Below are 72,089 nucleotides of genomic sequence, written 5' to 3'. Positions count from 1 at the left end.
ACAAGATTTGACCAAATAATGAAAGCTTAATCTCTGTTTTACCAAAGTCACCTGCAGATTTGATGAAGAGCTTTGATCTCTCTGTAGACTTGATGAAACTCAATTCTGACTTCACCAGCTTGTAGAGCATGCTTGATTACCCCTTGGGCTAAGAGGAATTAGAGAGCTTTGACCTGTGGAAGTTGCAATGTCACAAACATCTCAGAAAATAAGCGCCGGCGAAAATCGCGATTTCTCCTAATTCCTTTGGCGGTTTACTGCGCCGTTTCGATGGGCTGGTAGCCAGGGGAGTTGGCTAGCTTAAGCTAGAAGCTCATGACCTAATTTGAAGTGTGCTAAGTGCTAGAGACCCTCCACTGGCTGGGGGTGAAGGGGAAGAGTGAAAACTCACTAAAAACTGATTTTTTTGCTAATTATCTTACTAATCCTGATTAATTCACTAATGGGCTCATAAATCTGGTTGATTCTAGGCATGGCTCTGATACCATGTTGAAATTTGAGCTAAATGATGAACTATGGTGGATCAAACACTAGAATCAGCATAATTAACAAAGTGATTAGCAAGTGATTAAGACGTAATTAGTGAATAATTAGCACATAGATTAATGTAGGCATGGATACTCAAAAACCAACAAATTCTCATTAGGGCTATGCCTCAATTTATAGAGTTTACATCAAGCATCAAATCCCCTTGATTTCTCCATGATTCACTCCCAGAATATCTCCACCTCTTGCCTGATTCTCTCCACCTCTTCTCTTTTCCCTGAATATCTCCCAGAATAACTCCACACTCCTAAATTCCCTCATGCTACCCATTATTCTCTCCCAGTAGATTCTCCTAACCTTTTCACAGGTTCTTTCACAATTACATCTCACAATTACATCTCCTCTTTTACAGCCTCTATCCAAGAGCTTGTTCCCACACACACCCTTTTCACTTGTATATTTCAACAATGGATACCAGCAGACACTCTTTTAGAAGAGTTGGCTCATAGCACACGAGCATTTGGGTGGTGATGGTCACAGTGGCACCTCGAGCGATGGTGGTGGTGGTCACCACCATCATGTCCTTTTATTATTAATGGGGAGTGATATCTTGATCAAGATACCCCACCCAAGATTTTTTCTCCTTGCGTGGATGTCCTACTTTCAGTGAAAGTGAGTTCCCTTATCTTGCATCCACGTGCCTATAGATTTGGACTTAAGTCCAAATCTATAGATTTGTACTCACAATGCCTAAATATTTAAACTCAAACTCATATTTCTAAGCATTGAGTTTTAGACTTTAGTTTTGGACTCATGTCCAAAACTCCCCTCAATGCCTAGAGATTTGGGCTCAAGTCTAAAACTCTCCATAATGCCTTGAGATTTGGACTCAAGTCCAAATCTCGCCCTCAGGCCTAGAGATTGGGACTCAAGTCCAAATCTTGCCTTAAGTCTCAGAGATTTAGACTTGATATTAAATCTCCCCTCAATATTGAGAGATTCCAAATCCCCATCGATGCCTAGGTTTAGCATTTGAAAATATCACTCAATGTCAAATTGAAAATATCACATTTGAAAATTGACTCAAGTCTAATTCTCCATGTATTAAGGGGAGATTTGAGCTTGAATCCAAATCCTTGTCCGTGTCATGTGCGCACAATAATCTTGCAAGTGAGAAAGCATTAATTTCTCATTTCACATTAGTCTATTTGTGTATATACTATATTTCTAACAAGTTACATTTCACATTAGTCTAGTTGTGTATATACTATCTTTCTAACAAGTTACATAGTTTTTTATATTGATGACGAGTCTCAAACATGTCTAAGAGAATTGCTAAGTCAACACAAGCAAGAGTGTAATTTTTTGATAGAGTTAATGATACCAATGCTTGGGATTGGTACTTGGATTTTTATAATAAAGAAAGAAAATGTATGGAGAACATCTAGCTTTTTGTGCTCAAGCCTAACACTACTACCTAAATCTAGCCAACTCCTATTTTTGATACTATGTTATCTATTAACTTTGAACAAACAAAGAAGAAACTATCTTCTAAGAATAGTGTTGAGCAATCAGGCTTGGCAGAGTATGATAAAAATATATATTTTTAGATCAAGAACACAATTCAAGATCCTTGTAGCTAATTGCTTCCAAGAACCCACACAATGTGTATAGAAAGCTAAACATAGAACACGTTAATAATCTAGCTTTGGATTTTGGCATCAATTCTCTATCACCATCTTCTTGTACAAATCTAATGCCATTTCGTAAACTTGGTAGTAAAAACATACCCTTGGAGAGACTATAGTTGAGGAGAAGCTGGACAGTTATCAGTATTAGATACTTTCTGGATTTGTAAATTGTCTATGCTGCAAAGGCAAAGGTGTTGTTTATTAGTAAATCTAGCCATGGAGCAAAGAAAAAGTTACTACATGACTAGGACTGCTAGAATTCTAGCTAATTGTCCTCCCAAGGAATGCATGGAAATATCAAAGATGGAAAACTTAGAATCACAGAACATTATGAGACAATCATCGTACATAGATGTTCTAAAATAGGTCAAGGATCAATGGATAGATTTTGATTGACCACCAAGACTACAACAAGGCTTGACAAAGGGAAGTCCACAAATGAGTAGAATGGGATGTAAGTCCACTACTTTTTCTTATATATTACAATAATCAATATAGAGATTGGGAGTTGTGGTCAAATCTTATTTAAAGGGATTGAGATTTGGACTCAAGTCCAAATCTCTATGCAATGAGGGAGATTTGAACTCAAATCCACTCTCCCTCAATGCCTAGAGATTTGGACTTGAGCCAAAATATCTCATAATGCCTAAAGATTATGACTTTATGTTGCCATATATATAGGCAGTGATGTGTGTGAACACACTTAGGACCGCCGGGCCACTTTTTCCCTCTTTAGGAGGTTTTTTCCCCCGGCTTGTATATACGCCCATTATTCTAGGGCTAACAAATCTTTTGTACATTGACACAATCTAATACATTGTGTGTTGTGTGCATTCTTGCTTCTTCTTCTCCAAGCTTTGTGTGCTTTCCTGCAACCCTAATTCCAATAATTGGTATCAGAGCAGGCATCAGCTCCTAGGGCTACGCCGCTAGCACCCTCCGACTCACGTTCTCCGATTGAGGTGAGCTTTCACGAGCGCTTGTAAGTCCTTATACTCTGCAGGAAATTGCATCTGAGGTCATTTCGGGCTCCGTTTTTGCATTACAAGTTCTGTACAGGTGTTTTTGTCACTTTGTGCAGAAATTTTGACAGTGGAGTTTTCTGCAAAATAGGCATACGCATTCTATTATGGACCGTGCTACATAGCACGAGTTGTTTTCTGTTCAGTCTTTGCTTCGTTACAGGTAGCTTTTGTATCAGTTTTAGTCAATGGCCATGGCTAATAACAGCAATGATGTATTTCACATGTTGTCTGCTGATGACAAATTGGATGGAGATAGCAACTACCCACTTTGGGCATACATGATGCAGCATGTTTTGGTTGCAAAAGGAGTGTGGAACATTGTGCAGGGTATGGATGTATGTCCAGGTTCTATGGATGTAAGATCTGTTGAGGATGTTGCAGGTTCTAGCAGCTCTACCGTTGCTGCTATTTTACCCACTACTAAACAAGCTCGTTGGGATGGTAAAGATGCGCAGGCTCATGCCTTGATTGCACTTTCTGTCAGACATAACATCACTCCACATATTCATTCAACTAAAACAACAAAACAGGCTTGGGATATTCTAGCTGGTTTGTATGCACGTCGTAATAATGAGGCAAAAATCTCTTACCTGCGTAAAGAGCTAGAATCGAATATGCAGGAAGATGATGACATGAATGTTTTTCTTGCTGAGATTAAAGATCTCAAGGAACAGTTGATTTCTATAGGTGAGATTATTCCTGATCATTCTCTTGTGTGCAGACTGTTCTTGATGCTTTACCTGAGTCATATCAGACTTTTGCTTCCACGTGGAGACTTGTTTTACTGAGGACAGACCTGATGTTGTCAAGTATGATACTTTAGTCAACAAGCTCTTGCAAGAAGCACAGTCCATGCAAAATAGGGCTAGGCAGCGTGCACAATAGCGGATGCTTCTACAAATGCAGATTCTGCAAATGTTGTGCAGGATACAGAATGGGCGTTCAACGTGTATTGCCAGTATGACCCATCTGTACATGATGCATGTTTGGCAGTTTCTGCTGACTCTGATGTATGGTATTTTGACAGTGGTGCTACAAAGCACATTACCTCGCATCATGATATGTTCACTTGTCTTGAGGCTAACCCTAATGGGAATACTGTCATATGTGCCAATAATGCATCTTACCCAGTGAAGGGCGTTGGTAAAATTATGCTTACTGCTACAAATGATGGCAACACTTTCACACTTTCAGATGCTTTGTATGTGCCAAGGGTTGTATATCTAATTGGAGTAAGATCAACGGGCACCAGCATGCGCCACCAAATTAAAGAGCAAACACAATGTGAGCTGTTAGAAGCTTGTAACAACCTAATGGCATAAATGAACCACCAATAAACCCAAGAAAATGAGATTAGGCTATGTTTAGTCTTGATTAGTGATGTTTAATCCTCTATTATAAGCCAAAAAATAGAGCAACTTTGGAGGATCCGAATGATGGAGTAGACTTGGAGAAAGCTAAAATGCTTCTAGGGCATTGAGGAGTAATAAATTAACTTTGGTTTGAGCCCATTAAGAAAATAAAATATGGATTAAATTGATCTTTACCCAAAACTTGTCCCTGATTGTGCAAAATAATGGCAACAGCATGTAGCGTCGTTTTTTTTTAAATCTGACCACACAGGCTTCTTCATCATGTGCCAAAACCCCCAAGGCCAGCTTGAATTAGACAATGTTGCTTTGTAGTCTTCAATTTTAGGGTTTTCCCAAAATCTACAGGCAACTAATGTAGAGGATCCCACCCATTGATGCGTTGTGATTTTTGTCAATTCCTTTGGCTCGATTGTATGCCTCTGAGTTAAGCACAATCTGCTTCAAGCAATTTCTCCAATGGTAGTGTGTAGAGGGAGAGATCAGGCCTCCACTGCAAGTGAGTATGGCAGAGAGAGGAAAAATGACCAAAACTTGATTAAGTTAATGATGGGAATTAATTAAGTGATTAATAATACTAATGTAAGTAGGATTAAGGATCTTAATGACTCTGATACCAATTAATAGCCCCTTGTCTCCTAATGTCATACCAATTAATAGCCCCTTGTCTCCTAATGTCATATAAGATATTTTAGTGTATTTAATCCAACACAAAAGGTGGTTTTACTTAAGCAAATTATAATAAGATGCGCACAAAATATTTAGATAAAAAATTAGTGGAAAAAACTTTAAAAATAACAATATTAGATTATGTGCCCACATATGGATGTTCCATTGTAATAGATGGATGGACAAATAATCAAGCAAAGTCTTTGACAAATGTCATGTGCATTTGTCCTAAAGGTACTATTTTTTTAGAAGCAATTGACACGTCATTTTGAGAGAAAAGAGTGTCAATTATATTGACAAGCTTTATGAATGCTCAATCGCTCGTGTAGATGGTAGTAAAAATGTGACTATAATAGTTTCAACTAATGCATCAAATTATAGCAAGATAGAATGTAATCACAAAGTATTCAAAGATAACATGGGTTCCATGTGCAGCTCATACACCTAATTTTCTCCTTAAGGATATTGGGAAGTTCACCTTCATACAATCTACTTTGGTGGATGCAGATTTTGTAGTAAATTTTATTAGAGAGCATCAATTTCCACGTGTTATTTTGTGTATACTCTCAGTTATGCCTTCAAACTTTTTATGCCACAAGGTTTGCTACTCTACGGCTTTTGGATTGTTTAAGAAATGTGAAGGTGGGAAATATGGATGGAAAAGAATCCAAAACATGCTGCAAGGAAGTGTGCTGGGCTCTTGTTCATAGCATAAACTTTTGAAAAAATGTGGATAAAATTGTTGTTATGTGTGAAGCCATTTGTAATGTACTTTATTATTGGTAAATTATATTGGATGATAAAGAGGACTTTATTATTGGTAAATTATATTGTATGTTTTTTATGCTATTCAAAAAGTAAATACTCAAGTTTTTTCTCAAAGAGAGATCAATGATAGCACGACAAGCAAACTTTAGGTGGAAACAAATACATACGCTATTACACGGTGCACCATTTGTTTTGGATCCAAAATATCAACTTTATCAATAAGAAAATAATAAAGAAGTCATGAAAGACTTTAAAATGGTTTTCAATCAGCTATTACCTAGTGAGATCAAGGTAAAGATGCATTCATGAAAACGTGTGAGATATGCAAACAGAGAGGGTATGTTTGGCGACTTATGGCACCATTTCGTTCTACTGGCACATTGTCTCTTCATGCTTGTGTGAAAATAGTTGGTCGACATGTTCCTATGCATGCATTACTTAGCTTATCATTCCAATCAACTTTTCATCTAAGGATGTCATGTGCATAAATTTTTTGAACAAGATAAATAGAAAGGTGTTTGTGATTTGGAACAGCTTTCTTTATCTTGAGAAACCTCTTTAAAAGAACTCTAGCTAGTCCGACATGTTGGCAATCCACCATGAACTTCAGTGGAGCCATCTCTAGCATTGTTAGTCTTTTGAAAAAGGGTTCCACAAACAAACTACTTTGCATAGAGTTGACGAACTTCCTTCAAAGAAAGAGGAGGCTCGTCTACGCACATCAAGTCATCTATTAGACCGTCCAGTAACTCGAACTTTGATGGCCCAGTTCTTGGAAAACTTCTTTTGTTGTTCGTTAGCTTTGACTTGATTCACATTAGGATCAACTTCTTGTTCAGCCATAGTTATTCAAAACAATTGATATTTAGAATTTGTTACTATCATAAAAAAACATATTTATATTATATAACTTCTAAAATAAACTATCAATTAAATCTATAATCATTTATTAGAGATGATTTTGAATAAGATCAAAATTTGAGAAAACAATATTTTAAACATCAAGACATAAGAGACATTTAGAAAGAAGATCAAAATGATTTATACGCATGATTCATTCATCATTGTGATTCAACTTGAGGATGTCATAAGTTTAAGAAGTTAGCTTCAAGTGCTACATACAACTCTAGATCAGTCGTTCCTCTCGGCCTTGATTTGATTATCTTAATGGCATAAAATTTATCAAGATAAGAGCTTTCTATGACAACAATTTTTACTACGTCACTATTTAGACCCGAACACAACCTTACTCCTCTGGAGTGCGTTAGATCTTTGGCACATAGAATCTTCACTAAAGGTAAAACATCCATGTGATGGAATGTCATTGGACCTAGTAGTGGTGCTTGTTGCACCTGAGATACAACTCAGTAGTGTGACTTGATGTAGCCTCACTTATACTCATCTCGACTCTACTACTAGTGGCTTGTGAAGCTACCATAACCTCTCTTGACGGTAGAAGTTTTTTTTATAAGTTTGAAATAACTTCATAACTATTGTGAACTTCTCAGTAGTAGCAAGGAGGTTATCTAGAATAAATTGAGGCATCTTCAACAATTGATCCAATTGTCCCAATAATGTGATTGCACGTTCTCCACAAGACTTGTCTTCTCAGTAAACTTAGGAAAGGCCTCAATCAATTGTTTAAGTCCTATGTTAGACACTTGTATCAAGAAATTGGTGAAACTCATCTTGTCTTAGAAGGCTTCACCAAGAGCATTGCCACTTATCTTCAACACTATTAGCATACCGCTTTTCGTGAAAGTACATAACTTTGGCTTTGTCAATTCTTTCTCTTTTCACTTATCACCTTAATGTGTCATTTTTTCTAACAAACAAATAATATTTTTTTTTATTTTTTAATATTTTAAATGATAAAATCTAAAGTTGAGCATTTACAAACAAAAATTGTAAACAAATAAATTATAAAGTTGGATCAAGATAAATAAAAATTATAAAGTTAGATCAAGAAAAACAAAGAGTTAAAAGTATAGATAAAATTAAATTATTTTTTATGACTATATTTAATCATTCTAGACATAGAAATTATTAAGATGATGTAAGATTTACAAAAAAAACAGTTAAAATATTAATAAAAATAATTTCTTTTATTGACTACATCACTGGAGGAGTAGATGATGATCCCAGCCATCCAACGATCTGACGATCATAGCATAACAAAGAATCCCAACCTTCCAATGACCCGACGATCCATTCAGGCTCTCAAATTGCAGATGAACCCAGCTTTCTAACAATTGCAAATGAACCCAGCTTTCCAACAATTCAAAGATCTGACAATCCCAACATTTTGAGGATTCCAATGTTCGAGTCTCTCAAGAGTCGAAGACAATTCCAAGCATGGTAAGTGCAGCAAGGGAAATAGGAGCAGTGATACACTTAGCACAGAGCCAGAGCACGACTCTGTCTCTACCCAACTAACCAAACAACAGAACAATGGGGCTCTAAGGCTTTCTGCTGCTCTAATGCTACTGTCATCCAGTAGCCACATGAGACAGAGAAGAAGAAGATGGAAAAAGAGTTCTAGCCACGTGAGAGGAAGAAGATAGAAAAAGATTTCTAGCCCTCCACCAAAGACTAAAGACCCCTTATCTCTTTAACCCTTATGATTTCAACTCCATTTTCACACTCTCATAACCATAGCCCAATTGGTCTATTTACATTGGCCTTCTCCACCCACACCCCTTGTCCTTCCCTCAACCTCTTCGCACTCTTTGTCCATCCATTGGTCACATCGTCCCAAGTTTTTTCATAAATGTAGTTCACATGCAACCATGGGTTATTATTTCTATCCTTCTTATGATCGTCATGGTGCAAACTCTTGTCGCTCGTCACATCACTTTGATACCATCTCGATCCCAATCTCGCAGGAGATACACTCATGCCTTACCATCGCCGCTATCTCAGTTGCTATCTCGACTTGCCATTTCGTGTCATGGATTACATATATTTTGACAAGTTCACACATACCTTTGGCATTTTGAGGTCTAGACCTTGATCCTTATTCACGGACTTCATGCTAGGATGAGGCGGCATACTCATGCTGGATGTTTGAGCTTGAGGGTTTGATGCATAGGCACTTGAGACATTTGTTTAAGGAGGTGGAAGTATGTGCTAGATGGTCTAGATGGTCCGTAAACGACGATTTTAGTGATTCATTGCTTGCCCATATTGACATGGATGGTTCAACAATGTTCGCATGGGATGATGCTTCTTTTAGTGACTTGCACGAGTGTCGTACACTCTTGAGTCGCTATGATTATGCTCTAATAGATGTATTCCATAGAGAGTTAGATGATGATGATGTATCACACATGTGTACATGATGTTATTGTTACACGTGCACATGGTGATACGTATGCACATGATAATATTGATACATGTACACATGGTGATAATATTGACACATGCACATGATGATGATGTATGTGGTATTAATGTGTGTAAGTTAGATCACGTGGACATGATCTCAGGGGGCAAGCATGGCACTGAGTATTGTGGGTGAGAATACGCCTATTATGTTTATCTACCTTCCTAGGGATCATTTGGATGCATTAGATGATCATGAGAGTCTATTGGAGGATATGCCTATTATGTCTATCTACCTTCCTCGGGATCATTGGGATGCATTAAATGATCGTGAGGGTCTATTAGAGGATCGTGTTATAGATGCCCATGCATTAAATGATCGTGAGGGTCTATTAGAGGATCATGTTATAGATGCCCATGCGTACATGATTAGTCATGCGTCCATTAGTGATACTTCACATATGGGTTCATGCGATATCTACGAGCATATGATATACCATGAGGAGCATAGGCTTGAGTTTCTTGTGTTAGATGTATTAGGCGACTCTTCTAGAGTGTTCACATGTGGAGACGTTCATGATTCATCCACTACTCTAGTTCTCAGGTGGATATAGTTTGTGTGTCTAAGCAATTAGGCATTGTACATGAGGGTAGTGATGTCTTTGTTGAGGTAAGACCTTGTAGGAGAGGCTATTGATAATGGAGGTTGTCTTATCATGGGATATGGGCCATATAAGGACACCATTAATAGAGATGGACCATACTTATAAGGATGACCTTAGAGACTTTGAGGATGTCATGGTCAGTGAACTTGATGGATGATACTACTTATTTCTCATGTGTGGATACCTTATCAACATTCAATGATTATGTTGATCATGCTTCTACTTTGAGGATGTCATGGTCAATGAACTTGATGGATGATACTACTTATTTCTCATGTGTGGATACCTTATCAACATTCAGTGATTATGTTGATCATGCTTATACTTTGGATGATCGCACACATATGGATGGTCTTGCACATGAGGATATGTTACATGACATGGATCATGCTCATACATATGATGATGCAGTGGACCATGTCTTGGATGGTTCGAGTGATGCTACATGGGACAAAGGCATTGGTTCACATTTATTTTTGTATGATGTTGTTTATGAGTTATGTTTGTTTGGCTCCCATGGATGTCGGTATGATCCTATATTCTTTAGAGAAAAGACATTTGTCTTTGGCTATGCCACTTGGGATGTATGGTACTTGACATTATGGATGCACCCAAAGACATTTGTCTTGGATGCATTCTATGCCACTTGGGATATATGGTACTTGACTATGTGGTATATCTTTCGTATTCACACCTTGGTTTTGGCCTACACACTGATTCTTTTGTACCACGACCACTCGACATTATAACCATGAGTTATGGGATACCTTGGATGCCGGATTCAAGGTAAAGGTTTACGAGCTTTTCCTTTGGCCTGAGAGCTATTACTACATTAATTTCAAGGGTCTATGATGTATATTATGGCTATCCATTTGACCCAAGAGGATATATAGCTAGCCTCGTCATCAATGAAAATTCTCTCCATTTTTTATTGAATCTAAGATGTTATGGAACCATTGTCTTGGAGCTTGTATGGCTTAGATTTTTCATTGAATCTAAGATGTTATGGAACCCTTTTCATTGAATCTAAGATGTTATGGAATCGTTGTCTTAGAGCTTGTATGGCTTAGATTTCCCTTTCATCCAAGTGGTTGCATTGTTAGCCACATCTTTGACGGTACTCCACCATCCTTTCTATTTGATCCCGTGGGCCATGCAGCCTTGGCTTGATTCACATTTTGGCACTTTAGTCTTCTATTTGACCCTGGTATCGATATCTAGTTGTGGGTTGATTTTTTTGTGGCATGACACAATATGTGTAGGTTCCCCATTCCATAGTAGCAAATGCTACCTTGTATTAGTCGGTTGGGTCGATCATCACTTGATTATAACCAGAGCTCTTATTTATAGTTGGAGCTATTAGATGAAGACAACTTCTTAGGGAGAGGTAAAGGCTCAAGGCAAGCAAGCTATAGCAAGAAAGATACTACATTTTGACACTATTTGTCCAAGATGGATGAAAATATTTTCCATGTGTTGCATAGCCACTTCTCCGAGGATGTAGACTAGCTTATCTCAGCTTCCATTTCTTTAAGTGGATCGTGAAGGAGTGCCTCTAGACCTTCCATGGTTAGCTCTCTACAGACTATATGGCTTCTCAACTATATAAGCCAACGCTAACAAAATCATGTTTCTTGAGAAGACAACCGCTACTAGAATTTTTGCCTATTATATTCTTTAAGTAGGAACTCTAGCTTGCCTTTGTATTCACAGTCTCTCATGAAAGTGTGTAGAATGTCATTGGGTGGAAGGACCCTTATGATTTGGAATGCAGACACCAGTTGAGCAAGCGTAAGCTTCTATTCTGAGACGGTTGGATCGATCATCACTTGGTTATAACCAAAGCAGGCGTAAGCTTCTATTCAGAGACGGTTGGGTCGATCATCACTTGGTTATAACCAAAGCAAGCGTAGGCTTCTATTTTGAGATGACACTTTCTAGCATATGGTTTATGTAGGGCAAGGGGTAGTGATCACGAACTGTGGTACCATAAACCTTTTTGAGGTTAGCACACACTCTAAGCTTTTTATTCTTTTTATTGGTGACACCCACTCGATGTCTTGACTTCATACACAAATCACTCTAAGCTTTTCATTATTTTTGGGAACAATCACTATCAACGACACCCACTTGGTCTTAATTTCACACACACACTCTAAGATTTCCATTCTTTTTGGGAACAATTACTATCAGGCACAATACACACTCGGTGTCTTGATTTCATACACAAATCCCATATTAATGAGCTTATCTAGCTCTTCTTTGACCATTTGATCGTACTTGGGATTCATGTGATAGGCTCTCTTTTTGAGTGGTTTTGTGCCTTCATGCAGAGGGTGGTGTGTTTCACCACTTCCGACGGCGGAGGGATTCCCTTCAAGTCAATGTATTTCCAAAGGTGACAACCACATCCTAAAATTCCTTGAGCAAGGCTATCAGTTCTTCTTCTTGCTCAGGGGGTGAGGTCCTTTTGGCAATGAGCATTAGCTTGGGTTCTTCACCTAGGCTATCAATTCTCCTTCTCGCTCAAGGGTGATGTCCTTGGAAATGAACATTGACTTCGATTCTTCGTACATGGGTAGCAAGATTTATTTCCTTGACCTTGGCGAGACCATCACATATATGAAGCATATGGCTCTCCACCCGAGCTTGTTTGAGCCTTCTCATTGTGTACCACCTTGTCCCTAAACTTGAAGTACTCGAAAAAAGTACTTTAAGTCTAAGCAAGAAGTTGTAGGACTTAAAGTACTCAGGCTCTTGCCTCAGATCTTCCTCTTGAGGCTTGGGAAGCTCTTACTTACTTAGCTACCTTATCCTTGACCTTATTGAGCTTTTGTTTGGCATTTCGACAGAGCTTGCTTACTCGGAGCACATGGGCTCCTCATCACTTTTATAGACCACTGTCTTAGTCTGACTGGTGAGACCTTGTTTAGGTCAGCTTCCCACTATTGGGTGTATGTTTCATGTGAATCAATAGTCTAAAGATAGAAAAGCCGATGAAGATCCATCTCCATGGACAGAAGATACTTCTTAGGATTTCTATGTGGTTTCCTCTTTCCTTACTAGATGATTGTGGGTAACGTAAAAACCGATCCTTCTCTCACTAGAGTTACTAGCTACTCTTGGCTCGAAGTCGATATTTGCTCCCAAGAGGGATATTGCACTAAGCATTGATTTTCATCTCATTCAATTGTATAAATCTTGTGCCAAGCTTTTGTGAAAGAGTGTCCATGGTGGCCAAGATATAGACCCAATCCTCAAAGTCCTTAGGCTCTCGGAGAGGTTCGTAATCTTGGTCCTCATCTTCACCATCCAACAACTTGTTGGTAACGTTTACACGTGTTGATATTATCCGCGGAAGCCATTAGATAGTTATGTCCAAGCTCATTGGCGAGAATGCCGTGACCCATGGGATGAGTCTTCCATGTTTTTAGGTTTATCTTTTAAGGACTGGTTATCTTTGCATATACACATGTGATCGGTTTCACAATCATGAACCAACCTTGCTTCTCTCATTTAAGGCCTTTTGATGATCAGTGTGTCTGACCCCCTTCTCTGAAAATCCATCACCACAAATGTGTAATGGAAGCTTAGTCCAAAGGTCTTAATTTTCACATCTTGCAAGAGGCATATAGGTTTGGTTGTGTGTTCCCGTCAGTAGACTTCACTATGAAGCTACTAGTGGTGGGCTACCTGAGGCCTCTTATAGCGATCCTTGGTGATTATGTTGACACCAACACAACTAACAATCCTTGGTGATTATGCTAACACTAGCACCACCGTCCAAGATCGTGGAGATTGTCCAAGATCGTGGAGATTGTAAGTCCCTTGTGCACGACAAGGAACACTACCGTCATTTTGTCATTTTCAAAATACTACCCAACTTGTTCATGGGTACTTTTGGTTGTCCTTTTGTCTTTGGTATGAAAGGAGAGCACTCGCTGTGGCACAGCTCATCCTCCTCCTCTCCAAGTTCCAGTTCAGTTGTGTGAGCTCTTAAATTCTCATTCATCTAATCGAATAAGCCTCACCAAAGTTGAGAATATCCTTGTAAAAGAGACCTAATTGGGACTCAAAATTTTGAGGATAAGAAGGATGTGATGCCTGCTATGTCACTCGTGTGATGTTTGTGGTCACTTAGCTCATACTCACTCAGAGGTGGGCTTGGATCTACCAATAATAAGGGGCGTGCACTTATCCTTCCCTACGAGGCGGTGCCTCTGATGGGGTCGAAATGTAGTCATCACCTATCACATCAAAGAAGCTATTGTGGTAACTATGATGGCCCAAGTACGAGCAGCTTTCACCTATCTTTCACCTCCCAATGGGTCCTCTTTCACTACATCTAGCAATGTGAAATCTAGTCGGATTGGTTCCGGAGGCAAAGGCTCCAAAACTGGTTCTATTTGCAACCTCCTAGTGAGTCCTCTTTCATTGCATCTAGTAATGTGAAATCCAGTCGAATTGGTTCTCGAGGCAAAGGCTCCAAAATTAGTTCTATTTGTGGCCTCTTAAAAATGGTTACAAGTTTGTTTGCTACCTCGGGAAAACTTTGACTGGGTCTATGATTGGCTTAGGGATAGGATGTAGGATACACTCAAACAAGGTTAGTGATTCGCACTTGACCACTTGCTTAACACTGTCTCAAGTTTAGCCTAGACCTTCCTCACAAGCTCTTAGGCTTGTTTCATTCTCTCGTTCTCTACCTTATGTCTCAAGGTTTGCCATTGAGAGCTTGATTCTTCTAAACGACGTTCCCATGATGAAATAGTTTGCGTGGTACTTGATAGTGGGGCAAGAATAAATGTCATTAATGCAATCTACAAATTCCCAGGGTTCTAGAAGCCTACAAAGCCATCACGGTTGTCCATGGATATGTAGATCATGTGTTGTTTATGATTGGTGAGGCAACTATTTCTAGTCTTCGAGAAGAAAAGGACATGGTCAATTACATGTCTCCTAACCACCATTGATGCTCGTCCTCTAAACATGGTGTCCACCTCAGTAGAAAAACATATTATGTACGTGTAGGTTTTCAACACACAAAGATGATTGTAATCTCTACTTCTAATTACAAGACTTCCATGACCAGTGCACTGGATAAATTCCATGATTGAATCGCCCCCAAAAACATTAAAAGTTGGCCCATTATGCATCCAATTTGCATTGACAATCACATCTGCAATTTTATGCTCACAACTCTGAAGTCTAAAGTGACGAAACAGGTGGAATAGCTTCTCTATTGCAGGCAAGGAGAACCAAATTCCACCAGTAAGAAAAGTGCATACACTTACCATCTAAAATACTTCTTGAAGACCAAACAGAAGAGGAGAGAACGGGTTGATGAAAAGGATGAAGAAGGTCCACAACAAGAAAGTTATATCCGTTACATAAGGTTGTTTCTGTTTTTAACCTGACAATCCTTCAATTTTCATAAAGATAGGGAGCAGCTCAATGGCACTCCATATATGCTGCTAGGCAAAGGATTAACATTTACTCAGTTGAGTGCTCTCTTGCCCATCTTCTTAAACCACTTCTTGTTTTTCTGTTCTACCAAAGTTACATCATACCAAAATGCCAACCCAGCAAGCATTGCATGATTGTGCAGATCACATGCCCATATTAGTGCTCTATTACCTAACCATTTCAACCATATGAAGCACAACTTCCACATGTTTCTATTAATAAGTTTCTTCAACCCCTAGTGAGATAGATAGGCTTTTATCCAATTGGTGAAACTCTACGTCAGAATGGACATGGCGTTGTCTGTTATAATTCAGCATTCAAAAGATTGATGTTCATCTCAAGGTTTTAAGGTTTTAAAGAAGATTGATATAACCACATGTAGTAACCAGAGAGGGCTTTTTGGGCGGTCATCTAAAGAAAGCTCTCAACATTCCCTCATATTTTGGAAGAACTGGAATGGAACCATTTCAAAAGCATTTGAGACAAACAGAGCACATTAAATCACTTTTGTTGCTGTGACAACCCATAGAAAAGGACCAGTCTGTGAAGGAAACCATACCACTTCATCATCTTTTCTGTATAACTGCAAAAGTATCATTAAACGTCACATAACCCAAACATCAAATCGACAAACCCTTCTAATACCAAATTATTTCGAGCATACCCTGGCTGATCTGTCAAAGTAGGATTATTTAATCACATCTCCAGCATCAAACCTTCACCACATCTCTTGCGAAGGCCAGCTCTTTGGTGTTTTCCAATAATACCTACAACCAATAGCTTATTCAAACTGTGTGTGTGTGAGTGTGTCTGTGTGTGTGTGTGTGTTCCAATAATTATGCTCACTCCAAATTATACCTACAACCAATAGCTTATTCAAACTGTGTGTGTGTGTGTGTGTAGAAGCTGCTTGGAATTGCCACTGGAGACAAAATTCATGAGACATACTAGGGGACAAGAAGGTCATACTGACACTTCTCACATTCTTTTTCCAAGTGCAGGTCAGCGCAAAGCACAAGAGACACATGAAACGGATGAGAGGATATACCACACAGTCGCTCCACAATAGCGTAGTTAGAGCAACCATGACCACATAAGACCCTCATAGCGACATCCAGATGGATTGCTGCCTCTAGGTGACCACATTTGATCAGCATAGACTTCAGACCTGACAGAGGAAGTCCCCTCAGGAGTCAGAGACCCATTGTCAGACATCCCCATCATAATCAGAAGCTCACTGCCCTGTTTGATCTCAACTGGGTCGCAGGAGATTCTCAGACGACTATGTACATTAGGGACTTCAGACCAACAGAAGAAGTCCCCTCAAAGGCCCATTGTCAGACATCCCCATCACAATCAGGCACCCACTGCCCTGTTTGATCTCAACTGGGTCACAGGAGATTCTTAGATAACCATGTAACCTATCAATACATAAAGGATATAGATCATAGTCACAGGGAATGGGCATTTTTAGACTCCGGAATGTTGGGGATGGCAGCATCTTCCCGTTCCCATTCCCGTCCCATGTCACTCTATAGTCACATGGAATGGCCATCCTCAATCTTTTCCGTCCCCGTTCCCCGTCCCCATTTCACGTCCCATGTGACTATGATATAGATTCCCTCATATCACTAGAGACTCTATTCCCTTTCTTTTTTCTATGTTATCTAGTAGGATTTTAAAGATGCCTCATGCAGCTTTTATCCCAGAGGCCAGTTTGCCCCTTACACACGTTAACACAGCTTTCTTTATTGAGATGCCTAGATGCCTATTTTCAGCTCCCCGAAGCATTTCATCATTTACCATGCCCTTCTTCGTCTCTGACTGCCTAGGTATCCACTCTAAGCCCTTTCTCCTTTGAACCTTGTCATTGAATGCTACACCACTTAAACATGCTACTACATGCAGAGATCTTATCAACATCTATAGGCCCTAGGGAATGGGTCATGGGTCACCATTCCCCCCACCCACTAGGGATCAAGATTCTTCCATACTAGTGGATCACAGGCTGGAGATAAGCAGACTCAAACCACTAGCATTTGCCACAGAGTAAGCCACCATCTCTCAGGCCTACCTGAATGCTTCTACCACAGAGGCCAACGATAGACAACTCCCCTCCGAACACGGCCTACCGTGCTCTCCAAGGGAGCAACTATCCCCAGCCAACCCACGACCCCTTAGGGTGGCCAAGATAGGCCTATAAATACACCCCTTGCCCCCCAAAAGGAATCATCTCACGGATTTCCAGCGAGCACAAAGCAAAAGAAATTGGAAAGCAAGGGAGCAATCTGGCAGCCAGCATTTGCTTCCGGATCTGGGATCAGCAGCAACTGGCTGAGATCAATAGGGAATTGATTATCTTTGTACTACGAACAATTCAATTGTACTTTTATTCATAGTAAATGATACAGATTAGTGTTACAATTACTGATTACTTGTATGTGTTGTGTTTGCTTGTCGCTGATGTAGCCATACATATGGTAGTGATGTGTGTGAACACACTTAGGACCAGCCAGGGCACTTTTTCCATCTTTATTAGGAGGCTTTGTCCCCCATGCACGTGAACACCCTCTTATCCACTTACTCGGTGTCCTTATTCCCTCTCTCTCTCTCTCTCTCTCTCTCTCTCTCTCTCTCTCTCCCCCCACTGAGTTCACTATGTGTGTTTGTGTGTGTGTAGCTGTTGCTCCAAACCTATTGGAAAAGAGGGCAATGAAAACCTGCAAGCAGCAAGCTCACTCACACAAGGAGTACACAGAGAGGCAGCAATGCAGCAAAATGACGTGAAGTAGTATGCACATCATAATGATAAAGTGAAGGTACAACAAAGCCTAAACCATAGTGGATTTGCTTTCACACCTCACATGTCTAGGGGAAAAAAAGCTGTAAGGGATAAAAAGTGCTCTTGGTAAGCCCCTGTTCACATGTGGCACTACACAGCATAAAATGCTTTCAAATCTCCCCTTAGTGGTAATGTGAACTTGAATCATCAGCTTTGTTTGCAGAAGCATTAGAAGAGTCCACTGCCAAACCAGATTTCTCTTTGGCCTGTCTCTTCTTGCACTAACTAATGTAGTGCCTTGGCTTTTTACAATAATGACATTTTCCCTTCTTCTTGGGCTGATCTGTATTACTTTTTCCTTTGTTTGATGGCTGTCCAGAATCAACCTTGCACTGATGATAACCACCTTTTGCTTTGCCCTTGCCTTTGCCATGAGCTGCAAAGGCCTGATCACTGCAAGGAACCATGGAAGACTTATTCTTCGTAGTTTTCTCTTCTCGCAAAAGCAAACTCACCAACCCCTCAAACTTTAACACTAGTTCTGTAATTGGACACTAAAGTGTCCTGAGGACACTAAAGTGTTCTGAAAAGTTAGCATTTTTCTTCAATTTCTGTGGGCAATCTATTAAGAGTTTTGAAATGCTTAACATCCACAGATGTTTCTCAAGACCCAAAAAATCTTTGAGATTTTTTAAATTACACTTTTCTTAGCTTTTGCAAGGTAATATTTTAATTTTCTTAGACACATGCTGATAAAACGCATGATTTTTACTGTTTTCAAATTGCTGTTTTCAAAATAGTAGTAATTTGGACATAACTTTTAGAAGGGACATAGTTTGATCATGAAACTTGGCTTGATGGAAATCCCATGATGTAAACTAAATCTTGGAATCATCTCAATTATTGGATAAATTTTTGACTCGCTAATATTGAAATGACATTTTTTATACAGGTGGAGCATGAATTTTTCTCCTTCCATATGCAAGCTAATAATGTAAAACTTGAGGTGCACCCATGTTATATAGGGTAAATACTACTTTGTTTTGAATTTTTCAAAACTTTAGAGCCACTTTTTGGGCCTCTTCTCATACATGGCCTTTTGCGCAACCTGTTTTTAATACATAAAATGTCTAATTATAAGCCTAATTTTGATTTTCATCAAAGGGGAAAGCTATGTAAGTGCATTATTTGTTGTAACTATAGGTGTAGACTACTTGTGCAAGCATAGTTATGATTAGTTTTTGATAAAAGATGATTAAATTTTACATTTTTATTTTTTACAGTTTTTTTAGAACTAGGCGATAAGAACCTACTTAAGTGGAGGCCAAGTTAGTGTCATACACATCAAATTATGGCTTATTTATCTCATCTCAAGCATGAAAACCAATAATCAACATTCTCATTGATAGGGCTACATTATTTTTTAGTGGCGTGATTGACTTTTGATAATACGCGTTACTTTTGCTGATTTCATGCAACTTTTTTGGAAAAAATTCTAGAAAAGGAAAATGATTTTTTTGGTGAACTTCTACCTCCTTGGACTGATGTATGCTATCAAAATATCTTGGGAAAAATGCTATTGATATCATTGGATTTTTTTTTTTAGAGAATGATGCTTGCATATTTGAAAAAATCCTGAAAAATGTTCATTTTCAAGACATATGCTATTTTGTTGCTTATGTACTTCCAAATAAAAAGGCATTTTATATGTTTAGCATTTTTTACATAAGCATAGGGTTATGTTCTACATGCCCAATGAAGCATTTTGGTTTTTAAAGCCTACATTAGGAGTTTGATTTTTTTTCGCAACCCCCAAAAAAGAACACTCAAGTGTCCTATTTTGGTACCAAACTAGTGTTAAAGGACCTTGTTGCGTGACGAGTGAAGATCAATGCAAGGATGCAACAAAAAGATACTTAGGGCTCTTGTAAAGAGTTCCAAGTTGTAGATGAGTGTGGGAGTGGGTTTGACAATAATCCCACATGGGAACTTTTGGGAGTTTTAGAGTTTTTGTATAAAAAGTGGCTCATTTGAGAGCTTATGGACACATTGGGCAAACTCATGTTTGAGCTCTCTTGAGACTAGCTCTCCCTCTTTTCCCATAGAGGTGCAAGCTCTTCTCTCTCCCCATCTACATTGATGTAAGTTCTATTTTTGTTAATTCAATGCAATGAGTTGATGATTGTCTCTCTTCTCATGTCAATTCTCTAGTGTGCATGTTTCTTATTGATAGCTTCGAGGTTTGTGTGCATGCTAGGGAAATGAGTATTTGAGAATGAAGAATGCTTTGATCTTGTGTATGCAATAGCTAAGCTTTCTTCTTGTTTGGATGCATGAATGAGTGGGATGTGGAGTTGAGTGAGCAATAGCAAGATTGAGCTTGTGTGTGTGTTAAGTCTATGTCAATGGTAGTAGTATTCTTAGCATTCTCTCCATCAAATGGATAAGCTTTTGTGCACCGGTACGGGTTGAATCCCTAGCTCCGAAAGGGATGCAAATCCCATTGGATTGAGCTACATGTGGATCATACTACTCTTGCTACAAGTGAGAGAGTTTTCCATCTCTCCATTGGCGCCGCTGCCGGGGAGTAGACTCAAATCCGGTTGAGAGTGTGTGGAAACCACCACTATTTCCTCTTTTGGTTGCAAAACCATTGAGTGATTAGGTTAAGTTCGGGTGTGCGATCCCGGTGTGAGTGGATAAGGTTAGGATACGAAAAACCCATTGAGCGGTTGAGGTTTCTCTCGCATTGTTTTTTATGTTTTATTGCTTTTATGCTTTTTCAAGTACCGTTCATTATGCTTTCCTTCATTGTTGTTTGTCATTTCATGCTTTCATGCTTTTCGCTAACATGTATGTAATTAGTAAAAAATAATGCTCGGCCAAGGATTACTTGTTTCTTCATTATCTCGGTAGGCATGACCAAAAAAATGCTCACCCAGGGCCGTTTGCAGCATAGATAACACTTTGGTATTCTTGTTATTGATGCCTTTTACTCTCAAAGGAGAAGTGGTCCACTGCTTAGTGCAATCATATTAAGCTTGTGGAATCTACCGTTGGGATCTTGGCTACACCCCAAACTTCAAACACCAAACGATGCCACACATAGCGTAGGCGCCCACGCTCCATAGAAACGCTCCATAGAAAATACAATCTTATATTGATCAGCTGGCCAACCGGTGGCTGCTGGCTCGCAAGGAGGTGAAGACGAAGGGCCGTTGAAGGGAGTGAAAGGGGCGCAAAGGCCGTGTGGAAAGAGAGTAGGCGGGCTCACCAAAGCGTAGGAAGAGAAGCAAAAGGCGGTTGTGAAGGCGAAGGGCTGGCCGCGTGGAGAGGGCTAAGCACGACTGGCCGGCAGCTGGAGGCGCAGCAGCAAAGAAGGAGTGAAGGCGGCGGCTGCACGACCTGCGGGAGAGGTGTGGAAGGCTGGCCGCAAGAAGAGTGTTGTCGGCCTGCTGGCTAGCGAATAGCGCAAGTCAGGCGTGGAGGCAACTGGGTGCAGGCTGGCTGAAGCAAACGACTGCAGCAGTGCGAAGGCGAACGCAGAGGAGGAGGAAAGCGTGCAAGAGGCCGAAGCGGTGGTTGCGCAGCAGCATAAGCGGGCAAGAAAGCGGCGAGCTTCAGCTTCTCAGTGGCCGGTGGAGTGGAGTCGGCTGGCTGAAGCTAACGAAGGCGACTGCAGGCAAGGAGGTAGCGAAGTAGCCGGCGAAGCCACGCAGAGAAAGCGAGGAGGTGAGGAAAGAAACTACGCCTGGAAGCGTAGAGGGCGGCGGCTGCAGCTGGGGAGCCAGCTGGCTTTGATGGTTGCAGAGAAGACTCGAGCAGGCACGTGAAGCCGGCGAAGAATCCGGAGGAGATAACGATAAGGAAAGAAAAAAAAAGAGGTTAGTATTTTTTCTTTTTTTTTAATTTGTTATTTTGTTTTTGTTTTTGTTTTAAATAAAATAAATAAATAAATAACCATAAAACAATAAATTTTTTTAAAAAAAAAGAGAAAAAAAAAGAGAGAAAAGAAAGAAAGAAAAAAAAACAAAAAAATAATTTTTGTGTTTGTATTTTGAGTCCATATATTTTGTAATTTTTCATTTTTTTAAATTTCTGTAAAATTTTGCATAATTAGTGTAACTTGCATTTTTTTAAATTTTTGTAATTTTGTGCATAATTAGTATTTTTGTTTAATTAGTAAAAAAATTAAAAAAATATTTAAAAAAAAGAAAGAAAAAGAAAAAGAAAAATTCTGTAAATTATGTGTTTTTTTTTGGAGTCCATATTCTTTGCATATTTTGCAATTTTTTATTTTTTTTTAATTTCTGTAATTTTTTGCATAATTAGAATAACTTGCATTTTTTTAAAAAATTTTGTAATTTTGTTCATAATTAGTATTTTTTAGCGTAATTCATATTTTTGTGTAATTAGGAAAAAAAAGTAAAAAAATAAAGAAGTAAAAAAATAAAATTAAAAAAAAAGATAGTTACACACACATTCATGTTAGTTGCATTTAGTGGTTAGGTAGGGTAACAAAAAAATAGATAGTTACACACACATTCATGTTAGTTGCATTTAGTGGTTAGGTAGGATAACAATATATATATATATATATATATATATATATATATATATAAACATAAATATATATATATATATATATTTAAAAAATAAAAAAAATAAAAACAAAAAAACAAAAAACAAAAACAAAAAAAAACAAAAAAACAAAAAAAAAACCCAAAAAAATTTGACCTTATGTACTTGCGGTCGAGACGTCTTATAGACTCTGCCATAGGGCCTAGGGCACCTTCTAGAGTACCTACGCACGAAAGTGGGACCCAATCAGTAGGGAATTTGACAGATATTACTGAAACCTTTTCCGAATCCCAATCTGATACCCTTTTCAGAACAACTAGCTCATTGTCCATGGACAATCTAGGGCCGTCAAATAGTCATCCCTTAGCCCCAAATAGAACACTCACAAGATCTTTTAATCCATTTGAAGCCGACACCATGGGGTTAACACTCAATGTAAGACTCCAATATGTCTACACGAATGCTCAAGGTTTAGGGATGCTCAACAACGGTATCTTGTTAAGATCGCAGACTTCTTCTCAGAACTTAATAGAGCACCTCTAGTCAATGACCAGGGTAACATGTACATGGGTGGAGATGGTGTTCGCTACGAAGTCACCTACCATCCAGAGAATGTAGACAAATTAGGAGAGCTCTCTAAAAGCGAGTTCTTAGACTTATCAAAGCTTTCCAGAGCAAGGGAGTCTAGAGATGATTGGCTCAGTGAGCCGGACATGCCAGGACCAATGCCCAGTCCTCAAAGCCATCCATAGATGATTTACTTCTTGTAGATCTAAATTTGGAAAGGGATAGGAAAGGCAAGAGCAAAATGGATCAGGGGACTGAGAACCAATGGGAGTTTGTACGACAAATTCCAGTGACAAAGGTCTTACAGGATGACTCACTTCAAGAGGTCTATAAGGACTCTTTAGAGGGATATTATGCCACAACTAGATTGCCAGAGCTAGATCTTCCTCTAGCACTTGTGATAGTAGTTGAGAAGCTTGCAGAACACATGAACCGAATCGTTGATAAATGGGCCAATGAATACCGAACCTTAGATTGGAAGGAGATTCGGGAGCTCACGTGGAAAGGACAACCATTATTCATGGAAGTGTTCTCAACAAATACAGCTAAACCAGGAGAGACAGCCTTTCTTGGAGAAACTGTTGCTCCTCCCCTACGAGAGTTCACTAGAGAGGAACCCTCAACATCAAAGTGGACCACTGCAAGTAGCCCAACTCTAGCACCAAGATATTGTCCTGCACCAAAAGTGCGACCACTAGTCACACCACAACAACGTTTCTCTCACTATGACAATCGGAGGGTAGGGGAGCCAACTCGGCCTCCCATAAATGCACCTCCTGAAATGCGGGTGACAAGGTCTTTGGAGGGATTGGTGAGGCTGGTAATAGGAGACCCACACCAATTTGGGAAGCATGTGGACCATCTTACCAAAGAGAGGAACAATTCCCACTGAGAGTGAGAGGCCGTAGGCCCTATGATGAGTATTCAAGACAAGTAAGGCCATCAACTCTTCAGAAACTGGTAAAGAAGTACGAAGGGTCGGGAGATCCATACGACCATGTAGCAGCATTTAGGCAAGCAGTTCGAGCTGAGCAAGTGGCTGACAAGCATACTCAAATTGAAGGATTTGGGCTTACTCTTGAGGGAAAGGCCCTTGCTTGGTTTCAGGCACTAGAGGCTTCAGACAAATCTTCTTTACGAGTTCTGGAAGAGAGATTCATTGCTGCTTTTTCCTTGATGGGGATTCAACATGACACAGTAGCAAACATCTACTCTTTCAAGCAAGGCGAGACAGAGAGTGTTAGAGATTGTGTAAATAGAATGAAGTAGTACATTAATCGTTGCCCAGAAGATGAGAAGCCCACCCAGAGTCGATTAATTTCTCTCTTCTTAAAAGGACTCAAAAATTCAAGTGGTGCAGTGCGTTTAGAGACACTAGAAGGTGAGCAAATGCCTAACTTCATTAATGGAAGTCGTCTCAAGAAATACAATGAACCATTAACTGAAGCCATGCTTCAACAAATGCATACTGCACAAACACGGAAAGAAGCACTTCACCTACTTAAACGTCAGGCTCAAGAAGAGGCTAAAGCTAGAGTTACAAAAGCCAAGGAGCGTCGCAAGGCTTCTATGTTGGCCTTACAGTTGGCTACTGATGAACCATATGTCGATCCATTCAATATTCAAGTGTGCCTTCATCTTCATGAGACTACCTACTTTGTCTTTGCCTTAATTGACTCTGGTGCAGATTATAATGTTCTCTCGTTTGACACATGGATAGCCTTGGGACAACCAACACTTGTGCACATTCCTATTGACTTACGAAGTTTCTCAGGTGAAGATAACCCTATAGAGGGAAAATGTGTCATTATAATGTCCATTCAGGATCACCAAATGTCTGTTCCCTTTTATGTGGCAAGTAAGTCCAAGGCAGTGGTAGAGGCTGTTCTCGGTCGATCATGGTGCTACCAATTGCTCATTAGATTGGAAGAATAGACAATACAAATTGCAAATTGATTCTGATTGCATTCTGGAATCTGCTACTCCATGAGCTTTATCATGTCAAAAGGGTGGTGTTTCTACCTTACACAACCCACTTTCAAAATCTGCTCTTGAAGCTCCAACACAAATGATGTGGATAATCGATGAGTCCTCAAGTGAGGGCCATGGCTGGCATGTTCCAACTACTTTAGTCACTACTCAAAGAAGGCCAGGCAAGAAGGAATTATCAATTTGGCTACCCAAAGATGCGTACAAACTTGTACCATCTAGCCTAGTTGCTAAGCCTCCTAAAAAGCACATCTTTTCCAAGCCTAAACCTCAGATTGTTACTTGTTGGGTCCCAAAGCATGTTCTTAAAGCACAAGGCTATTATGAGGGTGCAACAGCACTTTGGCTTTCCTAATGCCATGGTTTGCTAGGGGTAAAAGAGTGTATCAGAAAGATTCCAGAAGCCACCCTTGGTTTTCCATATCAGTGGGTGCAAAGGAAATCAACACAACCTCTTCAAGATAGGATAGGTGGTTGTGATAGCACCTACAAATCTTCTTGTGTCAACCTTCCCAAAACAAGTATTAAAACACCAGTTGTCTCAAATTCTCCATGTTATACAATTCCACCATCAACTTGTGTACCTAGATAAGTCCAACTTCACATGAGTCTCCTTTGAGCATAGATTCTAGCACTTCAATGCCTAAATCCTCTTATCTTGCTCAAATTCCTTGACAATTGCTAACCTTCCCACCTCTTAAGAAGGACATACCCAAAACCAAAGATAAGGCATTAACACTACAATTGAAGCTCTTTGGTAGATCAGTGTTTGAATAGTGTGGTTCCTTATGCCTTTAGAGGATTGTGTTCTTTTTGAGATGATCTTGTCTACAATGTTTTTGATTGGGATTGTAATGATGGATATGAGTGTTTCTAAATTTCATTGTTCTACACCCAGATACCTCCTGATGGATACTTGGCGCGATACATGTCCACCATGCATTGACCCTGATAGTACTCGACCAGAACATCGCGGGAGTTATAGTGCTCCTAATTTTCAAACTCATTCTAGGTACTTCTATGCTCCCTTAGGTGAAAATTGCTGTGGGCATCACTTTGTCACGTTATTCTATCAACAGCATCACCCATTTCCACATTGTCAAAAGTGTGCACGACTCGTATTAGGAGAAGCTTCACACATTTGCTGGATATGCCGCTCTTACTTTAGACGATATGGCACAGGCTTAATGAAACAAATTGTGGGAATTACACCCAACGCCATAATCTTCTTAATGTGAGAATACCAGAGAGAGGACCAAATCAACGTAGATTACCTGAGGAGGTTCAAGCACAACAATGGAGGGATACATGCTTAAATGACTTGCAACCACCGATCTTGCAAGCCCTCCTTCCCCCAGCCACATCATGTCAATTTTGGATCAATACGAGTACCTATATTGCGCAGTTTCAAAATCGAAATTGTCTGCTTAACCTTCCCATAGAACCAATGCCATATTTTAGCGAGGAAGCACTCCTTCCTCTACCACCTTCTCCAGAGGCCGGTTTTTGTGAAGGGTTGTCCCTGCATCCTGAAGTAATTGATACCATCTTTCCAGCAGAAGTGGACACGGATCCACCACCAGCGCAAGGGTAAGCTCAGCGACTCCACAATAAGATCGACAAGCCACGACACTTTTCTCCCACTGGGTTTTTCCCCTCGGCTATATTCGGTGATTGGCACCAATAAATTTTATTCCTTTCTTTTCTTTTCTTGTTTGTTAATAAACATTTTGCAGAGATCTCAGCTAAACAAGAGCATACAAACACGCCCCAACAGTCCACCTACCGTGCACACAAATTAGGAAGGGGGGAGACATGCAATGCCTACAAAAAGCAAAGAGAAGCAATCTGCACAACACCAGCAATGCAGCAATGCAAACGCACAACATCAACGAGCTCTACAACAGGTGTATTCAAATCATATTCTTTTGTTCTTTATATACTTTTAACTTTTGGATATATTATTTGCATGTTCACACACAGTTGACTGGTTTAAGTTTTAGATTAGTTGTTAAAATATGGTGAGTAATTTCTAGATTCTTAGAGGACTTAGTAGAAGGTAATTCTATTTGAAGACAGTGTAGGATATATACCAACGGAGTATGCCAAGTTCTTATGCTCTCAAGGTATATTAGTTATCCCTAGTGGTAGCTACCTCTTAGGTATGGGCTAGGTGCTAGGATTAATATAAAAAAAAAATTACGAAAAAATATGCCCTAAAAAATATATACAAGTGAATCGAGACATGACGTGTCTACAACCATGTGGAATGCTTGGTAGGACCTGGGGTTGTCTTAGCACCTTGGGGCCGATGCCTTGGTTTCCATGGGATGAACACTGACGTCTAAAAGATTCCGAAAAAGACCTTAAAGAACTCTATCGCCTTCATAGATGTTGGTAGGATTCTGGGGTACATTATGGGCCCTCGAGACCGATGCCCTCATCTTCATGCGGTACTCCTTATGTCATAAAAGAAAGAAAAGGGTCTGTCGCCCTTGAGATACTTAGCGGCCTTTAGATTCTCTTGGCGGAGGTCTCTTGGCCATTGCTTGGGTCTCATTGGGATGGAATCTTCCTCTTTATCATCTTGAGTTTGATTTTTTTGCGAGCTTTTTTGGCGAGCTTTTTGGAGATAAGATAGTTTTATGCGAGCTTATAAGAAAAATGATACATTTTGGTGAGCTTTTATATAGTAAGTATTTATGAAAGAGAAATAAATACATTCACATACATACATACATACATACATGCATATTCTCAAACATACCTACCTACCTACCTACCTACCTACCTTCCTACATATATACCTATATACCTACCTACCTACCTACCTTCCTACATATATACCTACCTACCTTCCTACATATATACCTACCTACCTACCTACCTACCTTCCTACATATATACATACATATATATATACACACATGTGTACAATACATACATACATACATGCATGCATACTCCCAAACATATACATGCATGCATACATACATACCTACATACCTACCTACCTACCTTCCTACATATATACACACATTTTATGTCAAAGAAACTTAAATATAGGCACAAATATACCTATCTATGTACCTTTCTTCTAATACATACAATTTATGAGACAAGGATACTTCAACTTTTCATACATACTCAAAGACCAATATTTATTTCAACACAAGTAAAAACAAGTATACCCGGTTCATATTTTCTTACAAAAAGATTGAGTTCACATTTCCTTTACAAGAACATATATGGTTGGTACAACTCCTTTACCATCGCGTTGCAAGCTATCTACAATAAGACTTTAGAGTACGTGACAGTATACTCCATCCCAAAGCAAGACAAAAATATTGGGTTCAAATTTTCTTACAAAAAGATTGACTTCACATTTCCTCAAGCTTAAGTAGGCACAAACATGAGAGGCTTGATTAAAGCTTAAGTATAGGCACAAACATTCTTGCTTCGAGGACGTAATAATATAATGTCCACATGCTCTGGTGATAGTGTTGGTTGATGCATTACCATATCCTCATTCTTATGTAATCCCAAAACTCACAAGAAGACAAAATAGGTATGCTTACATGCAACGTAAGACTTTCCTCTAGATTCTCTTTGCATGAAATCAGGACATGTACACCAAGGTTGTACCTTGATGTGTATAAAATAGTCCTCTCCACTCTCACATGCCAAATGAAAAATAGAGTAGGGGGACGGCTGCATTGCACTCTCATAAGGCTCTCATAAGGACGGCTGCATTGCACTCTCATTAAGGACGGCTGCATTGCACTCTCATTAAGGACGGCTGCATTGCACTCTCATTAAGGACTGTCGCTGTCATAGCCTTCGCACTACCAATCCTCTTTTCTGCTTCACACCGCATGCGATTCACCAAGTCCATGCCTGATGCTGGTCCTCGCAAAGACATCTTAAAGACATAACATTTATCATCAAGGCCACCTTGTCCTGGGAAACGGCTACCTTGTATAAATAAATAGCGAGATCTTCTCTGTATAAGAAGGATGCTATCAAAGCCCTCTCCTACTGGCATCAATTTTCTTTTCTTCTGGGATATAATGCATCTAAACCTAAAAAACATAATTTCACAATAAAGAGAGGACCGAATGTAGAAAAATACATCCAAATATAATTAAGTTACAGAATGAATACTCACCTCTGGTTTTCCACAAGAGGACTCAACTCCTCCAAAAAATTGGAGGACTCAACTCCTCCAAAAAATTGCAGAGCGCATGATCCCCAATACTTGTAGGTAGCTCATCATTTTGATTCATCATGGAGGAAAACAGCATATCCTTCACAATATTCATCTATATTTTTCGAGGACCTGCACTTATCTGGGCTTTCAACACTTGAGAAACAAACATTTTCACGCGGTCCAACATTGACCTTGAAGTTCTTGGCTGAATTGGATGTTCATGCAACCCAGCGTGGAGCATCATTCTTGTAATAGTTATGTCACGAGGCATTACGTAATACATAACACATCTACACACTTGCACACAGTGTGCTGAAATGATAAAACAAGGTGGAGCAATCACGATTGAGAAAGGTCATGGATAAATTTTTTTATAAAAAAATATACAAATATATATAAAAATTCTAAGTTAAATATGTATCTTTTTATATTAATTTATTATATGTATGTTTTAAATTATACATTTATTGGTTCTAAGTATTATATGTATCTTTTTATATTAGTTTTTTATATGTAAGTAACCTTTAAAATGAAAATAATATGTAACTGTCTATAGGCCCTATTTATTCATTGAGTTTGAATAAGAGAGAAAAAGAGAGAGAGACCAAGACCAGAGAGAGAAAAGGAAGACATAATCTAGATCTTCTCCTCCAGTTTCGAGCTTGGGCCAAGAAGGTAAGCACTCCAGCAACCCCAGATATCGTTTGAACACACCCTAAAGGACGTGGAAGGAGTGGAAAAATACTTTAAATAGTAGACGATTATTATTATTGACATCAAGGTTTATAGTTCGAGTTCCTATATTTATCTCCTATATGTATCTACATCTAACCAACAGTATTAATCATCCAAATGGAGACTCTCAACTCAGCGGTGGTGGAGGTGGAGATGGAGGTGGTCCAGGAGGCCGGTGTGATCTCTCCCTTGCTCCCCTGTTGCTCCGGCCAGTCCAGGCACCCGGCAGAGCCGGGGGATGGAGGTGGAGGTGGAGGTGGAGGTGGAGGTGGAGATGGAGGTGGTCCAAGCAGGTGTGATCTCCCCCTTGCCCTCCGTTGCTCCGGCCAGTCCGGGCACCTAGCGCAGACCATCCCCCGGCTCTACCGGGTGCGTGGACTGGCCAGAGAGGGGTGGCTATGGCTATGTCTGGCCGCCTGTTCTGATGGCTGGTTGCCTCCTATTACGCCAGGAATGCCTCTACACAACCTTCTTGTTTCATCAGCTGTCCTCTCAAACTGCCCTTCTCCGCCACCCAACGTCTTTAATCACCGACCTTGCCCACACTTACAATAGGCATTCTGTGGCGGTTTTCTACACCGTTAGTCTTCCGGTTGCCTCCGCCTTCGCCTCGGTCTCCACTTTCGCTTCCTCCTCCATGGCTCACAAGATCGGCAAGTTGACCCGCCGTAGGCCCTCTATATTATCCTAGTCAGTAGTACCCTTTGCATGTAAAAAAAGGGGGATGCTTCAAGGGGATCATGGCCATCCGAAGACTGAAGACATGTGTTATGGCTAAGCATCAAATTTTAAATATTTAACGAGATAATATAGCATAGAACTATATCATCCTTAAAATTTTACAAGCTCATGGGATTAGGTATGCAACAATGGATAGTAATGAGTATGCTCTTCTATTTAATCATGCTCGCACAATGGGGTGTGTGGCATACGGGTAAGGATAGTAATGGGCTATTTTTCTATCAATAGGGACAAATAACGATGAAAAAATCGTATTCATTAATTAACCAAGCAAGAGACATCGTGTAAAACATTATTTTATTAAGTTCGAACTTTAATCTAAACGTTATTCTATTAATCTCAACAAGCTTGTTTCCATCAAATTACAGTTTTTTTTCGGTTTCCGTCATCTCTTCCTCACCGCTTCGACGCTGTGTTTTAGAGGCTGAGATCGTCGCTTGTGGCACGTGCAATATCTCATTCTACGACATTTCAGAATAGGCAAGATGGTTAAGGCTCCTCTTAGGAAGTGCAAAATATATCATGTGGTCATTGTTGAAGGCACAAAAGAATACCGATATAGTAGAGAGCAATCCATTGAAAACACAAAAGCTTAGACAGCTCAAAGCACAATATTAGGTGAAAAATGTGAGAAAGATAGAGTTAGAAAATGTGGGAGAGATAGAGTTGGAAAGATTTTCAAATTAAACAAGATTTGATAAATTTTTAAAAATTTAAGAAAATTTGATAAATCTGAAAGAAATTACAATAATAACAATGAGTGGCAGTATTCAAGATGCATTAACTAGTTACAACAGGGCACTCCCAAGACTAGTAAGCATGTTGGGAATACCCAAGTCGGCACTTGCAAGCTTGGAAGACCAAGTGGCGGATTGCCATGAAAACGCGGGTGTGCAAGGGGAGATCAAGGCATGCCTCTCCTCCGTCGAGGCGCTCGCGGTCTTTGCCGTCTCCGTCATGGCAACCAGCTCTCAATCTCAACGCATCAAGGTCCTCGATGCCTTCCAGCTTCCTGCATCCACTGCCGTTAACGTTCCCGCGGGCACCACCCACACCATTCTTAACGTTGAAACCATCAAGCAAGACCCCGACGAGAAGTACGTCACTTGCCACGATATGCTCTTCCCCTTCCGTCTCTTCTACTGCCACTACATCGACCAAAGCAGACTCTTCCTCGCTACCATCCAAGCGCAAGACGGAAGCCTTTAGGGAAAAAAACAAACAAAACAAAATTTGAGTGCGTTATCATGCAGGCATACGATCAAGGAGCCGCACAATGATCTCAGTGGTGGCTGTGGCGCCGTCTTCCCCACCGAAGAGGAGCATGTAACTCCTGAGTAGCTCCCGGAGGCCGGCGTTCTTTAGCACTTGGCAGGCCATGGGATTTCGCAACAGGCACAGATAGCAGCCCAAGAGGTGCTTGGATAGCTTGATACTGGCGGAGCTTGGCTTTTCTGAGGCTTGCACAATGAAAAAGAGGGTCATGCAGCGCTTGGATAGCTTGATACTGGCGGAGCTTGGCTTTTCGTTGAGAGGCGTCGATGGGGGATGGTCCTGCCAGTCCAGCCACCCGGCACAGCCGGGGGATGGTCTGCGCTAGCGCAGACCATCCCCTGGCTCTGCCGGGTGGCTGGACTGGCTGTTAGTCTTCCGGTCACCTCCGCCTCTGCCTCGATCTCCGCTTCCGCTTTCGCTTCCGCCTCCATGGCTCACAAGATCAGCAAGTCGACCCGCCGCCCCCGACCCGCCGCCCCGGCCCAAGGCGCCCGTCTATTACGACGTCAATGTCGTCCGCCCCAAAGAATACTGGGACTACTAATCCAGCAATGTCCAGTGGGGGGACCAAGATGACCATGAAGTTGTCCGTAAAGTTGGACGTGGAAAATACAGTGAAGTCTTTGAAGGTGTCAATGTGGTCAACAATGAGCGTTGTATCATCAAAATACTGAAGCCGGTCAAGAAAAAAAAGATAAAGGGAGAAATCAAAATTCTGTAAAACCTTTGTGGAGGTCCAAATGTGCCGGGTGCCTGGACTGGCCGGAGCAACGATCTCCCCCTTGCCCCCCATTGCTCCGGCCAGTCCAGGCACCCGGCAGAGCCAGGGGATGGTCTGCGGACCATCCCTCGGCTCTGCCGGATGCCTGGGACTGGCCGGGGCAACAGGCACCAGACAGAGCCGGGGGATGGTCTGCGCTAGCGCAGACCATCCCCCGGCTCTGTCGGGTGCCTGGACACTGGCCGGAGAGGGGTGGCTATGGCTATGCCTGGCTGTCTCTTCTAATGGCTGGTTGCCTCCTATTACGCCAGCAATGCCTCTGCACAACCTTCCTGTTTCATCAGCTGTCCTCTCAGACTGCCTTCCTCCACCACCCAACGTCTTCAATCGCCGACCTTAGATTGAGGAATGTAAATTAGGTTTGTCCTTGTTTCTATAGGTACCCATGACCTAGTTTGAGGAATTGTTTTACCATGGTTAGGACTAAACAAATAGCAAGCAATACTAGTGATGGAATCAAGATAGCATCTGTGGCAGCTTCAAAATAGAAAAAGGTTCTAAGGAACGCTCCAAGGAAGAGCTAGCTTGAACACTTGTACAAAAGAAGATTAAGGAGAGTATCTCAGAATGTGAAAGTGCTAAGAGAGATAAGAAAAGCACAAAAGGCCACAAACTTGTGTATCTTCAAGACTCCCTTCAAGAGGGTAGTTAGAGCTTTAAGTGAGTCATGTAGTCTCAGGCTTAGATGGTACAACATAGGTTCTGATTTCTTATTAAAAAGTGTTGAAGTTTTATTATTATTATTATTATTATTATTATAAAGAGTGCTTCATTGATGCCATGATGATAGCTGCCAATGCACATAGGGGAATTCTTATGGAGAGAGATACAATGACCCTAGTATCCTTCAAAAAATCCCTGGAGAGAGACTACCTTAAGACTTGAAGAATTGATATCCTAGCCATTGACCTTTTCCAAAGCCATGCAAACCTTCTCTTTGTGCAAATTGAAAAAGTGCATTCTAGCACTTTTTCCCCCTCCCCTCTTACTCCTTTTTAAAAGCTCTTATTCCTATATGTGTGTGTGTGTGTGTGTGTGTGTGTGTGTGTGCATGCGCGCACGCGCTCAAATTCTTATTGTCTTATTATTGCCATAAAGTTACTAATGCTTATTTTTCTCTAATTAAGCCAATGTTAAAATCACTTAAAATATGAGATATGGGGTACATCTTGAAAAATGAAGATAAAGATCATAAATTTGATAACTTTTCAATATTTTCAACATACAAGATGAGATCTAAACCAAGCCAAAATTTTAATATATGTTCTATCTATTGTTATATATTAATAAGAAGATTTTGGGAGTAACACCAAATTTATATTAAAGAAAGTTCTCGAGTTATGCTAGAATTTGTGCTCATTTAGAAATACAAGGACTACGAGTGTTAGTTCAGACTCATAAGGTACAAAAATAAATACACCTATAGTAAGCAATTTTTGACGAGTCTTTCTAATATTTTGAAATCTAATGTTGCTATTCTTTCTCTTTTTGGGTAGTATAGCACTTATTCTCTTTGAATTTTTCTCATTTTTTGGTGATGTGATAATTTTTCTTTGTAAAATAATGTTAGTGCTATCTAAATATAGCATTCAAAGGGTGTTATATGCAAGCATACAACCAAGTAAGTGATATTTTTAATAAAATTTCATATAACTGGGTGACCACTATCCTTATTTTTGATAAATAAATCACATCAATATCAAATTTATGTCCATTTTTTATGTTGTTAGATTTTTTTAAATGTTAAACATAGTATCTTAAAAAATTCATCTCATAGTATCAAATTTATGTCCATTTTTTATGTTGTTAGATTTTTTTAAATGTTAAACATAGTATCTTAAAAAATTCATCTCATTGAAATAATTTTTAGTTTTTAGCATAGTATATGGAAATTCAAAATGCAATTTTTGAGATGCCAAAACCTATGGTATCAAATTTTTTTGGCCACCTTGCACTTAAATGCCTTTGAGGTCTTTCATATTTTTTTAAGATTAAGCTCTAAAATGGGGTTAACTACTCAGAGAGAAAATGGGCTTGGTGTTCTGAAATCCTTTGGAGCTGTAAAGCACCAAGCTACATGAAAGTTTTTATCTGGAAGGTGCTTTGGGGGGGAATCCCAACTGGGGTCAAAGTGAAAGCTAGAGGGTTAGGTTCAGACATCTGTACAGGTTGTAGAATAGCAATAGAGGATTCACTCCATCTATTCTGGAATTGTCGTGCAACGAGGGGTCTAGCTGGCAAAATATGTAAGTGGATAAAGAGAACATGGAGGCTTCCCCTTAAAGTAATGGACCTGATCCTAGGGAGCATCTATTCTCCAAATACTACTATGGCAACAATTGTACAGTTGGTCAAATTTTGTTACCGGTGGTGGCCCAGTTCAACGACATCGTACAGAACAGTACTACACAGGCAATTTCTATGCTTGGCTCGAATGGGCAAGCCACACATTGAAACCATACTACGACGTGCAAGTGTGATAAGAGTGGCTCTTCAAAGGCGGAAGCTGCTCAGCTGAAGGTATACCTCAGGCCAACTCTTCCTGCTGTCAAAGACTTATGCTCCAATACATGAAATAGAGGATAGGCTAGATTTCCCAAGAAGGTACTCGACGGTTGTATCTCTAGATAAGGTTTTGTTGTTCCATTTCTCCCGCAGCCGATTTTTGTGTATACTTGAACCCCAAGTTTTGCAAGCAAGGAGTTCCTTTTTGGAAGATTAGCCCCCTTAAGGCACAAGTGGTGCTTAAGTCCCAATGTATATTCTTTGAGAAATCAATTTAACAATACCACTCACTTTTGTGAGTATTTAAAAAAAAAGATTAAGCTCTAAAATGGATGTCTTAAGAAACTACCTACATGCTAAGACTTTTCCCAAAACATCAAAAGAACAATTTTATGTCATGTTGAGCTACCAAACTAGTGTTAGTAAGGCACAAAAAATAATATTAGCATTAACATCTTTTTCAAAATGGAGAAAATCTCTTAGGTTATCTTCATGATATCTTTGTGGTAGAACTTTTTTCCTCTTGAATTTCTCTTTTGCAAATATATTCAAGCTTCAAGAGTGCATTATTGATTGTGTTGTTTGCCTTCTGTGAACTTCTTCAAGTTGAAATTTCCTTAGCCCTTCTTTTAACTCTTTGTTCTCATCTTTCTTTTTCCTTTTTAAATTCTATTGCTCCTCACATATCTCTTTTTTACAACATTTTCCCTCGTAACCCTCCCATGGATGTCTATCTCAAGAACTTCTGTGATTTTGATTTGATATTTGGCCTTCTTTGCCAAAGGTACTAGAAGGATGTCTCTCATTTTTTCATTTAACAAAATAAATAGCATGTGAGTAATAATTTTGTTCTTGATTTTTTGAAGGATACCAGGGGTCATTGTATCTCTCTCCCCATAAGGTTTACCCTATGTGCATTGGCAGCTATCATCATGGCATCAATAAAGCACTCTTTATAATAATAATAATAATAATAATAATAATAAAACTGCAACACTCTTTAATAAGAAATCAGAACCTATGTTGTACCATCTAAGCCTGAGACTACTACATAACTCACTTAAAGCTCTAACTACCCTCTTGAAGGGAGTCTTGAAGATACACAAGTTTGTGGCCTTTTGTGCTTTTCTTTTTTCTCTTAGCACTTTCACATTCTGAGATACTCTCCTTAATCTTCTTTTGTACAAGTGTTCAAGCTAGCTCTTCCTTGGAGCGTTCCTTAGAACCTTTTTCTATTTTGAAGCTGCCAACAGATGCTATCTTGATTCCATCACTAGTATTCCTTGCTATTTGTTTAGTCCCAACCATGGCAAAACAATTCCTCAATCTAGGTCATGGGTACCTATAGAAACAAGGACAAACGTAATTTACATTTCCCCATAACCCAAAGTTTCTTCATCATTGATACGTGCCACACTCAGTTTTGTTGGTTTGTTTGTGGCTGATGAGGGTTGGTTTGTGTGTTTGAGTCTAATGAATCAACTTCCTAAAATATATTCCATGGGAAAGAAAGTTGGATTGGTCATGCATCGAACAATGTCTGTTCATGTGGATTCAAGTTATTTGTATGAGAATGGAGAACGGGTAAGTCATAATCTCTCAAATACTTCCCTTTATGTATACATGTTATGTGGTATGCATATCCAAACATAATGTTTTCTCGTTATGGTAGGTGGATACATTGGCGCTTAGTATGTTCTATCGAGTAAATTGCCATGTCCCTATTATTGATCGCGAGGCTGGGCAAAATGTTTCAAAGAAGTTATTCAACGCTCAACGAAATTTCATTTTTGAGAAGAATAAGAAGCATCCATTCCAATGCACCATGGTCTTGGAGTGCTACATTCGAGGTGGTGCAGAAAGATCTCCTATGTTCTTTAGGTGAGACAATTTTCATTCTGTTCATTTTCATAGCTACTTTTTCAAAATACTTAGATGCACGTTTATGATTGCATTTCATTGTAGGTGGCTAGTGGAGACCTTCTCAAATGAAGGAGATGGTGTCTTGGACATTTTTGCGGGATGTAAAGGCTTGGGACGTGCATGCCAAGAGTTAAAAAGGCACTATATGGGGATAGAGAATGACATGGAGGTAGCCAAAGCATGTCTGGGAGATTTCTCATCAGAGCATAGGTCGAGATGACACGTAGAAGAATGCTATAATTTGTGGATCAAAAGACTTTGTAATCGAGATTGTCATGGTTTGGAACTTTAAAGATCGATATATACATTTTTTATCTTTAAAAGATTGTGTTTTATATTTAAGTAAGTAGAAAAGTATGTATGTATGTATATATGTTAGTGCATAGGTAGCTCTTATATGTATGTATGTATATGTATATGTACGAGGTGTATGAATTTAGGTAGATATATGTATATATATAATTATATCAATAAGTATGATGTGGATCAAAAGACTTTCTAATCGACATTTCCATGGTTTGGAACTTTAAAGATCGGTATATACATTTTTTATCTTTAAAGGATTGTTTTTATATTTAAGTAAGAAAGTATGTATGTATATATGTTAGTATGTAGGTAAGAAAGTATGTATGTATATATGTTACTATGTAGGTAGCTCTTGCATGTATGCATGTATATGTATATTTTGTATGTGTATATGTGTATGAGGTGCATGAATTTAGATAGTTATATGTATATATGTAATTATATCAATAAGTATGATGTGGATCAAAAGACTGAAATTTATATTGTTGATAATCTTTCAAAGCTTGTTATTTATATGTAAGTAAGTTCTTGGTCCTTTACAAAGCTCATAGTAAGTTCTCGGTCCTTTGCAAAGCTCGGACTACTTGTTCATTGCTCCAAAAAGCTCGGCAAAAAAAGCTCGCAAAAAAAAATCCCCCTATCATCTTTTACACACACCAAATGAAAAAAAAAAAAAGTTGTCCAATCATCATTGCTCATATTTAGGAGTAGATTTGCCACTTAGGAATAACTTAAATACTTGTAGGACATTGAGACTGCGGTCATAACCTGTGGTGTGCAAGCACACTTGTCTTTGCATAGCATATCTATCACTTAGTCTCACTTTGACTAGTTTTTACTCACCTCTTTTAGCACTCTTTAAAACTCTAATCAGCCTTTCACTTGTATGCTCACGTGTGAAATTGTCATTGCTGGTTTTTTTTCAATAAAAGGCTTTACTTGTATCCATTGTTTTTTGCAGCTCTTGCTTCTACCGCGCTCGAGGATGTGCGCAAAATAGGAATGGGGGGGAGTGTTGCGTGACGAGTGAAGATCAATGCAAGGATGCAACAAAAAGATACTTAGGGCTCTTGTAAAGAGTTCCAAGTTGTAGATGAGTGTGGGAGTGGGTTTGACAATAATCCCACATGGGAACTTTTGGGAGTTTTAGAGTTTTTGTATAAAAAGTGGCTCATTTGAGAGCTTATGGACACATTGGGCAAACTCATATTTGATCTCTCTTGAGACTAGCTCTCCCTCTTTTCCCATAGAGGTGCAAGCTCTTCTCTCTCCCCATCTACATTGATGTAAGTTCTATTTTTGTTAATTCAATGCAATGAGTTAATGATTGTCTCTCTTCTCATGTCAATTCTCTAGTGTGCATGTTTCTTATTATAGCTTCGAGGTTTGTGTGCATGCTAGGGAAATGAGTATTTGAGAATGAAGAATGCTTTGATCTTGTGTATGCAATAGCTAAGCTTTCTTCTTGTTTGGATGCATGAATGAGTGGGATGTGGAGTTGAGTGAGCAATAGCAAGATTGAGCTTGTGTGTGTGTTAACTCTATGTCAATGGTAGTAGTATTCTTAGCATTCTCTCCATCAAATGGATAAGCTTTTGTGCACCGGTACGGGTTGAATCCCTAGCTCCGAAAGGAATGCAAATCCCATTGGATTGAGCTACATGTGGATGCAAATCCCATTGGATCGAGCTACATGTGGATCATACTACTCTTGCTACAAGTGAGAGAGTTTTCCGTCTCTCCAGACCTCGATTAGCCCTCATAGACAACATAAGAATTAGCCCTCATAGACAACATAAGAGAAGCCTCGAAAGGCAATTACTGCAAAGTCTTGGATATGAGTTCCTTCTCAAGAATGACCTCATCGATATTGAGCAGTTTCTCTCTCAAAGATCCTCGATCTTCATAAGATGATCGGCCATACTGTCACCATCACTCATGTCCAAGTTCTCCAGCTCTTTCTTGAGATATGCAACTCTTGCCTCATTATTTGCCTCTTGATACATAGCCTCATGTCACCAACCTAGACATTTTCCAATACAAAAGGGGTTTGCTGGACTCCAGGATGTCTAAATATTTGGAAAGTACAAGCTTTGGGAATGGGGGATTATCCTAGAATACAAAGGACCACACTCCTAAAATCTAGGAGAGTTGCTATTTTTGGCCCCACTCCGATGGAAATTCTATTCGCGTCATTACATCTGGAATTGAGCCGATACCAAGAGTTGGCAAAGTGCCTATGACAAAATGTCTACCAATTGGGATAATTTTCGAGATAAAGTTTATGGAAGGACCCATCTCTTAGATTGGGACATGGCAAGAAAGTGTACCAAAGTGAGACAAGTGGCCCAACACTTGTTAGAAAGTGGATCAAAGTGAGACAAGTGGCCTCACACTTGTCACTTCAGCTTTTTGTGGCTCTCCACTTATCATCATAGCCTTCTCTTTCCATTTTCACTCATGGGAGCCCCAAATCTATTAATTGGAGCCCTCTCTCTTCATTACTTGTCTCTACCATCGTTACAGGCTGCCCTAATGATGGTTACTCTCTCTCTCTCTTGAAGACTGCCCATCAAGAATACCCGTTGTAGGGGACTGTTTTGGAGGCTTCCATCGCGAAGAAATACTGAAGGCAAGGGTATTTAATCATTTATTGTGATTTCTAGCCATTGTACTTGTTGTACCAGCCCTTGTACTTTCTATACAGGTCCTAGCACCGCCTATCCAGACCGACCGCCAAGTCATCCCTTGTTTCCACTCAGATCTGACTAACCTCGTGATTTGCCAAATTTGCTTGACTCGCTTCTGCGACGTCACATTCAAAACTAGCAGCCTGACTTTTTCCCTCTTGATCGCGTGTACTACTCATTCTTTCGTCCTTGCCTCTGCACTCCGTCCTTTGTGCACCTCGGCAACTCCACTTCGCTATCGTCATCAACTGTCTCGGATCTTGTTCATCACTATCAAAACTTTGAGGTATTTGTTTCTTGTTCTCATCCATAGTTGTCATGGTACGAAAATATGATACCGTACGGTACGATACCGTACGGGAATATTCGGTACGATATGAAATTTTGGGATACGGTACGATAAAATACGGTTTTTATTTTTTACACTTACAAGCTATGGAGCTTCAAGCTTGAATGTGAGGGAAGGTTGGGAGGGGAGGAGTCTACAGTGCTTGAGAAACCAGTACATGGATATGTGTCTCTCCCGGTTGGATCTCCCGATTGTCTCCAAAAAAGAACCTGGATGCGTAATGCAATACCAAAGGTCTCCCAGTGTAGCGTTTATGACTAAGGGACCGTCCTTGCACAAATACGAGGAGTGCATCTAGGGTGATAAGTTTAGGGACTCCTCTCTAGATCAAAATGGCCATGTCCAAATATTCTCCCTTGTGCATAACTTGAGAATCTAATTGTCTAGCCTACCTATACCAGGGATCCCCAAGTGATGTAGCAAGATTCTCTCATCCTACCAATCAAGTGTACACTACCAGTCTACCTCGCCAGATTTTTTAGGTCTCTCCACAACCCCATATGGAATACTGAGTGGACACGAAAGTTGCGAAGTATTGCGAGCATTTGGGATCTTCGTAAAGCAGGGTTTCTATTTTTTTTTAGCATTTGGAATTTTTTTTTCAAGGAAAAAAAAATTGGGAGAAAAAAAAAACCTAACTCGTACCGTACGATATCGTACGAATTCGTACCGTACGACTCGTACGTACGAACAGGTTCGTACGCGTACGAGAAACAACTATGTTCTCATCCATAGGAACTCTGATTCTCAAAGCTTTGTTCTGCTCACTCAAGTATACATCCTATTTCTCGTATACTTTGGCAATCACATCTTTTATCTCGACATATCCCGATGCCGTGCGCGCACTCCCATTTCCCTTGTGCATTCAGTAAGCTTTGACTGCACAAGAGTTCTCAATCAAGGGGGGCTTTCTTGTTCATTGCACCTCATACAACTTTAGGAAATCTTGTATTGTGAGAGTGTCACAGAGCACCAAGTCCTGACCTTTTTGCGTTTAGCGGATTTATGACAACCAAAGACCGATTTGATGGTCCCAACTATTCATCGTGGAGCTTTATGATAAAGAGTCTTTTGATAGCCATGGGGGATGGGGGAGATTGTTATGGGACAAGAGCCTCGTCCTCCAATCGTAGCAACCACTACTCTTCGGTAACATCAACCACAACAGGAAGGGGGACCCAAACTACAACTCAAGTGGTGGCAAGTACTCCAACACAACTGACTACACTCACCGAAGATCAAAGACAGTGAGATGTTCATGATGCCCAAGCAATGGCCATCATCGCTCTTGAAGTCAAGTGATACATTATTCCTTACATCCAAAACTGCAGCTCTACAAGGACTACCCCAGTGGTCCTCGAGACCATGTTCCAGTCCCGTAATGAAGCCCAATGGAGCTAGACAACCTGATCATGAATGAGGGTTGCAAACCATCTTACCAAGGTAAGAGACCTAAAAGAACATCTACTGAATATAGATGAGATAGTTGATAACAAGAAATTGATCACCGCCATTCTTAATTCCCTACATGCTGAGTCCTATTAGAGTTTCCACACTTCTCTAAATCTCTATGAGAGGAAGAGGCAATCCTATATCCTTTGAGGAGCTAGTTGGATTACTTCTCCATGAGAAGCAAACAAGGAAGAACATATCCAAGGTTAATGCAAGCAGAGGAGACCAAGCCTTCCTTCTCTAGGGACAAAGGCAAAGTGGACTGGTCAAGGGTGCCACCAAGAAGAAAGGAAAGTGTCATTACTGCCACAAACTAGGGCACTACATTAGAGAGTGTCGGAAGAGACTTGCAAAGCTGAAAGCTGATGAAGACTCTACAAACTCTGCTACTTCTAACCCCAACAACAAGGAACAACAACCAGATGAAAAAGTAAACATAGTCCATGATGAGTGGGCTTTCTAGCCACGTTATCACTATAGGGGAGAATGTTAAATATTAATAGTGATGAATGTGGAAATAAACAGATGCTAGGTGGTTGTGTAAACTCACACCTATTCTAGGTTTAAATAAAGTTGTTCTAGTGTGTGTGAACAATTGCTAGTATATGGGTTCTTTTGTGTGTCAGAACAACCTCTTAAGAGGATCTTATGTAAGCAATGATGTATGTAGTGTAAGTAGGATCAAGGTTAGGGTTGAGACCAAAAGTTACATCATGGTGAATCTGATACAATGTTTGGATAAAAAACCAGAAAATGAAAAAGAAAAATAAAGATGATACTACTGGCACCTAGAAAATGAAACTGGAACTGTAAGGTAAACAGAAACCCTATGGGGTGTGAATATAGTGAGGGGGGGCTATGCTATGGAGGTGAGTGGAGTATAGTGAGGGGATACAATATCATGTGGGACGGGGGGGTACACTATGGAGGTGCCTCCATCTCATAATATGTGCCGCATCGGACGCTGGCGGATCTCCTCAATATCCTCTGTGGTCAGCACCCTGACTGGGTGTCCCGCATGTCTCGCAAGAATAATCCGAATCCGCCGCTGCAACCTCCGTCTATGCTGGGATGCCCTCCTTCGTACTCATGGGCGTCTGGACCACCCAAGCTCAATCGCACGATCAATCAGTGTACCGCTGGTGTGGGCGGTATCCATGTCCTACTGCTGCTATGGTCCATCTGGGGCAGTGATGGCTGGACTAAAAAAGTCTGTAATGTGCCTCTGAGTCTGGCTCTCTGTGCGCCTAAGCAGGCTATCTCTATATCTCCGCAGCTCAAGCAAGAACAATCCCAAACACCTCTGGTCTTGGTACCCCATGACTCTGGAAAGTGGTCCAAAACCCTCTCTGAACAAACAGTGGAAACGACCACGTATCTCATAGTATGCAGTACAATGGCATATATAATGCAGCTCTGTCTCTGGCTCCCCATGGCATACTCAGCTGGTATACCTCTATATCGGCCAATCTCAATCTCAAGCTGGTGTGAGGATGTGCGAATCTGACCAATAGCACATCGAACTGCATGAGACAAGTGTACATCCATGTAACTGGGGCTGATCACAAAACCATCTGCTGTGAGCTGAAAAAAATGCTCTCTGTAGAAAGCCATCTTCGTGTCCAGCTCCTCAGTCGGCTGTATCCATGTCCTCCTAATGTCCAACTGAACTAAATCCTGACAGATGAGTCTGGTAATCTCTGTCCGTGTGAGAGTGAGAGAGGGTGCCTCTAGAGAATACTGGAAGGGAGGCAATCTGTCCATGCTAAAACCATGTGCCTGGAACCAAGATGTCATCTGTCCATACCAACAAGCCGTGTCTCCCTGTAAAGCTAACTGTCAGGAGGACTCAAGGGCGAGGCGTGCATATCTGTCTCGGGGGAAATCCCACAAGCCATGTATGTAGGAGACTGATTTCGTAAGAGCCTCAATCACCAGTGGGGCAACCGCCAGCTCAGCTCGAATAATCTCATGAGGTACCACGGCCTTGGCTCTAATAATCCTAGCAATCATAGATACCAAAGGCCTCTCCATACCTCTCCACCCGCCTGTGCTGTGATGGCCCACTGAAGGTCCCCATATCTGCACTCCATAAAGCATAGCTGATGTCACTAGAGTGTCAAAAAGCCAAAGTTTCGTTCGAGGTTCCTGAAACTGAACCTGCGAGACGAACACATCCTCTCCAAACCACCCGGGGCTGCATGTGCTCTAGTCAATCTAGTCTCTGCTGCTCTCCTCATCGAAAACACTGGCCCACTGAATACCACCCCAAGATATGTATATGCATCTGTATACTCCACAATCTCTTGCCCATATGTAAATGTGGGAGCTGATCGCCTAACCCACTGTGGCGTGGTGTTAAACACCATAACCTTGGTTTTGCCAAGGTTGACAGACAATCCACTATCATGTGCAAACTCATGTAAAGCATCCAGATGACGCTGCATACCCTCAGGGGAGTCAGAGATCAACACAATATCATCAGCATATAACAATAGTGGGATCCATGTACCTGCTAGCTGGGCTCCTCTGTCCCCCAATCTCTCAATGTAGTCAGAAGCCTCATCCACATACATACCAAACAATGAAGGAGATAACGGGCAACCTTGCTTCACTCCTATAGTGGAGTGAACCAAAGTAGAGACCCCCTTTGGGATGTGTACCTGTCCTGCAACTTGCAACTGATCTATATAAAGCCATAATCCCCCATATGAGCTCTGTGGGTACCCCCATCTCTTGTAATCACCTCATCAATCTCGCTCTGGGCACTGTATCAAATGCTTTGCGGAAGTCCACAAAGCTACAATAAATCCGTCGCCCATGCGACCTGCCCTCCTCAATAATGGCCCGCAGAGTCAAGATGTGGTCAAGAGTAGAGAAACCTCTCCTGAACCCTACCTGTCCCTCTGCTCGAATGCCCTCTCTCTCTGCCCATCTACTCAACTGCTGCTCAAGAATGGATGCATACAATCATGCTAGTGTGTGACCAATCATAATAGTGCGATAATTCCCTGGCTCCATAGGGTCCCCTGACTTGAAGATAGGCACGATGGTGGACATACTCCAAGTCTCGGGTAAGCCTTCACACATAGCACGATTGAACATCACTGCTAGAAGCTCTGCCAGCATGTCCCTCGCATGAATAAAGTGCTCAGCAGCCAATCCATCATGATCATATACTCTCCCAGTCTTCATCCTATCAATGGCCTTCCTTACCATCTCTGCGGTAAAGAAAGTACATGTCTGTGGGCATGGTACTGGTGGGTCCGGAAAAGGTGTCTGTCCAGGAACTGTATATAGAGATGCTGCATAACTACCCCAGACCTCTGTAGAAGTGATGGCCAAAGCACGGGAGGACTCATGAAACAAACGCCAAGCCTCCCTCGAATCCTAGCTCAAGAACAGCTGGTATAATTCCTGCTCTAGCTGAGCAAGGAAGGCCCGCTTCTTCCTTCGCACAAGGCACCGGAAGGCAATACATGACTCTCGGTGAGTAGTGACTCCCAAAGCAACCTCCCGCTGTAGTCGGGCTCTCGTCTCTCTGCACTCCTCATCATACCAGCTGTTCTGGGGCATACACCCAGAACGCTGTCTCTGTCCAGGTTGAGTATGTGGATATGCCTCTCTCACTGCATCCTGTAAAGTCTCTGTCAGTATATGGGTCAGCTCCTCCAAAGGTCTCCCTGGCTCCTCTGTGTACAGACGTCTATAAATCCCATCTGTATAGACAGCATCAGTCTCTGAAGTAAAAGTATATCGAGTGTGATCTGCCCCTCGTGTCCTCTGAGCTGTGGTAAAGTGAAAAGAGAGAGAGAGAGAAGAGTTGTGTTCACAACCAAGAGATCAAGAGGATGAACAACTCAATGATTTGATTGATTGATTGTAATAAAAGCTTACACCAAGTACATGCTTTTGTAGGTTGTATGCCTTATCTTTTGTAGGCATGGTTGCGGTGGCTTTTTTTGAATCTTCCTACGGTTCTTCTTCTTTGGAGAGCTAGAACAATGGAGAGAGATTGCACAACACAATGATGAATGAATAATGGTGGCATCTCTTAGGTGTTTATCTCTGGTTTTCTGGTTCAATAGGGTGCCCTGCAGCAGCACTACTGGCCATTTGTTTAGATAGAGTAGCAAGAAGTATAGCATAGAAACGATCCATGGTAGAAGTACACCATAAGACACACCCTTAGGCACTAAGGTTGAGTAGCATGGCTAATATTTGTGAGGTATAAAAATATGAATAAGTGGTGGTGCATAAAGAGAAGTATACAGGTGTGAAAAGCAAGGACCACGAGCACTTGCATTAAAGTAATGGTCCCTTTTGTTCATGCACACTAAACTAACTCCCCAACATTGCATGAATCTAAAAGTGGTGGGGGGATACATTGAGAATTTTGTGGAAGTTAGTGTGGATTTTTGGTAATTGTGTGTGTGTGTGTGTGTGTGTGTAGGTGCACGTGCCAAGGGGCTGGCTCACATTCACGAATGCAGTTCACCTACATACGCCTGTGATGATATCAAGACAAGGCCTAGGTGGCAGATTTCAGCCTCTCGAAGCTCATCAGAACTGCTGAAACACATACCGTGACAGATTTTTCTCACAGTACTCCCTAAGCAACAGGTCTCTTGCATTTTATAGACTTCACTTTTTACCCATATATCATTTGACCATCAGAAGTTATGGTATGGATTTGGATATCATTAGTATATTTGCATACTGGACATGTTGCAGACACCTCTAATTGCCATATGGCAATACCTCACACGTGAATCTTTTTACACTTGGAAGTTTGGGGTATACTCCTTTGCTCACTCACATTACTAGCAAGACAAAAAAAGTCTCTGTCGCTCAACCATGTTTACTCCTCATAATGGAGGTCTTAAAAACATGAGCTAGCCAGTGCTTGGACAATACAATATGGCGGTGGAGCATTCATATCCAACACCCCCCCTCTATGTCCACCCAAAGGTGAACTACCTCTGTGGTCCAATGCCGAGACAATGAATATGCCGCTCCTTCTGATCTCTGCTATCTCGATGTGTTTCTCGTGCAAGCATGAAACACACGATTCCGAGCAATGGCCATGCAACTCTTGGTTGTCACATTGCAGCGTTGTAGGTTGCTTCTATACCACTCTCATATCCTTTAAAATCCTCCTCGGCCACAATGCCTCACATGATGCAAAGCATGCAGCTATATACTTAGCTTCTGTCTTGACGAGAATGCAATAGTGGGCTGTTTCTTACAGATCCAAGAAAGACATCCCGAACCAACCCACCCAATCTTAGTCACCAAAGCCATTGAGGGTCTTACCCGTAGCATAGGTGATGCTAGACTCCTAAGTACCTTGGATGTATCACAACACCTGCACACTTGTTTTCCAATGATTCTCTCAGGGCTTGTTGGGGAACCTACTCAAAACACCAACAGCAAAACTCATGGCTGGTCTAGTATTACACAAGAAGATAACTACAAACCAGTTTCCTCCTGTATAAGGTCTCATCCGCAAGGTCTAAGGTGTCTTCGATGGACAGCTTTAGATCAATCTCCATTTGAATATCAACTGCCTTGCATTTCGTCATTCCAAATGCCTTGAGTATCTCACCTGTATGTTTCTACTAAGAGACGAAAATGTTATCTGGCTTCTACCACACCTCAATCCCCAAACAATAATGCACGAGCCCAAAACTTGTCATCTCAAACTCTGCACTAGGCATCTATTGTGTTAATGATATCTTTTTCTGGTGATCCTCTATCAAGCTGAGGTCATCTATATAGAGAACAAATACTTTCCCTTGCTGACAAAAGACATACAAATTTGCATCTGACGGGCTACGTAAGAGACCAATACTCACAAAGCAAGCATCAATCCTCTGGTACCATGCTCGTGGGACATGTTTCAGTCCGTGGAGTATCTTTCGTAACCTGCAAACTTTGCTTTTGGAATCAGGAACCACAAACCTAAGTTGTTGTTCCACACATACCTCCTCCTCAAGGTTCCCGTTGAGGAAAGCACATTTTACATTCATTTCGAGAACATGTTAACCTAGCTGTAGGAGCAAAAGTTTCCTAAAAGTCAAAACCTTCAACTTATGCAAAACCTTTGGTGACCAAACGCGCCTTGTAGTTTTCCAAAGTACCATCAAATATGTATTTTGCTTTGTAAACCCACTTAGTGTCAATTACCTTGCGTCTTGGAGGATGACCTACAAGGTCCCAAGTGTGGTTTTTCAAGATGGAGTCATATTCTACTTGCATGGCTGCCATCCACTTCGGTTGTGCTTCAACAAAGATGGTAGGCTCTTGAATTTTAAGTACCTCTGTCATGAGAGAAAAATTCACAAGATTCTCCCAAGGTTTTGCTCCTCTGACCTTCTCGAACTGCAAACATCTTGAGGCCCCTTGATAGCAAAGGTTCTACTCCATCCAAAAGTTGTTTGTATCACTTAGGGAATGGATTACTTTTTGGTGGCACATTATGCTCTTGTTCTTCACCAACATATTACATGTCCATAGAAAATGGTACAGGCTGCCCTCCATCAAAATGCTAGGAAGCCCGTGCTGCATGTGGAGGTCGTGTTGCTTTGGTGATTTCCTTGTTGCATGATGAAGAAGAAGGAAGCTCCTCCTCCATCCAACATGGTTGTTTGTGGAATACCACATCACGTCTCACTATACGATCTTCTTTGCCTCAAGGTCATAGAGCCAATATCCCTTTGACTCCATGTTGAAACCCAAGAAGATGCATTTCTGGTTTTTAGCATCCAATTTGGTCCTTTGGGCATCTAGAATATGTACTTAACATTTACACCCAAAAACTTTCAAGTATGCATCTAAAGGTTTCTTACCCGAGTAGACCTATAATGCAATCATCCCTTTGATGGCCTTCGTTACTCCTGTTAAGAATGTGCAATACTGTATTAACTGCCTTGGTCCAAAAGCATTTAGATAGATTCTTGCCATTAAGCATACTCCTTGCCATCTCAACAATAGTATGATTCTTGCACTCTGCAAAACCATTTTTCTGTAAAGTGTCAGGTGATAGTGCGCTACCGCTTCATGCCTCTTTCCTTGCAGAAACTCAAGAATTCATCAAACACAAATTCTCCTCCTCAATCTGTTCTAAACTACTTCAATTTTGATTGTCTCGGTTTTATTAAAGTTCCCAAAAGCCTAAGACTTTTCCTTAAGAAAATACACCCAAATCTTCCTGCTATATCATCTATCAATGTGAAAAAATAGGAAGAACCTCAAACTGCAATGGTACTCATCTTTCCATAGAGATCAGCATGTACGAGCTGAAAAGGAGCCTTGACCCTAAAATTGGCCTCTTGTGGGAAGGGTTTTCGATGCTGCGTACCCATCATGCAAGCTTCAAATACATCCAAACTCTCAGAAATTGGTGACATGCTCAACTAGCTTACCTTTTTGCATCTCTGAAAGAGTCTGCATACTGAAATGCCTATATCTCTCAGAGAGCACTAGGGACCATTACACAGAGACAAGCGAGCCGACAGATACAAACCCTCACACACCATAAGAGGCGTGCATATGAGGAGGCACAGTACTGGGATATGTACCACTTTCTCATGAGCAGAGATACAACCACTACATGGAGCAGGATGAGAGAGCCTCGCCCTCGTACCCCGATTGAGGATCCACACACATGGCACACATATGCAAAGAGCCTCTACCATATCCCTCAGCAACCGCCCATACCACAGCCACAAGAGCCCCGCCCTACCACCACCTCTACTTTCTTTACCGCCTCGATGGTAGAGAGAGCTATCCGCCGGTTACAGCATGGGAGATCGGCTGACCACACACGTATACAGAGTGAGCATCTTATTTATGCAGCTTACACACTTGCACCCTTTGTTGCTCACCTCTTTAATAGGGCACTAGTGGAGGGCCTACCAGCTGAGTGGACTATGCACACCATCGTGCCTCTCCACAAAGCGGGAAACATGCTAGACCCCAGCAACTACAGGACTATCATGATTGGTCATACATTGGCCAAACTTTATGGCGCAGTGCTCGAGGCAGAGTTGAGCTTGTATGCAGAGAAGGAGGGATTGCGAGCACCAGGGCAGGCTAGATTCCGACGAGCTTTCTCCAGAGGAGATTAAACTCCTGCTTTGTGGATTTCCACAAAGAATTTGACACGGTGCCACGGGAGAGATTCTTCCAGTGCCTCCAATCATTGGGGATCCCATCAGAGATGGTCTAGGGCATCTATGCTTTATATGAGCAGGTCCTCGGGTGCATACAATGCCCCGGGGGGCTATCTGATGTTATTGCTAGCACCATAGGTGTGAAGCAAGGATGCCCACTCTCTCCTACACTGTGGGCTACACATTGATGAGGTGGCTGACTTCATTGTTCACGGTGGTGGGGACGGGGTAGATATCTCAGGTACCACAGTCCACATTATACTATATGCAGATGATATTATTTTGGTCTCATAGTCGCAGATGGGACTACAGCATCATCTCCATGCACTCGATGACTTCCGCACACAGAGGGGACTTACAGTGAACCTTGGGAAAACCAAGGTCATGATTTTCCACACCTCAGGGCCGGTTCGACACTAGCAGGAGGACAGGTAGAGGTGGTAGACTCATATGTGTACTTGGGGATTACATTCGCGACTCCGCGAGGAAGATTTACTATGGCACAGGCAGCCAGGGATAGACTCACACGAGGGTATGCAGCTCTGGCCATGCTAGAGAGACAATGTCACCAGGCACATTTCCAGGAGCCCTGCACGAAGGGGTGGTTGTTTGACACATTAGTCACCCCTGCTTTGATGTATGCTGCAGCAGTATGGGCACCTGGGCTCGCCACCTCCACATGGTCTCAGATAGAGAGGCCTCAGATTCTCATGCTCTCACGGATGATCCGCAGCAAACCCTCTGTCCCACATGACATTGTCCGAGTGTCGTTTGCTACACCTCCTATGCTAGTAGAGGCCCTCTTCCAAACAATTTGCTTCATACAGAGGATCAGAGATATGCCATCAGATCGACTCTCACATAGAGCTTTTGAGGCGCCACGCAGCTCACAGAGAGTGTGTCACCATTGAGCTATCTAATGGTCCTCTTATCTTCTTGTGTGAGCTTTGGGCTCTGGATGAGCATACTCCGTAGTGGTGCTCCATCGCTAGGACTGGCACGGCGTGATTCGTAGTGCCAGGGACGGGTGGATTGCACACGGTGTATGTTTCTGGATTACCACCGCTAGGACTGGCACGGCGTGATTCGTAGTGCCAGGGACGGGTGGATTGTACACTGTGTGTGTACCTGGAATTGACTTTTCGGTGGGCCTGTTTGTGCCCGGAAATGTCAAGTATTGTGCAAGTACATGAACGGAGATTATCCTTTAACAATGTTGCATTGTGCACTCATGTTTGCCTGCCTTTGAAATGTTTTCGCGTGAACTGGTTTCGTTTGCATGCCTGACGTGTGTCTAGCTCAGGGGTCGGGGACGCCCTCCCGTGAGCCGTGGAATGCCTTGTCTTCTGACAGGTTTTGTGGCGTGTGAACAGGTGGGAAATCCTTATTTAAATAAGAGTTTTAAGTTATAAGCCTTATAACTTACAGGTTTCATACTTCATTAAAAGTAGGTGGACACTTTATAAGTGTGGGCACCCTCTTTTGGCCTGGGCACCCTTTTATAGCATGTGGGGTGGGGGTTGGCCACCTACCACACCTACCACACCCAATCTTTTGCATGGGAGGAAGGCGCCTCACTTCCAGCCCTCTCCCTTGCATTTTTGGAGGAAGAAAACACAATTGTTGGCTGGGATTTAGAGAAAACAGGCTGGAGCACTCATTATTCTCATGAAACTGGTCGTACAGCAGGTACAGCAGGTACAACAGCAGGTACAGCAGGTACAGTACCTTCATTAATTGCTGATTCTGGTCGTACAGCAGGTACAGCAGGTACACCAGCAGGTACAGTAGGTACAGCAGGTACAGTACCTTCATTAATTGCTGATTCTGGTCGTACAGCAGGTACACCAGCAGGTACAGCAGGTACAGCAGGTACAGCAGGTTCATTAATTGCTGATTCTGGTCGTATAGCAGGTACAGCAGGTACACCAGCAAGTACAGCAGGTACAGCAGGTACAGTACCTTCATTATTTGCTGATTCTGGTCGTACAGCAGGTACAGCAGGTACAGCATGTATAGCAGGTCAAACCAGTGGGGTTATCCGCGTGGATTTAGGACATACGCATTTCCTACAAGTGGCCCAGGTTGTTTCACTCTTCCTACTGGCTGTACGGTGGCTCCAGAAGATTTTCATCGCGAAGAATGAGGAATTTTCCTGCTCTCCTATGTCTGGACTCCTCTTCCATTCACCGAGTCAACTCCGTGAGGGTGCCCCATCGCTAGGACTGGCACGGCGTGATCCGTAGTGCCAGGGACAGGTGGATTGCACGCGAAGTGTGACTCTGGAAGGTGCTATGGACGGGGCAGCCCTTGGTGACTGCAGACTCGGCATCAACAAACATGTTTGGGTTTGATACTTTGTTTTCATTGTGCATTGCTTATTGGAAATCTGGCCTTGGGCCCGTGTACTTGTAACAAATTCTCCCTAGTAATAATATCATTTCCTTGGGGGGGGGCCGGCCGTTCCGGCCTCAGTGTGGTGTCATCTATCTATGCTTAGAGTTGTTAATTACTTTTTGCTATTTTGTCTTGTGCTATTGTCTTTTAAGAGTGTATATTAAAGTGCTAACTGGAGAAGTGAGTCCAGGAAGGGGTGACCCCTGCTTGGGTCTCGTTTCAGTGGTATCAGAGCACGGATCTTCCTTTTTCTACATTGGGAGACGATCCAAAGGCTTCCTGACCACTCTCCATTAGTGACTTTACTCTTATTATGGCTAGCCAAGCAAGTAGCAAGGAATTGCCAAATTCAAAGGGGCACTCCAGTGGAACACAAGCAAGTGGACGGATGCCTTATGCCCGTGATCATGTATGGTTGGGACAGCCGTCCCGTGGCAAGGAGAAAATGCAGGAGCAAGAGCAAGAGCCAAGTGCCATGAATGCAGAAATTCAGCGTATGCGAGAGCTTCTCCATGCCAGGGAGATGGAATTGGCCAGCCTACGTGAGGACCCACACATTCAACAAGTGCTAGATGCAAAGAAAAAGGAGGCAACCGTCTTTTAAGACTTTGAAGCTTTGGCTCGTGGATCAGGGCTGAAACCTCGTGAGCTAGCTCTTTCATTCTTAGTGGATAAGGGTGATGTATTGCAGGGCCAGGATGGGGAGCTTGTTATAAAGAGATCTCCATTGGTGGACATGCCTGGGATACCCTCTCCAAAGCTGAAATCTGCTGTCCACAAAGAGGAGCCTTCCATTACATCCCGACGTGATTCTACCTTATATGGGAGGCATAGCCATGCCTATGAAGGTAACATTACTTCTAGAGATGATCGTTACAAGCCTCATTCTTCATCATTGCAGGTTTCTCATGGGCTTAGAGAGCACCGACATCCCCGTACTACTACTTTACCTGTTGAACTCTCCCATGAAGATCCATTTCTTCATGCTCCCATCTCCACATCCTTTCCGGATCATGCTTATGCTGTAAGAGAAAGTGGTGGGGCTACACACATGTATGCAGGTACAGCACATGGTTCACGTCCACGTATGCCACCTAAGTATGCAGGAGCATCTATGGATGCCAGGGCTGATCCACATGAACGTGGAATCAAGAGGACGCATGGGGATTATGAGCATCATGTTCATAAGCAAAAGGAATTCAAAGCCGGGGACAAATCCGTCAAGTTCGAGACATATCATGGTGAGTTTGATGCTTCCAAGGTTATGTCATTTGTTTCCCAATTTGACATTGCTTTTAGTGATGAGGATTTTTCAGAAAAGTCCAAGGTGAGGCATGCCAGCATGTTCTTGAAGGGCACGGCCGCTCATTGGTGGCTTGCAGAAAAGCTCTCAGGCACTCCCGTGGACACTTGGGCTGAATTCAAAACTAGATTCTATGCCCAATTCTTACCCCCTAATGCCAAGAAGAACATCCGCAAGAAGTGGGATTGGGTTAAGCAGAATGAAGGTGAGTCAGTTCATGCTTATGTATCCAAGTTTTGGAAAACACTCTTGGAAGTTTCCCCTATTATGCAGGTAAATGATGAGGAACGCAAGAGAAAGTTTGAATCGGGACTCCAACCGGTTTACCAATCGGGCTTGGAGTTGTACCCAAACCACACTCTACAACAGCTCATTTCAGCTGCTTTGGCCACCGAACAATTGGAGCAAAAGCTGAAGCAAAATTATAGAGATGGACATGCTCAAAAGGGGAAGGACAAGGCTGTCCCAAATCTGCATAAGGGTGGACAGCCACCTAAAAGGGACTCCAATGAAGTTAAGGGAGCTCCAAAAGCTGAAAGTACCTCAGAGAAGAAGCGTCCCAACAAAAGGCCTAACTATGGACTTACTCCGGAACAAAGGGTGCAATATATACGTGACGGTAAGTGCTTTTCTTGTGGTAGTAAAGATCACATGGTTCGGCAATGCCCAAAGAAAGCAGGCAAAGAGGATGCAAAGGAAACCAAGGTTAATGTGCATATGGTGCCCGATGTACAAGGGGGGACAGCCCATGATGCTTTGGATAGGATGGTATGCAAGGCATGGGGACAGCTCAAAGATCAACCCGCATTATTTATGTAGGTATTCAAGCATCATGGTATGCCTAAATCTATTGTGGGTGACCGTGATCCTCGAACTACCAGTCTCTTCTGGAGAGCACTTTTTGACAATATGGGCACAAAGCTGAATTTTTCATCCGCTTTTCATCCTCAAACCGATGGTCAAAGTGAAGCAGCAAATTCAGCCGTATTGGACCTTCTCAAATGCTATGTAGCTGATCAAAAGACTTTGTGGGAAAAGTATTTGCCACTTGTGGAGTTTGCATACTATAACACGGTGCATGCTTCTACTGGGAAGGCTCCCTTTGAGATAGTTTATGGCAAAGTGGTATTGCCTCCCATCCTACGTACTAAGGATGAGATTTTTGCTGCTGATGACTTTGTCAGGGACTTGGATGTTGCCTTTGCACAGGTACGGACAGCCATAGCCCGTTCTCAAGAGAAGCATAAGAAGGCTGCAGACAAGCATAGAAAGCATTTGGATGTCAAGGTAAATGATTGGGTATTGCTGAAATTCGAAAAAGCTAGACTCCGTAAGAGATCTGGTAAGGAGAGGATGTTTCCCAAGCTCTCATCCAGGTATTATGGGCCTTTCAAGGTCATTGAGCAGATCAATGAAGTTGCTTTTCGTTTAGCATTGCCATCCCATTGGAAGATACATAATGCTTTCCATGTTAGCCTCTTACGAAAGTATGTGGGTCCGGAACCAAGTCTTCCTATCATTGAGGATCCACCAGAAGTGGATGAGTTGGAAGAGATTTTGCAACCAGAGCAGATTGTGTTTCATAAAGAGCGTAAGCTATCTGCAGGCAAGCTTGTAAGACGCTATTTGGTGAAGTTCAAGAACTATCTCCCCATTGATGCTAAGTGGGTTGATGAGGACTACTTCAAAGATTATCCGCAGCTTCTCCTTGACTATTTGGAAGCTTTTCAGTTGCGGACAACTGTTTAGAAGACGGGGAGATGTCACCATTGAGCTATCTAATGGTCCTCTTATCTTCTTGTGTGAGCTTTGGGCTCTGGATGAGCATACTCCGTAGTGGTGCTCCATCGCTAGGACTGGCACGGCGTGATTCGTAGTGCCAGGGACGGGTGGATTGCACACGGTGTATGTTTCTCGATTACCACCGCTAGGACTGGCACGGCGTGATTCGTAGTGCCAGGGACGGGTGGATTGTACACTGTGTGTGTACCTGGAATTGACTTTTCGGTGGGCCTGTTTGTGCCCGGAAATGTCAAGTATTGTGCAAGTACATGAACGGAGATTATCCTTTAACAATGTTGCATTGTGCACTCATGTTTGCCTGCCTTTGAAATGTTTTCGCGTGAACTGGTTTCGTTTGCATGCCTGACATGTGTGTCTAGCTCAGGGGTCGGGGACGCCCTCCCGTGAGCCGTGGAATGCCTTGTCTTCTGACAGGTTTTGTGGCGTGTGAACAGGTGGGAAATCCTTATTTAAATAAGAGTTTTAAGTTATAAGCCTTATAACTTACAGGTTTCATACTTCATTAAAAGTAGGTGGACACTTTATAAGTGTGGGCACCCTCTTTTGGCCTGGGCACCCTTTTATAGCATGTGGGGTGGGGGTTGGCCACCTACCCCACCTACCACACCCAATCTTTTGCATGGGAGGAAGGCGCCTCACTTCCAGCCCTCTCCCTTGCATTTTTGGAGGAAGAAAACACAATTGTTGGCTGGGATTTAGAGAAAACAGGCTGGAGCACTCATTATTCTCATGAAACTGGTCGTACAGCAGGTACAGCAGGTACAGCAGGTACAGTACCTTCATTAATTGCTGATTCTGGTCGTACAGCAGGTACAGCAGGTACACCAGCAGGTACAGCAGGTACAGTACCTTCATTAATTGCTGATTCTGGTCGTACAGCAGGTACACCAGCAGGTACACCAGCAGGTACAGCAGGTTCATTAATTGCTGATTCTGGTCGTACAGCAGGTACAGCAGGTACACCAGCAGGTACACCAGGTACACCAGGTACAGTACCTTCATTATTTGCTGATTCTGGTCGTACAGCAGGTACAGCAGGTATAGCAGGTCAAACCAGTGGGGTTATCCGCGTGGATTTAGGACATACGCATTTCCTACAAGTGGCCCAGGTTGTTTCACTCTTCCTACTGGCTGTACGGTGGCTCCAGAAGATTTTCATCGCGAAGAATGAGGAATTTTCCTGCTCTCCTATGTCTGGACTCCTCTTCCATTCACCGAGTCAACTCCGTGAGGGTGCCCCATCGCTAGGACTGGCACGGCGTGATCCGTAGTGCCAGGGACGGGTGGATTGCACGCGAAGTGTGACTCTGGAAGGTGCTGTGGACGGGGCAGCCCTTGGTGACTGCAGACTCGGCATCAACAAACATGTTTGGGTTTGATACTTTGTTTTCATTGTGCATTGCTTATTGGAAATCTGGCCTTGGGCCCGTGTACTTGTAACAAATTCTCCCTGTAATAATATCATTTCCTTGGGGGGGGGCCGGCCGTTCCGGCCTCAGTGTGGTGTCATCTATCTATGCTCAGAGTTGTTAATTACTTTTTGCTATTTTGTCTTGTGCTATTGTCTTTTAAGAGTGTATATTAAAGTGCTAACTGGAGAAGTGAGTCCAGGAAGGGGTGACCCCTGCTTGGGTCTCGTTTCAGAGTGGAGATAGGAGATCATGGTATTCACAGATGATACAGTGGCTCACTTAGCATGGTCTCAACATAGATCACCTGCCAACTTTCCAGTATGATATACATGCACCACACATCTAGCTCTCTCACAGTGAGAGGAACAGAGTCCTTCGGTAGGATTTATGGCAGCGATACACTCAGGAGACTTGGATTACACCCAATCAGCCTCTACCGCCGAAGATGCTATACTACAGAGATCAGTTTATGCGTATCTCAGCGGATGGATTCATTCAGCGACCCAGATATATGGATGTGTACATGCCTCACATTGCCCGAGTGGCGATTGGCCAACTCAGAGTGTCATCGCACCAACTTGAGATTGAGGCAGGTAGGGCAGCATGGATCCCCAGAGCAGAGAGGATATGCAGACTATGCCAAGAGGAGGTTGAGAGTGAGGAGCATTATGTATGCAGATGCAGAGCATATAGTGTCATTAGAGAGAGATACACCACAAGCTTCAGTGGACATCCCTCACTCCGCCAGATCATGGAGTCCGCAAACCAGCGCAAATTTGGCCAGTTCTTGCTAGAGACACATCGCCACAGAGAGACACTGCTACGAACTCATACCACAAGGAGCGGTGGGCGACAGCTCCAGCTCACTAATTTCTTCCAGAGATCTATCCCAGTGCCTACCCTGACACTGGCACGCTGCGGACCTCCGAGCCAGACGGAGACCGAGAGCATCAGGCTACCAGACTACATCAGAGGGAGATCACAGAGATACGAGCTTGACATCAGCACCATATCCAGGATCGGCTCGCTCACTTACACTCACACCCGGAGATCATGCTCCAAGGGATTTTTGCCTCGCCATCGCCTATGTATCACATATTACACCCCCATTATGGTACTCGTTGGAGCTAGACAGATCTGCATTGCATTCTTGTATACCCTACGCATATAGGTCGCATACTGAGACTCTAGCAGTAGTGCTCCATCCATCACACCCCCCCACTAGCTCAGTACTTTCATAGTTTATTTCATGTTCATTTTCTCCTTTTTTTCTGGACATCCAGAGGACATTGACAGTTGTACATTGATTTGTCTCATAGGTCGAGTTCGGCCTCTAGTAGATCTTTTTTCTCATTGCACACTTCTTCAATGGAAACAAACACCTCTATCTCTGCACCATGACTAGATTCTTCCTTGGTCTTTAGAGTGCCATTCTGGGTATCTACTTGCTTTTTCCTACATTCCTTGGCTATGTGCCCTTCCTACATTCCTTGGCTATGTGCCCTTCCTTGTTCTAGTAAAAGCATTTAACCTTTTTGTTCAGATTTGAAAAGTTAAGAATCCTTACCCTTCTTCTTTGTGTTAACAAAGAAAGCTTGGTTGCCACCATTGAGACTTTGTGTCCTCATCTTCTCATCTCCTCGTCCCAAAATAATGAGCTGAACTGCTCAAATGTGAGGGGAATATGTCTCACATCAAGATTCAAAAAACTGTCATACTTTGGCGGCAATACCCTTAGACCGCAAACGAGGGAGATCCAAGGAGAGAGCACTCATGCCAATCGCAGCCATCTTGCCACAGATATCTTTGATTCTAGTGAGAAAAACCTCCACCATTTCACTTTCATTCAGCTTCTCTTGTTGAAGCTGATTTTCGAGATTCTGAATCCTTGAGGGATTTGTGGTCTCATTCTGGCTCTACAACAAGGCCCATACTTCTGCAACTGTGGCAACATGTTGGACCATAGTGAGAACACTATCATCCACGCTAGTGACGATGGACAGAGAGCATCGGAATCCCTTCGTCTCCAAGCTTGGACAAGATCAGCAGCAAGTGGTATAGGGTTGCCATCTGCATCCCTTGTTGGTGCCGATGGGAAGAGCAAACAGAATCTGCCTCTACAGCATCTAAATCACTGAAAACACCCAGTCCAAGGAACCCAGCAGCCCTGCAACTAACCTCTGACTCTCTACTGATTCAGTTGGATCTGACTCCCACCAAAATGTCATCCTTGGTCAAATCTAACTCTCAACAACCCTGATCTTCAATCATAACACCTCATCTGACCTCCTCTAATCATCTGCCACCTCAGCTGACCTCCTCTGATCATCTGCTGACCTAATCTAAATCTTGACTAACTGACTGGTGACCCTTGATTGATTTCCGGTGACTTTATTTGACTTTCAAGCAGCTTCTTGTCCTCTAGAATCCTAGATCCTCCTCCAGATCCAGCAATCCTCAATTCTCTTGCTCAAGAACCGTACTGAACATGTCAATGCCTTTCTTCTGACTGTCAGCTAACTCCTGTTTGATCCAATTCTGACTGAGCTAACTCAACTGACTCAAACCTTTCCACTCATGTGTCCTCTGACACTTTCAAACCACCAAACATCCTAGATTCCACAATAATTCATCACTACAATCCCTTATCTCAGCTCAGTTGGCCTCTAGTTGACTCTATTAGATATCCTCCAGACCACAAAACTGTCTGACTAACTCTAACTGTCAGATCTGACTCGAATTGACTCCCTCTCAACTCAAAAAGACTAATTTTACCCTTTTATACCCTCAGCTATCTGATCCTGACACTCAGGTGACATCAACTGATGATTGCTGACTCACGGCTAACCCTATTTGACTTAGCCCTGACTGAACACTAACACAGACTTCCCTCACAATTGTCTTCTCAACAATCTCAATTAAAGAAACACAACCAAAACACCATAGCACAAAAATTCAACCGTTCACTCATAACATGTTCAGACCCAAACACTTTGTTTTCTACATATATGCAAAATCAAAAACAGTCTTAACAACCTTGAGACCCTGGGCTCAAACAAGAGAAAAAAACATAAAAACTAAGAGAACCTCCACAGCTTCAAACCTCCTTGTTGAATTCTGCAGCCACCTCTACAAGTGTTCTTCTTCAAACACAAATTGCAGTTGAGTAAAGTCCAGGGTAGCACCATGTTCTAACAAAGGTCCAGTCAGAGATCCTGGGCTTGCCTCTGCAACCCTCAACAGATCCTCTGACTCAAACCGACTCTCTCTACTCTGGTCCAGCCCTCACTCACACTGCTTACCCTCCTCAATGGGTGTATCTTTGTTCTTGTCCTTTCTTCCTCCCTGCTGGCATTCTACGCGCCCCTCTGCAAAAAACCCTTTTATCCAAAATACAAAAAGACACTACTTTTCCTTTTTAAAATGAAACTGCCACCCGTTGCCTGCTTTCCTTTTTCATCATCTAGATCTCTCCATGCGTACCTTCATGCACACTACCCTTCTTAGTAAGTACATGGTGTTTCTATTTATACATTTATCTTGGTTATACTGCTTTCATACTATGTCGACTACACTTTGTTTTAGACTAGTATATGTACATCTCATCTTTCTACAACCTGCCTTTTCCTCCTCTCAGCTTGTCTATGTCAAGACTTCATAGGGCTCAAAAAACCTCACACCGGGTGAACATCAACACCATGATGGTGTCCCAAAGCTCATAGGACAAAAGAATAGCATTAAGCTTGAATTTCCAGAGAGGATAATTGTTGTCGTTAAGCTTTCCATCAACACCGAATCATAGTTGTTTCTCGTACCGGTACACACCCATTCGTACCGTACAGTTCATACAGTACGGTACAGTACGAGTTTTTTTTTTCCCAGTCTTGAAAATAAATTTCCAAATGCTAAAATCTAGCAAGGTAGACTGGTAGTGTACACTTGATTGGTAGGATGAGAGAATCTTGCTACATCACTTGGAGATCCCTGGTATAGGTAGGCTAGACAGTCAGATCCTCAAGTTATGTACGAGGGAGAAGATTTGGACATGGCCATTTTGATCTAGAGAGGAGTCCCTAAACCTATCACCCTAGATGCACTGCTCGTATTTGTGCAAGGACAGTCTCTTAGTCATAAACACTACACTGGGAGACCTTTGGTATTGCATTACCCATGCAGGTTCTGTTTTGGAGACAATTGGGAGATCCAACTCGGAGAGACACATCTCCATGTTCTAGTTCCTCAAGCACTGTAGACTCCTCCCTCCCCCAACCTTCCCTCATATTCAAGCTTGAAGCTCCATAGTTTGTAAGTGTTAAAAAAAAAACCGTATTTTATATAGTTTGTAAGTGTTAAAAAAAAACCGTATTTTATATAGTTTGTAAGTGTTAAAAAAAAACCGTATTTTATCGTACGGTATCCAAAAATTTCATATCGTACCAAAAATTCCCATACAGTATCGTATCGTATGGTATCATATTTTCGTACCATGACAACTATGCACCGAATGGTGGTGGGCGGGGTATTACGAAAGATGTCATTTCTCTAAGGGACTGCTAGAGGGTAATTAGCAAAGAAGTTTTATAGCGAGCGATTTGATACCATGTCAGAGGATACAACATGCAGTGTATACAAGAAAACACTCACAAAAAGTAGAATCTTTCACAGCACAAAACTTTAAAACTCAAATTGCACAATATCAGAGATAGAGAAGAACTGTATAAGTGATATAATAGATGGCAAAGCCCCACACTTGTTTACTCCTGTGAAGGCAACTTCGATGGCTGATCTTGAACTACTAAGACGAAGGATGTATGCTAGTAGAAGCTAGGAAGTAAACTCACAATGATGCCTAATGAACTGTGTGGAGAAGGGCATGGCCATGTATCTTTGTAGGCATGTATATATGCGAGGCGGCAACGCCATGACCGCGTAGGTCCGGGGTCATAGTTGGTGCCACCATTCGCATTGTAGACTCGGCCTATAAAGATGTAGTAGAAAATTGCATTTGCATTTGCTAGATCCAAGGACCAATGTGGATAGTTTAGAAGATAACATGTGTGCTCTTCGGTTCATTAATCACTGCCTATTTTGTATCAATAAACATGGGTTGGATTTACCACAAAAGCTTAAGAAGTTTGTGTACACATGAGAAAACATTTATCTCTACAATGAAGAGTGCATGAGATATATTTGATGACCATAATAAACTCCAAGAAGATTAACCAAATTAAAACTTACTTCTCGCATGTAGTTGGCGACTGCTGTGCACCCTTTGGCCCCCAGCTCGAAAACCCTTTCAAACATTTCCATGGGCAATTTTGCATCCATCTGGGCAATTTGAATACAAGCTTGTCAAATGCCAATTTTACACTTCCAGGTTGAAGATAAGAAAAAAGAAAGTAACATTAACATCTTCAAGACCCAATGGGTCTATGCGAAACAAAAGTAGTACAATGAATTCATAAGAATATTGAATCATGGAAAACTAAAAAGAAAACAAGATATACATACGAGAAAATACATCATGAACTCATGTGGGAACAATGAGGATAACAGTGGATTCTCACTCTACGTGAGAAAGACTAACACGGGGATTGTGGTAGTGGTCATATATGTTGATGACCTAATTGTCATAGGTATCAAGGAGGATAATATACATGAGGTGAAGATGCTTCTTAAGAAGAAGTTCGATGTGAAAGATTTGGGTGAGATGTGATACTTCCTAGGAATAGAAGCGATTAGATCACGAGATGGGATTTGTCTATTGCAAAGGCAGTATGCTTTGGACATGGTGTTTAAGTATGGGATGACAAATTGTAAACCAATCTCAATACAATAGGAGCAAAACACGAAGTTGTCAACAGATGTTGGTGATCTTTTCGAGGACCCGAGTATGTACAAGCGCATAGTGTTGGAGAATGCACAGGCGGAAGCATAAACTAAACAAGAGAGAGAGTAGAGAGAGCTTGTGGACAAGATCACCTTTTATATTAGCAATAGGCTTTACAATGGCAATTAGCTAGCAAGACTGTGAAGAACTTGTGCAAGGGATTGGATGATAAAGTGACTAATGGGGAGGCCCTTATATAGTAATATCAGGAACTAGTCGACTGCTCCTAGAGCTAGCCGACTGCTCCACATCCAACTAAATGAGGAAAAAATAGATAAATGGCCAATAAATAGGCAAAGTCCCATAACACTGAGATGCACAATTCTAACACCCCCTCTGCAGCTCATAGTGTGCAAGAGTCTGAAGAAGATAAGCTGATGAAGATGCAACCATGGACCCTCCAATACTACAGATACCGGAATCACCTCGGAGAGAGCAACCGCCAACCTGTTTCCTCGAAACAAAAGGCCACCACGCGCAGCAAGGAACTTTGCTTGGCTACGAATTCCCACACAAATGTGTAGTGAACTCCAAGAATAGATGAGTCGTTGGACACACCGCGCCCACAATCCCCAACAGTGGACGGAAAACACATCACGTCCCAAAAGCCTCGAACAATGAATTCGGAACAGATCCAGTTCATAATCTCTGATATACCAAAGATAACCATGACATGCCAGATGTCTAATGCTCGGAACTTCGAATCACAATTTCCATGCACCAATAAGTGGAGCTGTAATCAGCCCCCTCTCCCGCCCACAAGCCTCCTCTGGCTTGGAGGGAAGCACATGGGGGAAACTGCATGTATACTACAGAAGTACACCATCTGGGTCCTCCTGAGCCAGAAGCACCCTGAGAGCCCTAGAAGTGGTACTAGAAGAATCTGTATCACTATTGTGTGTCGTGTCTACAGAAGTACACCATCTGGGTCCTCCTGAGCCAGAAGCACCCTGAGAGCCCTAGAAGCGGTACTAGAAGAATCTGTATCACTATCGTGTGTCGTGTCTTTGCCCTTTCTCTGAGATGAAGACTTGCCCTTGGTCTTGTCATTCTTCTTGGACAAAGAATCCTTGGACACATGTCCTCTCTTCCAGAAAGAGAAGCGGCGACTCCGACCTTTCTTCTGAACTATGGAAAGTGCCTAGTCAGAACTGTTGAGAGACATCATCAACTTACCCTGAGAAACGAGGATGGACTCTTCCTCCAAGAGTAGGGAGAAGATCATCAAAATCCAACTGAGTGGATGTGACCTAGCAACTCAAAGATCGAGAAATCGCATCATAGTCCGAGGGAAGCTTGGTGAGGATATAGTGCAGCCAGCTCAGCATAGGACAAAGCAGCACCCATTCCCAGTACTGGTCATGGATAACCTTGGCCTTCATGAGGAACGATTGCATGGAATTGCCTGCAGGGAATAACAAACCATAGAGTTGCCCTTGCAAGGTAACTGTCCTCATCGACGAATCTCAAGCAAAGAGATCCTCCAATTTAGACCATACCTGATGAGCACTTGTGAGAGTTAGCACGACCGGTGAGACCTCCTCTGTGATGGTCCGTACAAGCACTGAATGTGCCTTCAAATCCTAATTCTCCCAATCTTGTAATTCTGCAAGGAATTCATCCTCTTGATCCCAAGTCCACCTCACGTTCAGGCTTCTTCTCACTACCCTGAACAATATCCCACAAACCCTTGTGGATGAACCAGATCCGCATTTGCAGCTTCCAATGGGCATACAACTTGTCATCCTTGTTCGTACAGGGGGAGCCATATCCACAACAACAAAGAACAGAAATTTCAGCTCTCCAAAACTCCTCTCAAGTGCTTTCCAACGAAGCAAGGCTCCACAACAAATCAGCCCCCTCTCAAACCTAAGAGAAACAGAGGCTGGACAGCAGCAAAACAATCCAAGAACCACCGGGAACCTCCTACCGGAAGGGCAGGGACTCGTGGAGGAAGAAGAAAAAATAGTGCCACTTGTCTGGCAACACCATATGCAAGAGAACTCACCAACAACTGATGCCTGAGCAGAAAACGCAGCCACAACTCCTCAACCTACTTCTAAAGAACAAAATGCAGACTGTAGGGCTGGCCAACAGCAGCAAGATGGCTGGCTAGATCAGAAAACGCAGCATCTCTTATCACTAATCAGCAGCCGGGAGAAGCTATGGAAGAAAACGCAACGCACAAATGTTGAAAAAACGACGAGCAGATTGCAGAAATATGGAGCAGCATGAACCTAAGCGAGTGATACCATGTTAAAGAATGCACAGGCGGAAGCATAAACTAAACAAGAGAGAGCTTGTGGACAAGATCACCTTTTATATTAGCAATAGGCTTTACAATGGCAATTAGCCACAGCAAGACTGTGAAGAACTTATGCAAGGGATTGGATGATAAAGTGAATAATGGGGAGGCCCTCATATAGTGATATGAGGAACTTGCTGACTGCTCCTAGAGCTGGCCGACTGCTCCACGACCAACTAAATCAAGGAAAAAATAGATAAATGGCCAATAAATAGGCATAGTCCCATACCACTGAGATGCACAATTCTAACACATAGTACATACATGGCTTGGCTCTCTTGCAAAAGAGAGACTCTGTGTATGTGGATCTCCATCAAGTAGAGCACTAGTCAACATTGATTTAGAAAATCTAGAAAATCAAGTGGGCCAAATCGATCTCGAAAAAGAGAGTGGAATTTCCCTTTGATCTCATAATATGATGGGCATCTACAAATGTAGTGCTCCTCTTTCTCTACCTCCATAAAATTGATCCAGCAGCTCCAATTATCCCTGGCAATGCCTTCTGCTCGCCCCATCTCCACTCTAAGGCGATGAGACAAGAGTCCAATCTTCCCAATTGTCTTCCGCATATAGGATGTGACATGTGTTGGTCCAGGCCTCTAGACAAATCCACTTGGTGTGACCTACAAGAAATGATCTCAGTAAAACTACATCTTTGGGGAGTAACTATATAGTATGAGTATGCAAGCCAAGGAGGTTAGAGCGGATAATCTAGTTAACATCCTAATGGGTAAGGTGAAGGGATGGCGCATCCAGGCTAAGTAGAAGGCAGCATGTGATCAATTGAAGCCCCGGGATGAAGAATCATAGAGTAACTTGCATACCATGCTCTATTATGTCCCTATTCTACCAGTTGTCGATATGACTCTAGCGCTATCCTCAGGAGCCTATGTATGTCCAAGTTGTGCAGGTGATGTATGTATGTCAATGTCTGAAAAAGTACATCCATGATCAATGGTGCTGCTCGGGACTTTGCAAGATGATGAAACGAGGCATTGATGGTTTGCTCTGGATCATGCCCCAAAAAGAGGCCCCATACATCACTGTGGGGACAGTATGGCATCGCATAACCATGCCTTTGTACTAGGCTCCTGAAAGTCTCTCTCAAAGCATTCTCTTTCAAGAAAGGATAAAGCTGCATATTTTAGCTTGGACTGCTGGGCGCATGGTAAAAAGCGGGCCAAAAGCATAAAATGTCACTATATCCATGGCATCTCCTACATATGTGAAGTGATGTGTGGATGCCACTGCATGTGAGGTGTTCAAGATCATGCATCACCTCGGTCTTGCCAAGGTGCACTCTGAGGACTTGTTGGTCACAAAATATATGTAGTGCCTCATCGGCATATAAGAGAATAGGGACTGTGTGTGTGTGTGTGAGTGTGTGTGTGTGTGTGTGTGTGTGTGTGTGAGAGAGAGAGAGAGAGAGAGAGAGAATATGAAAGATTAGTCTCTTTTTTTATGTTCTCCTTTTTTTGGAGTTTTGCAAGAAAGATGGAAAGAAAATCTTTTTTTTGTGAGAGAGAAAGAGAGAAAGAACGAAAGTTGTATTAACGTCTTCAAAAGGCCAAAATGACCTATGAGATCAAAATGTTACATCATGTCCATGGAATACATCATCATTGTACTGAGAGTAAAACTAAACGAAAATATCCATTTAAAGAAAACAAAAAGAACCTCAAGCTCTCGCATCAGCCAAGAATATCTTGCATAGGGCGCTACAACGTGGTACCCAATGTAGTCACGCTGAGCCGGCGGGAGAAAGTTCTATGGTGATGGGAAATGATGGCTCTGATCCTCCTGAGGTGACGTGAGCGTGAATGGCAACCACTATGTCAGGAGTAAACTAAAACTGAAAATTGAAAGCTAAGATCTGAGACTCTGAGATTATACAAGATGACAAATCTAGATCCTACCATGCCAGGTAACTGAAAAAAACAGTCAATCAACCCTGTATGCCGGGCAAGGACCCATCCAGGATGTCCATCATGGGTGATACAAGAAGGCTAGAGATGTCGATAGTCTTCTGTGAGGATGAGGCTGCTCGATGGCAGGCCAGGATATCCTTCTGGGGGTGGTTGAGGTCTAACAGGACGAGAGCGTCTAGTTCTCTGGAGTGTTCGTGACCGATATGATGTGACTTTCGTGGGCCTACTGTGCGAAAGGGGCACTGTGGTAGAGGCTCCTATATCCACTTTGATAGCCTCCCTATCCACCCCTCTAAGCTGGAAAAAACTGGTGAGGGTAAGCTGAGAAGGGGGCTGTTGGGGGAGAGGATCTCTGAGTAGAGACTCTGTGTCTCAGCTGAGCTCCAGTAGGAAAGCTCCAAGGCACCTCTGATCTGGGTACTCCATGATCCGGGATAAGGGTCTAAATCCCTCTCTGAATAGAGAAGAGAGACAAGAGGGATGGGGATGAAGAACTTGGGGAGAAACAGAGAGCACAAAGAATGAGGGAATCAGAGCTTACTTGCAAAAGAGTAACTTTGTCTATCTTCGGAAGTAAAGCAATAGTGACATCTGGACCACCACCACTATCCTCCAAGTAGTTTAAATCTGTAATTTTGCAGAAAATATGATTAATTTTTGTCCTGGAAACATCCAGAACCATCTTCATGCTTAAGGTATTGAGTGAAAAACAACTTCCATGAGCAGGACACTGTCTAGATTTACCCAGCAATGGAGTGTTATTCAGATATCCTGATGCACAAGATGCTACGATGTCCCGCATCGGAACCCCAGCATCTGCCAACGCCAGGGATGCCGCATTAATGCAAGCAGCACGAGTTCCTGCAGTTCATAGGCATACAGGGATCCCTCAGCTCGAGTTTGAAATGTCATGTGTTAAATCAGGCATCCCAGTTCCCGTGAAATCAAAACAAAAGGCAATTAAACCAGCATCCACCAATGCTGTAATTCTAGGAACCTGAGAACAGAAACTAAACTGGAGAACTGATCAATGCAATAGCCTCACTCATCATCAGAGGGAATGAGACTAGATTGGCTATAGTGTTTAGGAGTCCAACAAGTTGCTTTAGGGTTTACAATGGCTGAACTTTTTCCTTCTGAAGGGTCTGTGCAGGGCCTCAAGATGGAGTACAGAATGGCCATAGCTGGGCGCCCCCCAACTGAATGGCCAGACCGTTAGCCATTCCATCATGGAAAGAGGGAATGCTACATCAGCTCATGGAAACTCAATAGGAGCCATCATTGCAAAAGAGAATGTCATGTCAACTGCTGGAAATTCAATAAAAGGTGAGCCACTGTTTGGAAAAAACACCACCGACGTCCATGATGGCGAGACTCCTTTAAAGCCTGTAAGCTTGCACTGGGCGCATCGAATCAGAAATCTTTGGAACTGCTAATAGAAAAAAGAGCTAGGTAATACAACATCAAACCGAGCAGGAGGGGCCCAGGAGAGGATGGCTTGCCGGTTCCCCTCTTCATGCGTTACTGGGATCTCATGAAAGGTGGCTTTCGGGCCGCTATCAATGAGGTCATGAGGACCGCCTACCCTCCCCAGCGCCTAGCAAAGGGTCTCGTTTGCCTCATCCCAAAGGCGGTTGGTGATCACTTGGAGATCTGTTAGTGGAGGCCGATCACCCTCCTATAAGATCCACGCCAAGGTCATCAATCTTTGCCTGCAGCCCTATCTTGCCAACTTGATCCATGAGCATCTTGGATAACATCTTGACTTTCTGGGAGGTGAAAGACAACGGGCAACAACACCCAGGCCCCAAAGGCAAGGATCTTGCTATGCTTCTTCTGGACTTTGAGAAGGCCTACGACACAGTGGATTGGGCCTTCTTGGAGGGAACCATGCTCCATCTTGGCTTCTTTGCTTCTTGGGTATGACAAGTTTCTGCTCCCTATTCCGGTGCTTACATCCAAGTCCTTCCTCAGGGGGCGCCAGGGGATCGTCTTGCCAAATCCTGCTCCGTTCGCTAGGGATGCCCACTGGCACCTTTCCTCTTCCTCTTTGTAGCAGAGGTGATGAGCTCCTACCTTCAGGCCCGCTGCATTGAATTGCAGGGGCTCCATCTCCCTATCTGCCCTCTAGAGGAACTACTAGAGTCAGAGTATCTGGCAGGCTCGAAGGGTAACCTCCAACGTTTAGCTGCGGCAACTAGTCATGTGGCTTTCTGGGTTGGCAGCTCACATAGCCCAGCTTGGCAACAGTCAAATACTATTTGCTGAATTCCACCATGCACATCAGTGAACGTCAGGTGGACCTTGACATTTCAGAAAGCAGCAAATAGCCCCTCTCCTACCGAGCATCCGGAGGAAGCCCCTTTACTAGAGCAGCGGGCAGAGCTGGTGTCATCATTTGGACATTCTTCACACTTTGGACATTTGAGCCAGAGTTAAACCTATGGATCATAGTGTAGCTCCATAGTGTGGACATGACACCTAGATGGTTGGGGAGTGAGGGTTTGCTTGGAGCTTGGCAGCTTGCCTAAAGCTTTGGAATTCCACAATCGGATCGACACACAATCATGTTTGGTATCTGTTTCCATTGCATATGTCATTGAAACACTCGCATTCATTGCCCCTGAAGCTTGTATCTCAGAAATTCCTTGTTAATACATATATAACAAGGGGGAGGTCTACCCTTTCTCGCCCTATTGACTATGTCATTTAATTCTCAGCATTGCTATCTTGTATTGTGTTTGCCATTTCCTTACTGTTTATTGTACTAATAGTTTAAGTGTGTGCCAAGATTGTGCTCAACCCCAACCAGAGGTATTCATCATTGGTATCAGAGCCTAGGATCTTCCTCCTTTTTGTGTGGAAGACGATCCTATCTTGCATACACTAACTGGTAGTGCTTCTAAGCATTATGGCCAACCACACATGTAGTGTTGAGGATGCTCATTCAAGAAGGCAAGCCTAGCGAGCAGATTTGATGTACACCGTGGAAGACATGCACATGATAGATATATACCTAGATGAATCCAGGAACATGCCCAAATTCACCATACAAGAAAGTGCAGTTTATAACCTCATGGTAGTCACCCACAAGACAATAAACCATCAACTCCATCATGCATAGTATGGACTAGATACTATGACATCCCCACTAATGTCATCAGTGCCCAATAGTGGGTGTAGAACTTGGTATCAATATATGCTCCCCCACACACACCCCCCACGCATGCACACAGCATACATTCATACAAAGGTCTGTGTACTGAGTTTCTATCAGAGCTCTGGAGATACAGGGTAGACTCAGCCATAATGAAGCCTAGCACCGAGGATCATAACAAATAGATAGAATTATTACAACAAAAAGGTAGTTGATAGGGCATATGCACCAATAAAGATAGAAAGAATTAACACAATATCAACTGGCTGCAACTTGGACGAAAACTTCACAACGTGAAATTTGCATGTCTGCTAATACAGCATAAAGATATACCTAGATGAATCCAAGAACATGCCCAAATTCACCATACAAGAAAGTCGCACACGATAGATACCATGCTGAAAATGTATCTGATGCATTCCATAGCCATTATGTACGAGGACACCCATCCCGTGGCAAAGCGAAGGTGCAAGACACTAATGAGGAAGATGAAATGCATGTTAAGATGGAAACCTCAAGGAGCAGCTTCGTGATATGCCCAATTGAAGAGTTTGCAGAAGGATACATGTGTAAAGCATGTATTGGATGCACAAAAGCACCCAGCTTTTGTCAATGACGCCATGGAGACTAATGCAATGGAATCAGCAAGAGGGATGGCACTCTCTTTTCTCATAAACAAGGGTATGTAATGGAGGGAAAAGAGGATGAGCTTATGTTAAAGAAGCCACCTTGTTTGAACCCTGATGGAGTGGCTTCGGCAAACCTGAAATCTGCAGTTCACTATGAGAGGGAAGAGGTCTCAAAAACCTCTCACCATGCTTCTAATCCTTATTGTACTCCATCCCACCAATATGCCTCTTCACTCGCTGCTGGTATTCATCATAGGAAACCGACACGTGTGTTGAACTCTACACGGATGAAACCCGAGCATTATACTCCTCATGTAGATAAGCCAAGAGGAGAGCCAAGATAGAGGAAGAGGATGCTCAGCACAGAAAGGGATTTAGAGAATTCAAGGCAAGAGACAAATCTGTGAAGTTTGAAAGCTATCATGGCAAGTTTGACTCCACCAGTCTTATCTTCCATCTCTCAGTTTTATGAGGGAGAGTTCTTAGAAATATCAAAGCTCATACATGTGGGTATGTACATGAAAGGAACCGCCATGCACTCGTGGTTAGCCAAGAAGCATTCTGGCAACACCATCACTACCCAATTTTGCTGAGAACATACACAAAAACGTGGGATTGGATGAAGCAGAAAGAGTATGAATTCTTTCGCAGCAAATCTTCTTATGTAGCAGAGTTTTCCTTGAGGTGATTCCTTCATAAGAAATGATGAAGAGGAGAAAAAGAGAGAGTTTGACTTGG

At 42.2% G+C, this 72,089-nt stretch overlaps 1 protein-coding gene across 4 annotated transcripts; it reads right to left on the bottom strand.

The window, feature by feature from the left end:
• Window positions 1–15,327: 15,327 nt before the first annotated feature.
• Window positions 15,328–69,978, bottom strand: LOC147621522 (exosome complex component RRP41 homolog). Of its 4 annotated transcripts, none has more exons than XM_086824283.1 (5): window positions 68,582–69,978; window positions 68,310–68,426; window positions 68,107–68,192; window positions 62,681–62,770; window positions 15,328–16,047 (listed from the first exon to the last, which is right to left on the bottom strand). In XM_086824283.1, exons 2-5 carry the CDS (start codon window positions 68,365–68,367, stop codon window positions 15,961–15,963), a joined length of 321 nt encoding a protein of 106 aa, XP_086680409.1. In that variant the 5' UTR covers window positions 68,368–68,426; window positions 68,582–69,978; the 3' UTR covers window positions 15,328–15,960. The 4 variants fall into 4 exon arrangements, with proteins under 4 accessions (XP_086680409.1, XP_086680410.1, XP_086680408.1 ...); XM_086824284.1 differs by adding an exon at window positions 16,129–16,231 and having other exon boundaries at window positions 68,310–69,974; XM_086824282.1 differs by having other exon boundaries at window positions 68,310–69,974.
• Between the last annotated feature and the right edge of the window lie 2,111 nt (window positions 69,979–72,089).

This window comes from Cibotium barometz, chromosome 30 (assembly GCF_041138505.1).
Source record: "Cibotium barometz isolate CiBa-2024 chromosome 30, ASM4113850v1, whole genome shotgun sequence".
Classification (NCBI taxonomy): domain Eukaryota; kingdom Viridiplantae; phylum Streptophyta; class Polypodiopsida; order Cyatheales; family Cibotiaceae; genus Cibotium; species Cibotium barometz.
This window is presented reverse-complemented; position numbering and strand designations above follow the sequence as displayed.

Coding starts and splice junctions, on each gene's coding strand:
- LOC147621522 (XM_086824283.1), bottom strand. CDS start 68,367: ATGCGGGACATCGTAGCATCTTGTGCATCAGGATATCTGAATAACACT. Junction 62,771..68,106: donor ACAAAGTTACTCTTTTGCAA/GTAAGCTCTGAT, acceptor CAAATTGCCCAG/ATGGATGCAAAATTGCCCAT. Junction 16,048..62,680: donor TCGCCAACTACATGCGAGAA/GTAAGTTTTAAT, acceptor ATACTTTTGCAG/TTATACAGAAAAGATGATGA.